The sequence below is a fragment of the Tenrec ecaudatus genome, chromosome 9, assembly GCF_050624435.1.
Source record: "Tenrec ecaudatus isolate mTenEca1 chromosome 9, mTenEca1.hap1, whole genome shotgun sequence".
NCBI classification, from domain to species: domain Eukaryota; kingdom Metazoa; phylum Chordata; class Mammalia; order Afrosoricida; family Tenrecidae; genus Tenrec; species Tenrec ecaudatus.
In genome coordinates this window covers 105,607,738-105,679,826 of record NC_134538.1, presented here as the reverse complement: position 1 = coordinate 105,679,826, position 72,089 = coordinate 105,607,738, and the positions used below count along the sequence as shown (strand labels likewise).

Below are 72,089 nucleotides of genomic sequence, written 5' to 3'. Positions count from 1 at the left end.
CGAATATCTCAAGGTGTCTGTGACAGGGTATGTTATAGCCTCACAAAAAGTCATGGAAGATTGGCTTACTCACTACTTACTACCTACTCAGTCCTCAAAATGGAAGAGCTACCTTCTCTCCAGTATCAGCCCCACAAGGTATTTCCAGGACCCAAAAGCTATACAGACAGAGAAAAGAGCATCTTTGCTTAACTTCTCTACCTGGATCAGACACCTTTTCTGAGTTTGCATAAAAATCTCATTAGCAACAGTGCTAACAATTAGGACTAGTATGCTATGCACGAAGAACCCTAGTGGTATAATGGTTAAGCATTTGGCTGCTAACCAAAAGGTTGGCAGTTCAATCCCACCAGCTGTCTGTGGGAGAAAGATATGGCAGTGTGCCAACCAGCTGGAAGTGATCCTTTTCTATGCCCATACAAAGAAAAAGGATCCACCACACTGTGAGGGTTATTGAATGATATTGTTATGATCACATGCAAGCAAAATTATGCTGAAGATATTTTTAAAATGGTTGCAGCAGTGCATAAACAGGGAGTTGTCAGAAATTCAAGCAGGGCTCAGAGAGTGTGAAATAAGGCAAATCTCTCTTAGACAATGAATAAGGAAGACTGAAGCAGAATTGCTATGTTGAGTTATGTCCATTAGACTAATTGGGCTACTTGTTTCCATGTCTCTTCAAGTTTCCTCATTGTTCTTTACCCCAAATGGGATTACACTTTAGATGGCTGTTTATGAGCTGTTAAAACCCCAGTCACTACTAACCAATTGAGGATCAGCACATAGTCTGTTTGGACTATGATATGCCAATTGATGTTGGCATTTCCTTAGACTGTGATCAGGAGCTTCCAGGCCCAGGAATTCATTTCCCCAAGGTTTTTGGTTATGTTTATGTAAAAATGCCTTAACGTAATCAACCAGTTGAGATCAAAAGGGCAGCATTTGTCCCAGAACACAGTTCAGATGCAGTGAAGGTTAGGAATGAAGGGTGAATGGGCAGGGAAACTCAAGGAGGAAGGGGATCAGGGATGTTACACGGTGGGGATTACAATCGATGACAAGAAGCAAAAAAGTGTATGAATTGTTGAATTAGAAAACTGACTTGCTCTGTAAACTTTCACCACATTCACAATAGAAAGTTTAAAAAAAAATTCCTCTGAATGTTCACTGGGTCTTCAGACTCAAGGAAAATCTGTGTGTGGATAGCAGAATGAATTAATACGAGAATATCAGATCCTTTCAAAGAGTCAATAGGGGAAATGTCTGAGGCCATATGGGTTTCCCCTGGGTCTGTAAAATCAGGTCAGCTCTCAGTTCTGATGATCATAGTTGAAGGCACAGCGGCCGGAGTGTTCCATGTAGAATCATTGATTTAACTTGATTTTCTTGATGATCCATTGTTCAGCCTATGAACAATACATGCAATTCTGTTCACACTTCAGCTTCTCCTGGGTCAAAAGGTGATGATGGGTTTAAAACAAATGACCATGCTTTTCCTTGGTCATATATTTCTTGTCACCGCAAAAATGATCCACTGAGATGGTTATAAATGGAATCCGAAAAGCACAGAAAGTTCGGGAAGAGGAATTGTGCGAATGTGGTATACACCTGCATGGAGGAGCACATCCCCCTGATATTCTCTTCTGCCCACCCTTTTGTTTGTCTTTCGAGAAGGGGCTCCGGGTTCAGGGATGTCTCAGACTGGGTACAATGCCGCCAGAGCTGTGATTCTGCTCGTGGGCTGTGCACAAGAGGTGACAGCAGGAGACAAGGGGTCCCAAAGTTGACTTTTTGATTTTTAGTATTTTCAACCTGATTAGATGAGACCAGAACAGGCCTGGCTCTTCTCTAAAGCTGCTCCTGGAGTGGGCTCTGGATTAAAGGAGAGGACCCTGGGTCACTGAACTAGAGAGCTGATCAAGGTTCTTTGTGGTTAGGATTAGCACCAGAGCTTTACACTGTGAAACATGTACAGGTGGCGCAGAGCATCAAATCGGCGATGGGCAGGCCTTTCAGTTATAGAGAGAACATGGCAGACTCTGGAACACCCTTGAAGATGTGCAGATGCAGTCATGTGTGTTCAGTGATCTCCTGCTAATGACTGTTAGAAATACAGTAGACTTCTGACCTGGTAGACTTTAAGATAACCCATCTGGACAACTCATAAGTACCCCCTCACCCCACCTCTCTCTCTCTCTCTCTCTCTCTCTCTCTCTCTCTCTCTCTCTCTCTCTCTCTCTCTCTCACACACACACACACACACACACACACACACAATCACAGATGTGTAATTTTGTTGAACAGCAGATTTGAGTTAAAAGTCCAGCAAGGATGGATGAGGGAGTGTCCCTTAGCTCTGTAGATGACTCTATAACAGATATCTGGGGAGCTCGGTCATCGTAGTGGGGAGCACAGTGAACTCCTAACCACAAACAAGGTCAGCAGTTTGAAACAACCAGCAGCTCTATGGGAGACAGCGGAGGCTTTCTATCCCCTACAGAGGTACCGTCTTAAAAACCCACAGGGGCAGTCCTATCCTGTTCTACAGAGTTTCTGTGTGTCAGATTCAACTCGAAGGCAGTGAAGGTTTTGTTTGCATTTTAGACAGCCATCTGGAAGCAAAGAGAAGAAAGTTAATGAACTTGGGACTTGAAAGATAACCCTTTCTTCCACTCTAGCAAATGTTGAACTTCTGAAATGAGGGACTAGCTTCTTGCTATTTAAATCCTTGAGGAGGAGTATGCAGTAGATGTGTGGTGTGGATTGGTGAGAACATCTCTAGCTGGGAGGGAGGAGAAGGGCGAGACACCATCCTGGCTGGTGCTTGGACTATCAATGCAGAACAGCTGTACAGCATTCTGAGAGCTCTTAGGAGAGCAGCAGATGCTGGGAGTGCAGAGCAACTGGAAGCTACAGCTGCAGCTGTTGTCGTGGTAACAGAAGGATGCTGAGAGAATAGAGGAAACAAAACAAAGGGCAGTTCTCTTCTTCCCTCCTTCCAAACTCAGACACCGCCTTGGAGTTTATTCTGACTCACAGCAACCCTATGGGACAGGGCAGAATTGCCCCTGTGATTTCCCGAGACTGAAACTCTCTATAAGAGTAGAAAGTCTCATCTTCTCCTACAGAGCAACTGATGGTTTTGAACTGCCCAATGTGTAAGTCCGCTAGCCTACCAGAGCTCCTTCTAAACATCAGCCACTGCTGATCACTGGCCTTAGTTGGAATCTAGCAGGCAAAAGAATCTGGTAAATTTACTTTCTAGATATCTAAACTCAGCATCTCAGTTCAGAACGTAGAAGAGAGAGTTAACACCGAGAGGCAGCGAATCAGCCTCACAGGGTCTGGGTCTCACATCACAAAGACTCGACAAAGGGGTGGGGTTCTCAGGCAGGTGTGTTGTGATGAAAAGTCACCACCGGCACCCAAACCGTCCTGCCCCAAACCAGGCTTTCTTGTGACTGTAAGTCATTTCCTAGTGGAGAAAAGTGCTTCACTCCTGACGGGCACTTAATTAATAGGAACAAGCTTAGTATATTTTAAAGATGCAATGTCTATCAAGGATGAACCCTGAAATCTATCACTATTATGCTTCATATAATTGGAATGAACTGTCATTGGTCTCTTTCAAATTTGAAATGGAATTTTATGACTATAAGAATGTGAGATGTTCCTTATGAAAAGTCAGAAAATACCAGAAGAGTTTAAAGAAGCATATAACAGAAACCTCCAAATAATCTAGTGCACTCACCAAAAGTAACCCCTGTTAACATTTGGTATCAATTATTTCAGTCTCATATATAGTTAAAAAAGTCAAAGCACTGCTATATTAATATTTCCTAAAGTGAAGTCACTGTTAAAGACATTCTCATATAGTCTTAGAACAGAGCTGGAAAAAAGGTCACTTCAGACTTGAAACCACGACAGCCTCTGTTGGAGCTAAGGCGGCAACCTGGTAGTAGCCTTCACACCCCTGAACGTTTCTGGGAGTCTTTTTGATGAAAGAAACATGAGGTTTTCAAGAAAATGTAGTTTTAATTTGGATAATAATGATCAAACTCCATCTTCCTCCCCACCCCCGCCCCGTCCCCTTCTCCCTCTAATCGGTTTCATCCAAATGATTCAAGGTTTTGAAGACTGGGATCAGGAGAGGACTGAGATTGGCTGGTCGATACAGACTCAACACACTAGCTTCCTAAGAGTCAGATATAAAGAGGGCTCACGGTGCAGCATCAAACTCTAATCACTGGTAGGCGCTCTGATATTTGCCAGGCAGACTAGACTTAACCACGGAGATCAGCTGAAATGACCCATCTGTAAGATAGTTTCTCTCTTAGAGTGACTTTTCTCTTTGTTGTTCTTTGGTTCGGGAAGAATGATTTTAAACATCTGTATTCTGCTTTCTTGGGTCAAGTTCTAATAGTTTATTATGTTGCTGTGCTTTTCTTTTTTCTCTTGTAATGTAGTGGTTCAGAGAGTAGAGTGGAACCGAATTATGACTTTTCCTTTCTAAAACATCTTTTAAGAATAGAGACGGGAGCATCTCTTCTGGAATTTTAGAAGGTCTGAATTATTCCATGACTTGATAGAGATTTAGGATTCAGGAAATTCTCAATTTGAGTTTGGCTGCATACTTATATTTATAATTTTGATGTTGCAATGTGTACATTTGTTTGATTCATGAGCATTCAAAAATCCACACACATGAATTAATATATAGGACAGAATTTTAAGTACAAATGTGCTGCTATTAATATTTATGACTTTGCCTTCAGTCAATGAAGTATGGCATGGCTTATTTGAGCCAGAATCTGTTCAGAAGGCTCAGAATTCCAAAGTTTACCTATTCCCTATTTTGCTCTATATTGCTTTTGGGGAAACTCCCTTACCTGTAACCTACAGCGAATACAAGGTAGGCTGTTTTCTCTCCGGATTGCAGAGTAGAGGCTTGGTTCATTTCTTCCAGTTAACTGATTTTCAGAATCTTAGCTTACAACAAAGAGGTGTCCCTCTTCCCTCGTCAGAGAGTCTTTGTCACTTCCTGGCTGTGTGATATTAGATCATCTGGCCCGCTGAGCCTTTGTTTGTGATCAATAAAATGAGCACAATACCTTCCTCATGGCTTTTGAGGGGATTAAATGAGAAACGTGCATTAAGTGCACAGTAGAGTATGGAATGTACTCTTCTGATTTGTCAGGGGAAAGCATATTGTCCTTCCTTTCCCCGGGAAAACACACGAACGCACGCCTGTGCCTTGCAGAAGCTGATGGCTGGAAGATATTCTAGAAAATGTGGTCTGGGACCGGAAACATCCAAATCATTTGAAATGATCATCTGCCATCGGCTTGTTAAATGTGCAGATTTTTCATTCCCAGTCACAGAGCTACTGAATAGGAACCCTAGGTGATTCGCAAGCATATTAAAGTTCCAGAAGCGCAGTCATAAGTGTAAAGAGTGCAAGCAGTTAGGTGCTTGGCTACTGACTGAAAGTTGGGCAGGTCAACCCTGCCTTGGGAGAAAGACCTGGAGACCTACTTTTGAAACATTCCAACCCCAAAGACCCTATGGTGGCTCCGTGAATCCCTTTGCTGTGACCTTTTTGGCTATGATCTTGTAATTCCCCACGGATGATTGACTAGGTCAGAGTCTTGCCAAGGCTGATTGTGCAAACAGTGGCTTGGACATCAGTCCGCTGTGGACCTAAGGTGAGGCTGTGTCTTGACATTGTCAAGGAGTTTGTTTAGATAAGGATCAATTGGACAGAGGTTTGGGGGGACCTCACTACTAACAAGGTGATCCGAGTGGAGCCGTGTCCTTTAAATCTGAGGTCCCGCCATTGAGGACTTGTAAGATTCAGAGAAGAGAACTGAGTACCTTCAGATAGGAGGCTTGCTGGTGTAGTGGGGTGGCTCCAGGTATTTGTCAGTAGAACCAAAAGAGCTGAACACTTGTGCATGCAGAGCAGAGCAGAGGCCTGAGTGTGCTCCCCTCTCCCTCTGAATGTGCCCACGCAGCCCGACCACTCTACGCAACATGCAGAAGTTCTGCAGGATGCTGGGTCTGGATAATGTTCTGCTGGCAGCAGAAGTCTGGAAGGAGCCAGTGAGGAAGACTCAGAAGAGTCTGTACAGCGGTTCTCAACCTGTGGGTCGTGACCCCTTTGGGGCTCAAAGGACCCTTTCACAAGGGTCACCCGATTCATAACAGTTGCAAAATGACAGTGATGAAGTAGCAACTAAAATTATGTTATGGTTGGGGATCACCACAGCGTGAGGAACTGTATGAAAGGGTCACGGCATGAGGAAGGTTGAGAACCGCTGCTCTACAGGTAGCTGAGCAGGTCTCCTAGGCAGTGTGGTGGTAGATGGAGATGGTGGTGATCGAAACACAGCATCTGACTTGAATCATTATGAATATGCTCAGCAACATAAGAATGGACATGGGTACTTTAGAAAGGGCCAGGTATTCCCCTTTGAGAAGCTGTTGGTATTGCTTACTATTTGTTTTCTATAAAGGACGGCTTTTGCTTTGTTACCGGGTAAGTAAGTGTCTAGTGTGTGCAGCCCGATCACACAACATGGAAGGATTGATGCCAGCGGGTGTATGTGTGTCATTCCTGGCAGCCGATTGGCTGCTTCAGCGTTGGAGGCCCCCTGGCTGCACGCGCCACGTGGACACACAGGCCCACCTATGGGGCAACTTCTCTTCTGCCGTACAGGACTTGCAGTGGACTCCGTGACAGCTGGTTGCTTTGGCTTCTAAGTGTGTCTGCTAAATAAATGTTTTCTCCTAAACGTCTTTATGCCAGCTGCTTTTTCTTTCATAATTTTAAAGTTTAAATAAATATTACATAGAGCAAAATATGCACGTGTAAAAAGAATTCTTGTTGCTAAGAAAACGAAAACTAAGTGACATGCACTGGCGCAGTAACCATGACGACGAGTGAGTTACACACAATTTTGATTTTGTTCAACGGGCTGGAGACAACCTTAAAGAGCCGAAGAGTGATACAGGTCTTGAAGGATTTGTCTCTCAACATTTTCCTCTGGCATCTTTTAGATTCTTGACGTCACCTAAAGCAAACAAACAAAAGAAACCACCCACAGACATAAAACCACCCAGTCATCGAGTGGCACCCCTCGAGACAAGTGTGCTCAGCTGGAAAGCTGAGGGAGAGTTGAAGTTCACAGCTGGCAGCTACCCACACAGCTGGTAGACACTTCTTCCTGGAAGAGAGGAGTGGTCACAATCCCACTCTGTAATGATCATTTTTAAAAGTGTGTACAGCTGAGTATATTTCTGGGAAACCGGACTATCCGAGGTTCCACGATCTCAAGATGTTACTCTGACAGTGGTACTTCCTTCCTGACCAGCTCATTGACGCTTGCCACGGGGATTTCCTATGGACAGAATATCGAACTCTGAATGACTTCTTCTCACTTCTTCTCCAGTCTCTGAATTTTCTTAATCTCAATTTAAACTTATTTGAAACCTGTTTAGGAGCGCAGGCATTATAGGGGTTATGTATTGGGCTGTTAACTGCAAGGTTAACAGTTCAAAACCACCAGCTGCTCTGTGGGAGAAAGACAAGGCTTTCTACTCATAAAAAGAGGTACGTTCTTGAAAACCCACAGAGATAGTTCTACCACATCCCAAAGGTTTGCTGTGAATTGCAATCGTGTTGATGGCAGTGACTTCTATGTTCAAAGGAGCTCTAGCTGTGTACTGTTGGTCTGATACCACAAAGCTGGCAGTCGGAACTCATCAGAGACTCCATGGAAGAGAGATGAGGCTTTCTGCTACCGCAAAGATTTATTGCCTTGGAAACTACCGACAGTTCTACTCTGTCCTATAGGCTTGCTGTGGGTCAGAATCAACTCAATGGCAATGACAAAGTGGTATATATTTCATTATAAACATTGTCTATTTAATTCCTTTTAACATTAAAAATTCCACTTTTTATAAGTTTTTGTTATTTGCAGATATCTACCATCCTACATGTGTTTAAACATAGTCAACAATTGAGTCTGTCAATTTCAGTATCTGATGTCTTTGAAAAAAAATTTTTTCTTTTGATGTTCTGTGATTCTAGGTCCTCGTGTGCCTGGTTATCTTTGAATGCATATTGCACACTATATTGAAAAATACAAGGGTTCTTAAGAATTCATGAAAAATTAATATATAATAAAAAGTTATGCATGGATTTCATTTTTTGCACCAAAATAAATATATTTGTATATCTGAACAAGCTCTAGTTTGAGGTATTAAGAAGGATAGAACAGTTAAAAAATTCATGGAAACAAATGAGAATGAAAACACAACATACAAAACCTTTGGGACACAGCCAAAGCAGTGATCAGAGGGCAACAACATTCGATTCACATATTCAAAAAGAAGAGACAACCAAAACCAACACCTTCACCCAGCATCTGCAGAAACAAGGATAAGGTTAACAAAATAAACCTTTAACCACAAGGAGAAAAGAAATTATATATCTTAGAACCGAAATAAATGAATTGGAAAACAGAAAAATAATAGAAAAAGTCAACAAGACAAAAAGTCGATCTTTTTTTTGAAAGTCGATTCTTAAAAGGATGAACAAAATTGGCAAACTACTGGAAACTTAACAAAGGAAAAGGAAGAGACGATACAAATGTCAAGAACTAGAGATGAAAAGTTGACATCACACAGAACCAAAGGAAATAAAGATAACACATTACTATGAAAAGTTTTCAACAAATTTGAAAACCTAGATGATACAGATAAAGTTCTAGAAGTACACTACATACGTACCCAAATTAACATAGACTGATGTAGAAAAGCTCAAGGGACCCTGAACAAAATAAGAAATATGTTAAAAAGCAGGGCGTTAAAAAACTCCCCTCCGCCCACCCCACAACAAAGTTCTGGACTAGAAGGCTTGACGGAGGAATTCTACTAAATATTCAGAGAAAAGATGACACAAATTCTAAAGTATTCCAGAATATAGAAAAGAGCAGCAAACTCCTAAATTCATTTGGTGAAGCAAATATAACCCTGATTCCAAAACCAGGCAAAGACACTACAGAGATAGAAAACTACAGACCAATATCCCTTTTGAACATACATGCAAAAATTCTCAACCATAGAACCCAGCAATATATTTTAAAAATTATTTATACCAGGTATGCAAGGGTGGTTTAACATTCGAAAAACAAGGTAATCTACCATAAAAACAAAACAAAAGATAATAACCACATGATCTTATCTATCATGCAGAAAAGTCATTTGACCATAGCCAACACCATTCCTGATAAAAAATACTTTTTTAAAAAAGAGAGAAGCAAGGAAATATCTCAGCATAAAATATATGTGCATATATGAAAAATTGATGGCCAATGTGTTGCTCAATGTGGAAACTGAAAGTATTCTCCCTGCTAGAGTGGACGGGATAAGGATGTCCCTTCACCACTCTTACTCAACATTGTGCTGGAAGTGTGAGCCAGAGCCACGCGACTCCAAAAAGAAATCAGAAGAATATAACTGGACAAAGGATAAGTGAAACTCTCACTTTTCAAAGATTTAATTTAATATTAGAAAACCCCAAAGAACCAACAACAAAAAAATCATTGGAAACAATCAAAAGTTTCAACAATGTGCCGGGACACTAAATTAACACACAGGAATCTATCTAATTCCTGTATACTAATGAAGAGAACTCTGAAAAAAGAAATCAAGAAAAAAAATGCCATTTACAATTGCCATTGAAATATTAAATACTTAGGAATAAACCCAACCAGAGAAACAAAATATCTGTATATAGAAATCTACAGAACACTACCATAAGACACCAACAGAGACCTACATAAATGGTTCTTGGATTCCATATTCTTGGATTTTGAAATAATTATGAAAATGTGAATAAATGCAAATCAAATCTGCTGCAGCACTCAACTTCATTCTTTAAAGAAAAGGAAAAAACTAATTTCTAACTTTATATTTAGGGAGAAGAGACCCAAGAAAAGAAAATGATGTCTTAAGAAAGAGAACAGGATAGGAGGCCTCTCACTACCCAACCTCAAAAAAATTATCTAGCCACAGTAGTCAAGACAGCCAGGTACTGGAACAATGATAGATCCATAGACCAGTGGAACAGAATAGAGAATCCAGAAACGAATTCATGCATCTAAAACCAACTGATCTTTGACAAAGGGCTAAAAAATATTAAATGGGAAAGAAAGAGTCTCTTCAATAAAGGGTGCTGCAAAAATTGGATCTCCATCTGCAGAAGACTGAAAAGGACCCATGCTTCATCCCATGTGCAAGAACAAACACACGATGGATCACATACTTAAATGTAAACACCAGGACTATAAAGATTGCCAATAAGTACACAGAAACAAACTTAAGGGCCCTAATTCAGGGTGCAGATGTACTGTCAAACATAAGGAAGCACACACAGTAAAGACAAAAGAGATAAGTGGGACCTATTAAACACAAGGCATGTGTTTGCATGGAAGGACTCATCCAAAGAGCTCAAAAGAACGCATGGACTGTGATTAATCTCCAAATCTATGGAAAACTGTAACACCTCAATAAGAAAAATAAAAATTAAAAAGTGGGCAAAGGACATGAACAGACAGCAGTTTACCAAAAATGACACCCAAATGTCTATCATATGAAAAAAACGCTCATGACCACTAGCCATCCAGAAGATGTAAATCAATGCAGCGATGAGATGTCACCTGACAGTGATAATGACAGCCCAAATAAAAAACAAACAATCAGGAAACAACAAATTCTGGAGAGAGTGTGGAGAGATTGGAACCCTCATACAGGGGTCTGTAAATAGGTGTGACAGTTTTGAGTAGCAGTATTGTGCTACTCTAAACAACTGGGAATAGAAATTCCTTAATTACCTATTCTGGGTGTATATACTCTAAAGATTTCAATGATGTAGTTAAATTCCTAGGATTCTCAATTCTTTAGGGATTGACTCAATGACAAGTGTTACTGCCTACAAATATGCCTTGAACTTTATCGAGCTTATGTTGAGGAATACATTTCATATTTAATTCCATTTTCTGTGAACTTTGTATTTCTCATATTTTTGGACTAATAAAAAGTTTATATTTACTTTTTAAAAAAGATTCATAGAGAGGGACCAGACATGCCGGCATGGAGTAGGGAAGCAGTGGAGAGGTCTGAGGGGCCGGCCCCAATCCCAACTACTACCTGGACCCCTGCCTCTCCTCCCCAGAAGAATTTACTTCAAAGGATGGCACTGAATCTACAGCTCCATGAGAGGCACATATCTGATTGGAGCACATGGGAGCAGATGAGGGGGAGTAGGAGAGAGTAGAGCACATCCTGGCCCACCAGGCCTTGAGGACGATGTTCCCAATTAGAGCAGCCAATCCACAGAGAGGACCACATGGCCAGTCCCACTATGAGACATGACATCCCTCACTGGTCCATAGCCCTACAGGGGACAACACCGGAGACACAGTGCAGGAATTGCACCTGATCTGATTCCACCACATCGAGGCAAAACATGAAGGGGATGCAACAGAAGAACAGCAAGGGAACGGAGCGGCGAGGTCCCCAGGGAATGCTGAAGGTGGACTTTGGGGTCAGGGCATGGTGCCCCAACAGACTGGACTGGAAAACACTCCTGAAGGCCAACAAACAGTCCTTGAACTAACTACAAGCTTTTCTTTCTTGTTGTGTTTTATTTTTTGTCATTGGTTTGTTGTTGTTGTTGCTTTTTTGTACATTGTTGCTTGGTTTTGCTCTGTCTTGTTTTTGCGCATATTATTATCTCCGCAGGTCTGTCTAAACAAGATAGGCTGGATGAACAATCTGGAGGAGAAAACAATGGGACCAACAGTTCCGGGGGGGGGGGGTGGGACATGGGAGAAGGGAAGGTGGGGGGAAAGGTAGTGGTGTTAACAAACCCAGGGACAAGGGAACAACAAGTGATTCAAATGGGTGGTGAGGAGGGTTTAGGAGGCCTAGTAGGGCGTGATCAAGGGTAATGTAACTAAAAGGAATTACTAAAACCCAAATGAAGACTGAGCATGATAGTGGGACAGGAGAAAAGTCAAAGGAAATAGAGGAAAGAGCTAGGAGGCAAAAGCATTTATAGAAGTCTAAATAAAGGTATGTGCATATACAAATATATTTACATATGAGGATAGGGAAATAGATCTATGTGCATATATTTATAAGTTTAGTATTAAGGGAGCAGAAGGACATTGGGCCTCCACTCAAGTACTCCCTAAATTCAAGAATACTTTCTTCTATTAAATTGTCATTCTATGATGCTCACCTTCCCGACACGACCGCTGAAGACAAAGTGGGTCAATAAGTAAATGTGGTGAAGAAATGTGGCTATCAAAAGATATAGCATCTGGGGGTCTTAAAGACTTGAAGGTAAACAAGCAGCCATCTGGCTCAGAAGCAACAAAACCCACATGGAAGAAGCACACCAGCCTGTGTGATCACGAGGTGCTAAAGGGATCAGTTATCAGGCATCAAAAAACAAAAATTCATATCATTGTGTGCTCACCTCCCTGATACAATTGCTGAAGACAAATGGGTGCATAAGCAAATGTGGTGAAGAAAGCTGATGGTGCCTGGCTATCAAAATATATAGCATCTGGGGCCTTAAAGGCTTGAAGGTAAACAAGCGGCCATCTAGCTCAGAAGCAACAAAGCCCACATGGAAGAAGCACACCAGCCTGTGAGATCACGAGTTGTTGAAGGGATCATGTATCAGGCATCATCAGAACAAAAAATCTTATCACAGTGAATGGGAGGAGGGAGTGCAGAGTGGAGGCCCAAAGCCCATTTGTAGGCCACTGGACATCCTCTTACAAAAGGGTCTTGGGAGGAGATGAGACAGTCAGGGTGCGATGTAGCAACAATGAAACATATAACTTTCCTCTAGTTCCTAAATGCTTCCTCCTCCCCCACTATCACGATCCCAATTCTACCTTGCAAATCTGGCTAGACCAGAGGTTGTACACTGGTACAGATAGGAACTGGAAACACAGGGAATTCAGGGTGGATGATCCCTTCAGGACCAGTGGTGTGAATGGTGATACTGGGAGGGTGGAGGGAGGGTGGGTTGGAAACCGATTACAAGGATCTACATGTGACCTCCTCCCTGGGGGATGGACAACAGAGAAGTGGGTGACGGGAGATGCAGGACAGGGCAAGATAAGACAAAATAATAATTTATAAATTATCAAGGGCTCATGAGGGAGGAGGGAGGGGAAAATGAGGAGCTGATGCCAGGGGCTTAGGTGAAGAACAAATGTTTTGAAATGCTGAGGGCAATGAATGTACAAATGTGCTTTACACAATTAATGTCTGTATGGATTGTGATAAGATTTGTATGAGCCCCTAGTAAAATGATTAAAAACACATGAATAAAAAGATGAATAGTCCATTTGTGCTTGCCTTTGCTAGAAAGTGGAAAGCATAGGTATTTTTGAAGAACTTCAGCCAAGTTCAAAAGTTTAAATTCCCTAGCCTCACCAATGGAGTGGGTTTTACTATAATGCATTCTCATTTCTTTAATGCATGTACTAGCCTATTAAGGGGAGAATTTTAATAAGTTTGTTCTCTGCCCTCCTTATCTGTCATATTTGAGAGTTTCAGTTTTTACATTGGCAAAGGCCTGAGTGCAGGTGACACCTGAGAATACTTTATACATTACTATGTTTTCTTTACTTTTATCTTATACTTTCATTTCTTGTTCTGTTGTTTCCCTTATAACTTGGTGATGTTCATGTATTGTCTTAATTTTTGTTCTTTTTTGAGAGGAAATGAATTTGAATGACCTAATTGGTCACTAATAGAAATAGGGACTTCAGCTACATGTGTACATTTTTCTTCATACAGTATTGTATGCAGATTCCTGGGTATCCTTACTGATTGATGTATATGTTTTTCCTCCCTTCCTCATAAGCAACTCTTGATTACACAAGCAGATAAGATTATTGATCCTGCCTACAGTCTTAACTGTGCCATCTGGTATTTTACCTCTTCAATAGTTGAGTTTTGAAAATAAGGCATCACCTCCTTGTTGGCCGTCTCTCCTGATCTCTGTAGCATCCATGTGACAGTACTTTCCTATGTATATTAAAATTTCTTACTCATTTTGTAACACGAGGCATTGTTGTATACTCTTTGTAGGCTAGGAGAATTATTTTTCCCTTCTTCCCCCATTCACTCCCCACAAGACATAGCCTATCTACTCCTAGATCCTACATATCTGATGTTCAGAATCTTCAAGAGGAGATGGTTTTTGAGCTGTGTCTGCATATTATTTGTCTTCTCTTCTTCATATTTTAGTTTCCTAATTTTTCCAGTAGGGTTTCAGCCTTTGCATCCTTTCCAGGCAGAGATACAATGTAGTGTGGCAGTACACGCTTCTGTCCCGAGAGCCAACTCCTCTCGTTCCATACCATTTCTCCGGCAAAGCTAGTACCCTCCTCTGTAAGCAGAGGTGAAACCAGCTGTGCCCCACGATCCTCTGTTCTTTCACTTAAAGCCTCTGGTGACAGGGAATTTGTTTTCTCGCCACAACACCATTCATTCCCATGAGAATAAGAAAATTGCATTTAATGAACCTTGGTAAACTTTTGCTCAGGGCTCAGACATGTGCTCTAGGAAGTTGATTATCTTAGGGTACATTTCTGGGAACCCATCAGTCACTGTGCGGGAGAAAGATAGGGTTGTCCGCCTCCATATCGGCCAAAGCCCTGGAAACCCTATGACAAGATTGACTCTGTCCCCAAAGGTTGCTGTGAACTGTGGTGGACTCAGAGGCAGTGGGTTTGCTTTTGTCTTCTATGTAGGGGCATTAATGGCACAGGGGATTAAGTATTTGGCTGCCAATCACCCAGTACTCCATGAGAGAACGACGAGGCAGTCTTAGATAAAGATTTACAGCCTTGGAAACCATTGGGGCAGCTCCACTCTGTCATACAGAGTCACTATGAGAGGGAATCTGTCAGTCAGCAGGGGATTTGGTTGTATTTTTTCATTATGTTTTTTCTTATAAGCATTCTTTTTTGACCAGCTTGTAATTATTTAATACTTTTATTTTAATAACTTATTTTTCAAAGAACCACATTTTGATTTGGTTGGTCTTATTTAAAATGTTTTCATTTATTTCTACTCTTAAACCCAAACTCATTAATACGTGTTTGCTGAATTAATTGAGAACATTTAATTCTGCCATCGAAGACAAGAAGAGCAAATGTTACCTGTGGATACTAAGTAGATTAGTAACTGTGAGCTCTGTTAGACACCGAATAAAGCAAACAGAGCATATGTGTGCTTAACATAGATTGCCCATGCTTATTTACCCATATTGCTTTTTAATTGCATGAATCTATCTTCCTAAAAGAGAATAACTTTAGCCTGTTATGTTGAGGTCTTGTTCCAGTGGTGTTAACACGAAGAACATTTTAAAGCTCTGGGTAGCTTTTTAGAAAATTTGTGTTCTTCCTAGGATTTAAAAAATATTTCTTCTCCCTTTTCATTTCTAGTCTCTTTCTGGGACCCTTCCTATCCAGATGTGCATAATTCCTCCTCTGTATCTGATGGTTTTTATTTTCTATCTTTGTCTTTTCCTGCTTCCCCAGGAGAACTTTTTAATCTTCTAACTTACTAATTCATTCTTAAGTTGTGTCCATCTTATTAATTAATGGCTATTTGCTTCAATTATTACATTTCTTTGTAAGTTTTTCCACTGGACTCTTTTGTATGCTTTCTTGGCCTTTTTATATAGATGGTATCTTTTCTTAAATCCTTCAAAATATACTTTCAAGTTAACTTTAATTCCATCAGAGTTCCCCAATCACTTTGACAGAGAGCGTGCTTTGTTCAGTTTGTTAGCATTCTTTTGGAATACATGCGTTCTTCGGTTGTCTAGTTTTCTTGGCCTGTGAGTGTCTGCTTCTAGAATAATTTGTCTGATAATGTCTATTGGGGAATGATAAAAGATCAGGATTTATCTCTTTGTGGGTTCTGGTAAATTAAAGGAGAATGTAGGGTGTAAGTTCTGCGGTAAAGATGCATTCACCATAAAAGTATCCTCCCTAGGCTGTTATTCCACCAGGAAAATTGACACCTGGTCACTTAAAAAAGCTTGCAGACAAAAAGCACTAGAATGAGCCAACTCCCTAGATAATAATCTACCATTCAGTTTGATTTGGAGAGGAAGGAAGAGGAGAAATGAATGGCCAAAGTCTCTGCCCAATGCTCCCTTATTTGTTTTCATAGACTCCGGACTTCTGTTGTGCTTTCACCTTGCCCGGAGAGAACTTCGCACACTTCACCAGGAAGCAGACCAGTCCCCACAGGCAATGTCTCAAGGCAATGAACAGAGTCAACAGATGAACAACATCAAACTCTTGCCTCTGTCTTGTTTACCATTGTCTCTAGCACAGCTGTTCTCAACCTGTGGGTCATGACCCCTTTGGGGGTTCAAAGGGCCCTTTTGGAAGGGTTGCCTAATTGATAACAGTAACAAAATGACAGTGATGAAGTAGCAACGCAAATCACTTTATGAGGAGCTGTATGAAAGAGTCTCAGCAAGAGGAAGGTGGAGAACTACTGCCCTCCTGGCTCTGTAGACCACTTACCAACCTTCGCACCTCCTCAACACACACATTGCTGATTCAAGAATCTTAGGGTCTTTTTGTTTCTTCTTCTTTTCATCAATTAGTAATACTGAAAATGCATGGACACCCCCTGCTTCCATAGTTTCTTCAAGGTAGACAAGGAGACAGGAAATTAGCAGCCCTAATTCCTCTGCCCTTCAGGCTTGCACTACCATGTCTGCGGCTCCGAGGGTTCGCAGCGCATCATTGGGCCCCTCTCATTGCCACTTGGTGGAGAGCTGAACGGGTGGGTGAACACTCACGATGATATTCCAGTTATTGAAAACCAGTACGTGGAAGTCTTACAACAAACAGTAGGAACTTCAGGCCTGCTTTTTCTTCTTTAGGTTTGAGTAGGCCTCCGATTAGGCTTGATGTGACACTTGTGAGACCTTGAAAAATTTCTCCAAATGCGTTTTATTTCCAAAATATTCGCATAAAGTGGGGGTGTTGGAAACCAGCAGAAAGAAATTCTACCTCTCTGTGTGACTCTTCGGAGCGATCTGCCTGGTCGGCAGTGACCATGCAGCCCAGCAGCACCTCCGAGGGAGAAAGACTGGGCTCTCTCGTCCTGCAACTAGTTGCAGTCTCCAAAACCCCAGGGACACACGAGTCAGCAGTGACTCCATGGAAGTGACTTTGGTTTTCTGTTTGTTTATGGACCATTGATGTTGGGCGCTACAGAACTATTTTACAACGCATGGTGGCCCCGTGAATCAGGGTAGAACTGTAAAATTGAGCTTTCTAGACAGTAATCTTTACAGTGCTTATTGCCAGGTCTTTTTACCCCTTTACAGACCTTTCACTTAGCATCCGAACTTAACTGTTGAACCCCGAGGCTGTGAGATTGTGGATCACTTGTGTACACAAAGTCATTATAAGTCAGCATTGACTTGGTGGCGGTAAGGTTTTTTGCTTTGTTTGATAATGTGTTATGGGGGGTCCTGGAGACATAGTGGGCTATGTGACATGATGCTCAGGAGTTTGGTTGTTTTTTTTCTGAATGATCTCTATTCAAGGGACACTCCTCATAACTTTGATCCCAGGATACCTCCTCTTGGCATGGGTGCTCTGGTAGTTATAGAATTTCAAGTCAGCTTGAAGATATACAAAACTGTAGGGGTGGACTTCCACCTGTCAATCAGGTCATAGCCTGCTGGTGCCTCTTTGTGAGGGCGGCCTCATCAAGAGGATACTGGGAACCTCCCTACTCTGTTGCTGCCTTCACCTTCCTGCTGGCTGACCCTGGTTGCTGTGAGCCCTGTGATACGGCCACCACCAATGGATCCACAGGACTTTGCACCCACTGGCCTGTGATCTTCCTGGCTTCTGCATCATTGCATGTGGCTGTGTGAGTCTGAAGAGGAACCCAGGGACTTATGGACTTGATCCGGACTGAGATGAGATGTTTACTTAATATATAATTACTTCTTGATATAAAGCTCTCTCTTACACACATATGTCACAGGATTTGCTTCTTTAGGCCACCTGGCATAACACAGGTATAGTGGGGGAGACTTTTTATCTAGCAAAATGCTTTCTGCCCCGAGATTAACCATATACCTTGCTGTACACTGATTTTAGGCATTTGGAATATATTCTTTATTTGGGTGTATGGCTCTGCACAGGAGACCAATGCGCTAGATTTGATCGACCTGTCGATCAGCCTTGGATGGAGCCAGATTTCAGTTTTTTTGTTTGTCTGTTTTTTGTCATTAAAGACATCTCAAATAATTTCATTGAATACCCATTCAAAGCTTTTCCAGTAGTAAGGAGCCCTGGTGGCACAGTGGTTAAGCACTGAGTTGCTAACCGCAAAGCTTCTCTAGTCACACTGAGGTGCATTTGGAAGCAATGTGTTTAAATTACAATAGGACGTCAGGTGTCTTAAAAAAAGGGACTACGGGGGGTATGCAGTGGCATTGCCAGTCAATAGGTAAGAGGGAGGGTGTATGTTTCGTATTTAGTGTCAGCGAAAGAGCTTCTGGGAAAGTTAGATAGGTGGCAGTGATTTTCTGTGAATATAAAATATGCATTGATCAGTGATGTAAGAGTATTAATAATCAATGCTTCAGGTAATGGAAAATCTCTGAGACCGTTTAGAGATGCTTATGAATTCAAATGAGAGAAGATGTGATATTAGAAAACCTGTCTGACCTAAGATAGGTAGAGTTTCAGTGTTTGTATTTTCTCTACTAAAATGCTTCACAATACTCAAAGCATTAAATGTTATTTCTATGTACCAAAAACCAGAAAATAAGCAGAAATCGTGTTAGTTCTTAATTTTCCAATGGGATTCTTTACCTTCCTTGGCTCTGCACCCACAATGACGCCATTCCTACCTCCGTTTCCCACCAGGACCAGCTCTGTAAGATCAGTTTTACACTCCTTGTTTTAGGACTGGGTTTCTTGCCTCCCTTTTCAAAATAACAAATGGGCTCTCTTCTGAGTTTATCTGATTGCCTTTATGGTTCCTTCCTCCCCCCACCCCCCCACTTTAGGAATAATCATATTTTAAGCTCTGAACGTGTAACCGCCTGTGGTAAACTGTTGACTATTAATCCAGTCAATGGAAGAACTACTATTTTAGTTCTTGTTGACAAGAAAGTGAGTCTTCGTATTTTGGTCTTACTTTGAGATTTGTATGTTAGCTCTCCTGGCCAGAAAATGCTCTAGGGAGGAAGATCACGCAGCCTTCACTGTCGGCCACCAAATGCCACTTTTCTTAGGCTGATAAAATTTCAGTGTTTATGGTTTTAGGGTAATAGTTCTGTTTAAATTTCAAAAAAGTACTCAATCCTTTAAAACACTTTCACCTCTGAATCAGAAAAGAAGCAGTCACCTCCGCAGAGAAACTTTTTCTTGAGAAGAAGCATGGCTAGGTGTTTGTGGTGCAACATTTGGCTCAGGCCAGGAACAACTGTCAGGACGGCGCAGGACAGTGCAGGGTGGGGCCGTTTTGGACCGTCACCGACTCATGGCACCTAACCAGCGTTTGTGTTTGGCTGACATCAAGGTGTGTGAAATACCCGTTGAATAAATGAGTGATGAATGCAGGAATGAATGAGAAGGGTGGAGCCCCCATGATGATACCCTTTTGGCTACTTCCCTTTTTGAGCCTATTGTCTTCCTCAGGAACTATCATAAAGGTCTCTATTTAAAGCCCTCTGCAGCCGGGCTTAAAGCAAGTGGGCAGCTGACCATCGGAATTCAAGTTATCCTCTTGGAAAATCTAAGTTTATGATATGAGGGGAAAGTCCATTTGTTCTTCCAGACCACAAGGTCAATAATACCTCCTTGTCACGACCTGTGGGACGTGAAGGGGAAGATGCAGCCCATAAATATCTTATCTGAGCAAGCTCTCTAGCGCATGGGAGGCCATGAGTTTTGCCATGTCATGGAGTAGGAGGAGCCTGCACACTGCGTGTGTTCCACGTTACTAGGTCCTCACAACACCCATTAATCTTCGTTCCCCACCCACCCCCATCCCCTTTTCATGTTTTCCAGATTTGAAACTATTTCCAGTAGAGGCCTTTATGCATCCTAATGATAATGAATTGCCTTCAATCCCACCTTAGTCTCTCTACCAAATGACATTCAAACCATTGAATCGAACAATTCCCACACTCTGGCGTGATACCGATATGTTGGACAGCTCAAGTTGGACTCGAAAATAATGGGGGGAAAAAGAACAATTAAAAGATATGATTCTTTTTTTGCCCTAATTTCTCTTGCGGGCTTTCCAAGCACAGGCAATATCGATGGCCAGTTAGTTGTGTGTAGCTTTTGATCTATCAAGGGCATGGGAATGGTGACACTGACTTTATAGTCAAATTGCAGACTAACAATGAATATACTTGTAAAGAAAATCGCTTTGGTATTTTTTGCCCACGGCTTCTTTTGATTGTGTCCCCCTCTTCTGCAGTCAGAGGAGATGTTAGCTGACCCTGGTTGAAATGAATGAGGATATGAAATGAACAGGAGACAGGTGAATGAATGAAAAAGATGATGAGTGTATTTTTTTTAAAAAATAGGCAAATATACATCTGTTGCTTTGCTTATATGCTATATTAATTTTCTACATATACATAATACAAGCATTTCATGGGATTTTAGCATTGTGCACAATTAGTTGATACACTATTTTGTTCTCTTGGAACTTCTACAAGCGCAATATAGATCTATAATATTTTAGCAATATATATTATACCATTTGTACTACAGCTGCCAGAAATACTCTGTTTTCCATGTAAACAAAAATAGGTACAGCACTACATAAACACTGTGATTGGAAAAATACCTTCTTTTTAACTCCCTTACATTCAGCAAAGGAGACATAAACTTCTCTTTGTATCCAAAATACATTTTCTTTGGGGGAATATAATTTTCTTTGGGTGCATTAAAAATGTTTCCAGAACAAATCAACTGATTGTCTTTCCATAGCTTAATAATTTCTGAAAGGCAGTGGCATAAGATAATATAGCTGAGACTTGAAATATCGAGGGTCTAAATTTCTTTCATTTAGCATACAAATTAAAGTATGGTAACTGATCACTCTTGCAAATTCACAAAACAGTTCCAGGTGCCAATAATGATACTGCTTTAGTCAGGGACTTTGAAGATCGCAGCTGAAGAAGTGAAGAGGGACATGGGAATATAATATTGGGTTTTAACAAGAAACTCTACTTTTGTTTGAACATGAATTGATAGATGGTTAAATTTGTTGTGTTTATATTTTCCTCCCGCTTCGCTAATAGCAAATGAGAGGTCAACTACCAATTGATTTTAATTAGCCCTGCTGAGTCTTCCTGGAAAAGACTGAGGCCTTGTTAAGCTTTGACGTGGGTGAAGGCAGTTAATGCACTCGTTTGGAGTCTTTTCATTGTCAGTCTTGAACAAATTTATCTTGTACTGCTAGATAGCACCCAGGGGCAAGAGGTAATTTGCTTTATAAACCTTGGTGTGATTTGATTTATAAATCCTGGATCTTAGGAAAATGGAAAACTGTCTTTAAAAAGGGTATTCTCTTCCACTAGGAATTATAATTTTGGCAGTTCTGTGAAAAATTTAGCAATGAATTCTTTATGACCTCCCGATTTGTAAACATCTTCCTAAAGCACGTTCAAGGTGAAGGCCAAGGCCTTAGAGCAGTTAGGGCCTGCCCAATGGACAGGAGTCTCCCAAACAACCTGAGTCTACAGTACAAATAACCAATTAACAAATTGGTCCATGTAAGGCTTCCAGCAAATAGTCTTTTAAGTTTCTTTTTTTTATACTTAAAGCATCCTGTCTCCCTGCAGGGTGCAGATTTTTCCTCCTACATCCTTAGCCATCTTTTTTTCAGAAAGCTACCTGGTCTGTGGAGGCCACGCTCTCATTTGTGCAGTTGGCATAGTGTGGATGGTAAAACATCTGAGGAATATCAGATATGATTGAAAATTTAAAAAGCAGATCCATAGCCAAATACATAAACATCCTAATTGAAAGTTCAGAGAAAAGTATTGACAGTGATTTTGAATTTTTCAAAGGTATAAATGGCTCAAGATTAACACAGAGCACCCTGTATCTGAACTATGTCAATTTAGTTGTGTGTTTCTTGGATACTTTGCTTGCATTACTATGATAATCATATCTCAGTTCTAAATGAATGATGGAGTTCACAAGTTTGCAGTGGGAGACTCCATTCCTAGACTATCTCCCAAAGCAATAGTACCAAATATAACTTTCCTCAGATTCACTATGGACAAATTCACTTAATTCTTCACAAATGATATGTGCTGCTCCTGGGAGGATGGAAATTTCTTTAGATGCGTGGCCTATCTGTCACCCAGGATGTGAAGGATCAGGGAGCACGATGCTGTTGTTGCGGCTTCACATTTAAGCAGACAACCTACGTTCGATGAGGTTCAGGGAGACCATCTCAGCACCATCATCGAAGTTTGGTTGCCCCGGGCGCTCGCGGCAGATATAAACTGCGATGTGGCCTGTTGGAGGAGGCCGGGGTCGAGGGTTGGGAGCTGAGCGACGGAAGGCGCCGCTTCCCCAACGCTGCTGCCACTGGATCTTAAACTGCCCCCACTGGCGCTTCAGGGTGGTCTGAACCTGCAAGAGAGAAAGACACCTTGTTTTCATTGAATTGTCAGAGGCCAAGTCAAGCATGGTTTGTGAGCAGCCTCCTGAGGCTGTGCGAGGTTACAGGAGGTCCAGGCATCATTTGAGCTCCGAGGCTTTTAGGAATTGACTGTAACCTTAGAAGAGACTATCTTGGAAGAGGGATTTGCAATCTGTGTAACTGAGGTCCTTTTGCCAGCTATCCTTATCAAGGTTCTTTGCTACTTGGATCAAGAATTTCTTCGTTTGCGCTTATACCCAATGGATGGAACTTAAATTGGTGTCTGATTCTCTCTAACATACGTGTCATGTTAAGGAAAAAAGGTTTAGTAAACTTTTCGTATGCTAAAACCGCTGAGAAGGCAGGCTTTTTTTTTGTGTGGCTAAATCTATGCGATATATACATAAATCCCAGCACAGTTCTGGATTTTATGAGAATGATCTCCTACGGTGGGTCTTCCCTTATGCAGAATGGCCCGAGGGTGTGCTGCCAGATGAAATTCTTTGTTCTGGTTAATGGAGTGACAACTTTCTAAGAATAAGATTTCAATGTGTTTCTATGGAAAGTTTTTGAATACATACACGCATTTACCAAACGTGTCTTGGAAATGTCAAGCAAGCAGGAATACGACCCGCTCTACAGTACATTATGTACAACACAAGGGCGGAGAAGCCACCCAGATTCGAAAACTCTATTTATCCGCGTGGTTGTGAAGATGCAGGACCAGGGACAAGGGCCTGCTTTCTGATGGGAATTCTGAGGTGCCTGAAACTGTGGGAGGAAAGGGGCTTTTTTTAACAGATCACTTTATTGGGGACTCCTACAGCTCTTATAACAATCTGTACATCAATTGTATCAAGCATTTTTGTTCAGATGTTGCCATTATCATTTTCAAAACATTTACTTTCTACTTGAGCCCTTGGTTCCAGCTCCCCTTTTCCCCTTCTTCCCCCACTAGTGTGGAAAGGGCTTTGTGTACCAGTTCCCATAGGAGGTCCCTGTAGTCATGGAGCAGATACTAGCACATCCTGTGTTCCTTAGATCAGCAGCATCCTGCTCCAACCCAACCCAGAAGTCAAGTGTCACAGTGGGCTCCTCTGAAGATCCCAACTTAAAAAAGATGACTTAGTTTTGCTTCCTTGTGGTCAACCCCGCGACCAGGAAGGCAGCCCAATGTTGAGTTTGGGCACCAGCTCCAAAGAACGAGATCTCTGCATCCAAGTCCGAGTTCGTTTGCTGCCTGTTTTCCTGATGGGTTAACATAGAATTGTCTCTGTTTTGAGAAGGGGACACTAAGCTCAATTCAAAGAGCTGCTGGTGGATCTCACAGGGATTATTGAAAGCATCTTGCGTGATGCTTGATTCAAATCACCATCATGGCCCCCTTTCCCCTCATCCTATTCCACCAGGTTGTCCCCAAGGATTTTCTCGTCATCGTGGCTATCCAGAGAGTCAACTACCTCCAGTGTGTCGTTCTAACAGTTCCAGCCTCCTATGTGGCTTAGTTCTTTCAATTCATGAAAATGTATTGCCACCTGTGTCTTGCTACCTTGCCACTAGAAGTGGTAGAAATATTAGCTGAAATACAAATGGAGGGAGAAAGATGGAAGGAGGGACAGGCTGAGGGAACGGAAGAGGTAGCTACAAGGGAGAAGGAAATAGTGGCAAGGACAATCAACAGGCTCAATTAGGACACTTTATGTAACTCCATTTCGTGCTGACTTGTGCTCCACCACTTGTCTGTAAGTCTGTTACACTGTGGCACTGTGGGGGCCCGTGTGCTGCCGTGATGCTGGAAGCTCTGTCATGGTTATTTCAAATGGCAGCAGGATCACCCCAAACAAATATGTGTCAGCTGAATTTCCAAATTAAGAGTTGCTATGGGTCACAACCAAATCAATGGCACCTAGCAATAACAGCAACAATAGCAACCTATCTTGAGTTGACACAAACATTATTGTTATTATTATTATTATTATTATTATTGTTATTGAGTCCATTCTGCCCCACAGTGACCCTACAGGGCAGAGACCAGCTGCCTTGTGGGTGTATGGGGCTGTGCGTCTTCATGGGAGCAGAAAGCCTCATCTTTCAGCCTGAGAGCAGCTGGTGGTTTCAAGCTGCTGACTTTATGGGTAGCAGCCCAATGTGTAACCCAGGATTTTAAATCCACACAGTGCCTTTCTCTTAAAGGAAACTTAAACAAGATATCCTCATCTTTCTTTTACTTGAATCTTATAAACACCTGGCGGTAGAGCATCAGTTTACCGCATAAGAGTGCGTGCAATGCCTCTAGAAAAGCCAATTAATTGATAGTTGCCATGGAGTCAACAGCTCTTAAATGCCAAGATCATCCACAGAGCAAAACTCACAAAGGTATTTGAAAGTAGCCAGTGTCCACAGGTAGAAAGTCCAAAGTGAGTTTGAATAAGTGCCCAGGGTGGGAAAAACTCTAAAGTTTTTCTTTCCCTCTCTTCTGCCTTTTCAAAATTATTCTACACAAGTAGAATAATTGTGTATATTAACAAAGTCTCCAGAAATCATAGGGTCATAGGGCTTGAAGTCTGTTTTATTGTTTCTAAAACTATTGTTACAGAAAGGTTCAGAGCCTTCTGTAATTGTATTCCCCAACTGCAATATACCCTTTAGTATGAAGAGACCAATCTGCTTCACTTGGTAAACCATACATAAAAAATCAGCCCTTAGCACAATGCAAGAGGTACTTCGATAATTACGGTTTAATAAGGGTGACTATAGTTGAGCCTAATGCTTCACTGATGACAAAAATATGCATCTGTTTGAGTAAATGGATATTTTGGTTGTTTACAGAAAGCATCATAAGTGTCAGGAGTTGCCAATGGGTTAAGCATTTCATACAAAAGTTTGAGTTATATAAATTCATCATTCATTATAAAAACAATTAACAAAATTAACCTACTCCCCCCCCTTGATTATACCAATGAATTCATTGCCTGTTTTAAAAAATAGGGCCCTCGTCTGATGGTCGGAAGATCTAACTATTAGACCTAATTATATTCTTTTTAAGCAGTTTTATTAGGGCATAACCCACATATCATACAATTCATTAGTTCAATCATATCAAGAAGTCGATTGTTCAACTAACGTTATGCATGTGGTGTATTTAGCCCTCAGTTTCTATATTTGTCAAAAAAGAAAATTACATGGAAATTTTCAGGGTTGGATTTCAATGGTCTTATTTTTCTGATGCCCTTCTTGAGGAACTCCTGATAAGTATCCATAGTGATGTACTAAGGCCTCTGGGTGGTGCCGGTGCTTCCTGCTTGACTGCCAACCTAAAGGCTGGTGGTTTAAATCATTGAGGTGTACCATGGAAGAAAGGCCAGGCAATCTGGTGTTGTGAAAATGATATCCGGGAGAGCTCTATGTCTAGAACCGTCCTTCTATGTAACACCCGGGGTCCCCCTAAGTTGAACCAGCTCAATGGCAATTAACAAGGACAGCAGTTATGCACTGCTGAAGGGAAGGCAGGCTTTCCTACAGAAGTTTGGATGCAATGCATTAAAGATTAACATACATTTGGAGAGTCTTAACAATAATCTGTAGATCAAAGTAACACATAAGTACTCCAATTTATGGATTGTGTAAAAATATAACACTTTGTTTATGTTCCAAGCTCATCTCATCTTGCTTTCAAATCCCATTTCTCTGATCTCTACTGGTTTAGAGCAGTCTCTGTGAACAGTATTCAGTCCATTCAAAGACCATATCACAAGGCAAATGTGTTACTTCCTGGGAACAAATTGGGCACTGCTACAGCTGCAATAGATTGTTGAGGTCTCTTAGACACCTAGAAATGTCCTCAAATATTTGGGCAGTCAGTGTTTGCACACTGGGAAGAATGGTAGCAAATAGCTGATACTCGAGTCCGCGTTCCCGGTGGTCTCGTGATTCTCATGACATTAATTCTTTCCCGAATTTTCTTCCCTGCTTCCATTATCTAATGCCCTGTTGTCTGATCTGACTCCATCAGAGGAATGATTGATTAGGCACTGATAATAAATAAAAAGGAACACTTCCATTTCACCATTATACAAATGCCATGTTGGTAAGGTTTAATCTTCCACCAAAGCAATCTCCTATCACATCGCTCTCAGAGAAAGCTTGAAATGACTCTCTGCATGTGGGAAGGCACTGCCTGTATGGAATGATGGTATTGCCATAGCTGAGGCCCAGACGCCTACAATCCACAGAGCTGTGACATCCCATTTGCTATGGTACGTGCTTATACGTTACATAGTTAGTACACACTACATACTTACAGAATAGAAAAGAATGGAAAGAACCAGTTGGTTAAATGCAAGAAAGCATTTTTAGTAATTAACATGAAAATGACAACTAAATTTCTTAACAAAATATGTGTGCCTTGGCATCAAATAATTACTATGAGGAATTGAAGGAAAAAGTCCACAGTTATGTGTAGGACAAAGTTAATTCCAAAGCTCTCTGGAGAAATTATGGCCATACCATACAGAGTGGAATGCAACGGTCAGTTCATCGAGCATCAGAAGATCTGAGTTCTAGTCCTGTCAGAACCGCAACCAAGACTGTGACCTTGGCAAATCATAGGGCTTTTCTCAAGTTTCTCATCAGACAAGTGAATGTGTTTTCTAATTATGGTCTCTGGTGCTATGGAGGCTCTTGGAAGGGACTCTGGAGGACAGAGAATATCCACTTTCATCTGTCTGACAAACAGCCTCCAGGAAGGATTTTGTGGGATAAAGAGGCAGCTGTCTAAAAATGCATGAAGATAGTGGCCGTCGGGATCTCTAGATTCCACGGATCTAAGTATTCAGATATCAGACGGGTGACTGGAGGATCCTTTTTAGGTAGCACGTCTGGGACGCATTTTTCAAATGCTGAATAAGTGGTCCCTAGCGCACTGGCAAAGAAGGGCGTGAAGCGGACAGACCGGCTGGAGATGACTCTGTCCTAGTGGGGAAGCAGACAGGATTCCAAGAAAGCAGGCACGTGGCGCGGTTTCTACAGGTTGTAGAATAGCCCCTCTCTGGCTGCTGGGGGTGCGACCAGTTCAAGGAGCAACCCAAGGAAATGGAAACGTATCTGCCTCACGTGGAAGCATGTGTGACGGCACCACACATCCACAGATCAGATTCCGCTTGAAAGCATTGGGGAAAACGATCCTGGTTACCCTGACGCCCTGTGTGGTAAACTACAGAAGTGAGATCAAATGAAATCTGTATGAGGTCCTTGGGAGACGGTGGGGTGCTGGCATGCTAGAAAACAAGGGCCATTATTATGTGCAATGCCTGCTTACCTCATTGTTGGAGAAGCAATAGATGGAGGCCACAAAGAATCCCTGAAAGAGAGGAGAAATAGAGTTGAAATGATTTCCTGTGCATTATGCTAAGGAATCAATGTCATTGACTACAGTAACAAGTAAAGGTTGAATGAATAAGTATAAATACAGTACCATGAGACAATAATATTCAATATGATGTACATTTTTCTTATCGTTTGGCTAAAGGTACAGTTCTGCTAAATATGGTTAATAATACAGAGTGCCCACTTCAGTGTAGAGATTTACAGCAGGGTTGACTGATGTTAGTGGGTTTGGAAAGACTTTATGTACTGAATAAAAGAAGCGAGATCATATATAGTTTGCTATGAGTTGAAATCAACTTGAAGACACCTAACAATAACGTGATGATTTTTATCATGCCATGTGAGGATGTCAGGGATCCTTGCCCACTTGGGGTTTACCCTCACATTGCAGAAGTGGCTTAGCTGGCAGCTACTATAAGGTCCTGACATCTCTAATTAGGTACAAGGCAGCAAAATGAAGTGCTTGTAGACTAGGGCCTGGTTGACCTGGGATAGAGCTTCCAGCATGGGGCTAAAGAGGAGACTTTCCATCCTGTGCTACAAACATCTGCTTCTCTTCTCTGATGTTTTCCTAGCCCTGGAGACTGTATCTACAGTCATCCAGGTTAGGAAACTGATCATTGGTAATGATTACATTTGCTTTCAAAGCGTTTCTCAATAAAGAAAACCCAAACCCAAACCAACTAACCAACCAACCAACCAACCAACCAACCAAACAAACAAACAAACAAAAACAAAACCCCAAGCAAATATAGCACTCAAAAGAACGGGGAAGGACAGGCAAGGCTGATAAAGGATTGTGTGGTTCAAGGCTGTCCTCAGTACCGTGTGGTAAATTAGTGGGAAAGCATTTGTCCTGACGGAGGTGGCCTCCAAAGACCTTCATTTTCTTCTAAGATTCAAAGAGTAGGCAAGCCCAAAGTGAACAGCAGAGAGGTGCTGAAGCGTTTCTGGATCAACATGCACCCTGAACACCTGCTGATCACAGACTCCAGAAACGTGTTCTTCCTGCACCAACTGCTAAACAAGTAGATGGATAAGAATCTCAAGGGGCCCTCACCTGGAAATGCACAAGGGAATGCATGCAGTAATCATAGATCTTTCCAAGGATCTTGTTGGATGGCCTCCAGGGAAAGAGCACAAACTGGATCCCCAGCAGTGGCACAAGAATCAGAGTAGCCCGCACAGCCTTCAGGTACATGTGAGATTCCTGCTCATGGGTTTCCCTCATCTTGGTCACCAGCACGCGGACGATGTTGAGCAGAAAGAAGAAGTTCACCTGAAAGAGACCATGTCATGAGCAAATCCCCCAGATAGGTCCTACTTGAATACGCATACTTTCTCCATCTTATTTATTCAGTGTGGGGAACAGTCCCTCCCGCCCCCTGTGAAGAGTCTAAAAATTTACTCAGCGTTCCTGGGACAGGAAGCCTCACTGGCTCTAAAGACCTCTGTAATAACTCTTTTCCAAGAGGAGAACATATGTGTGGATGTACATATCAACTGGAAGGCAATGTTCATTTTTGTTGTTGTTCCATGTAAATGTCTGACGCTCAATTAAAGAGACAGAAGGCTAGATCTTTGATTTTCCCAGGTTTCACAAAAGGAAGTCACAAAAGATACTTTTAGATATTGCCTTCTTGCTTTTCTTTTATCAGAATAGTCCCTGTTGGTCAGGGCTACCTAACTGAGAGTGAAAGTAACAATGGAAACATTAATATGTAAAGTTTATGTACTAGAGACAACTAACCTAATTTTCTTGTTTATGAAAAATAATATTTTTCTTTTAAAGAAAACAGTTTCATTGAGGTCTGGTTTACATTCAATAAAATGTGGATTTTTAAGTGTAGATTAAATAAGATTTTAAAAACACATGAATTTGCTTAGCAACTATTCCAAACAAAAGAAAGGACATTTCAATTGCCCTAGAAAGTTCTCTTTCCCCTCTTCCAGTCAATTAACGTCACTTCCTCTCTCTACTCCCATTTCAGGCACCAATTGGTTTCTAATACCCGAGAAATGGAGTAAGTTGTATATTGTAGATCAGTGGTTCTCAACCTTTCTCATGCCGTGACCCTTTCATACAGTTCTTCATGTTGTGGTGACCCACAACCATAAAGTTATTTTCGTTGCTATTTCATAACTGTCATTTTGCTACTGTTATGAATTGGGCGACCCCTGTGAAAGGGTTGTTTGACCCCCAAAGGGGTCGCGACCCAGAGGTTGAGAACCACTGCTGTAATCCTTGAGCGGCTGGCTTCTCACAGTATGTGTGAGATCCATTTATGTTGTATAAATTAGTATTTGATTTATTCTTATTGCTATGTAGAATCCCACTGTATGGATAATACATCAAAATTTGTTTCTACTGTTGATGGAAACTTAGATTATTTCTGCTTTTTTAAAAACTGTACTGGACAAAGACGCTGTGAATTTTTATGTACAATTTTTTGTGGGGATAGAGGCGATTGTGTCTTTTGAATAAGTCTAGGCGTGGAATTGCTTGTTAATGGCAAGTGGTACGTGTAGATTTAACACGATAAGAAACGATGGAATTGTTTGCAATGGGGTGATAAATTCGACATTTCTCCCACCAGTGGATGAGAGGTCCAGTTGTGACATGGATGTCTACTCAGTGCAGGAACTGAGACTGCTGGCTTTCTCTGATTTTCCTGTTTGTATTTTTCTAACTCTAACCTGAACAACGACAATGAGAACAAGAAGCATTGCCTTTCAGGATCATAGCACACGGTAGCTCAGTGTCCCGTTAAAGGGCTCTGATGTTGGTCAACATGCAGCAAACCAGGGGCAGAAATCAAAAGCTGTGATTCAGATTTAGACATCTGTCTCCACCCCAACTCCTTATTGTTAGAGGCGTCTAGCCGCCGTTTAGCTTTCTGAATGTGTAAAATGTCTTGATAGAGCTACCCTGTAGAGACACTATTAAAGTGGTGGTAATGTATTTAAGTGCCTGGAGCATTCCCAGTGTTAACCAGTGGTGGCTGTTATGATGAGGCTGCATGTTGTCAAGGAAACATGGACCCTAGCTTTTTGTGGCAGGGCCTGGGGACAAGTTTCAAGGGATGACATGAATTTTGTGCACTCTCTCATTCTTCTTTATCAGGGACACCTTTTCACTATCTCCACAGTCCCTTGGCCTTTCCCTTTCCCTGGTAGAATTTAGCTAGAGAAGTTTGAAAGACCAGAGCACACTATTGCTCTAACATGTATAGAAACCAGATCATGGTATCTCACTACGCCAACCCTATGCCCATTGTGAAAACGTTAAGACGTTTTTGAAGATTCTACAGTCAACTTGTTCTTCTTATAACAGAATATCATTAAATGAGCTTTATTTTAAAATTATCATGCACACGCCTTCCAGAACCAAATGCATCGAGATTTGAACCATGCGGTAATATCACTCATATAAAAGGTTTAACAAGCAATTCTCACCACCAGGGCTGCCATGACAGGGCCATGGACGATGTACAGCAGGTAAGTCTCGGTGTTCAGCCAGCAGCTAGCAAAAGGGAAAGGGTGTATCAATACAATGTATATATCTGAGGAATATGTTAACCGGAAAACCACCAAGATGCTTACTTGTCATTCAGGTAGATCGCCCGAGCAATAGCATGGATCGTAGTTGGCACCAGCGGGAATCCTAAACACGTGACCAGAAAAAAACACAAAAAAGTACAAGTCACACCTGGTTTTTCGGCCACGGCTTCCAGGGAAGCACAACTACAGGTGGGGGGAGAATAGCACTTCCACTTGCAAAAATAGTGGCAAATTGAACGTCCAGATATTTCCCTGATATTTTGGCACAATTTTTCTTTAGTCGAACCAGGTAGAAATGCTCTCATTTAAACAGATGTGCTTTCAGAGCATGGAGCATCCAGATAATTAAAAACCTTTCACGAATTAGCCAGAAGAGAAGTACATTAGCTCCCTGAGATGACTATTACGGCCATTGTTATGTTTGCAGTCAGGACAGCAATGACCATGACTGTTGGCTGAGTCCTGAAAGCCTTGGCTGAGTGTGACTGGCACTCCCTTTAGGAGAGGAGCTGGGCCACCTGGGAGAGGACGACCTAAGAGTGAGTGAGCATGTCAGGGAGAGTCGGAGTGCTAGGGAGCACGGGGGTTCACAAGGATAGGCTTCTTTCTTTTCTGTCTGCTTAGACCCTGAGTATCCACTCTGCTGTCCTTTCTTAAGAAGCACTGCAGGCTGGCCAGCTTGTCCTTGCTGCCGTGACCCTCAGTGAGTTCTGGCTGCAGAATCATTAGAAAGTCCCCTTGGTATCCACTTCCTACTAACACCGAAGTGTTAGTAAACAGTGGCTTTGAATTTACAAACAGAACAATAGAGATGGTGCCTGGCAACACATCTTGCCAAGTTTCATTCTCTTAGTTCTGTGTCATCAGGGTAAGTTTGTAATTATATAAAAAAGACTCTGTTGTTCCCATGCACAATAACATATTTTTATTGGATATAGACAGTGTATAAACGGGGTTGTTGTTGTGAGTATCATCACATCATGTTGAAAAAATGATCTCAAAATGAATTACACCTACACATATTTTTTTCTCCTCAGAATTATATGAAAAAGAGAATTTCTCAAAATATTGAGTTTTCTTCCTATCATCTAAACCTACGAAGCACATCATTCAATAGGGCCATTCCCTGAAGGTTTGGTCCTGACATAAATTTGAATTTTACTATTTACACAAAACATAATTATATTTTATTTTTAGCCATTTCCAACATGGTATTTCCCAGCTTGCTTTCAGAAACTCAAACGCATTTTCTGGATTTGCTCTGAAATGCCTAGTTTGGTATGAGCTCGCAAAAGAGGCATGTGGAAATCCCTATCCTACCTCGTTATTTTGTAGAAGGAAAACTGTGTCCCAGTTAGCACAGGGAACACTACAGACCCTGTCTTCTAACAACGAGCACTCTTAGCTCACGTGTAGACACCTAACTCCTTTTGTGTAGGTGTCCATTTCTTCTTGGTCTCTTTCCCTCCAGGACTGGAGAGCCAGAACAACACATTGCTCCCACCAAAAAAATCACTCTCCCTCCTGAGGATTCTTATGCGTGCATATGTGTGTTTTAAGCAAAAACCAGGTAATTTCTCATTGGTCAACATAAAAATCCATGGATGAATTTCCTGCCTTTGGATCGTAGCAAGGGGGGAACCAGAAACACGAAGATTCCATTTGAAGAGCATCATAAAGAAGAGATTTTTTTTTTTGAGACGTGAACTTCAGTATTGGAAGGTGGTTCAATCTGAGAGAAAGTCTCCAATGGAAGGAACTACCAAGCGACAGGCTTCCCCCCCTTTCTGCAGGGGATTTCACCAGCAGACACTGGTGGACTCAAGGTGAGACAGTCACAGTGGCCCTCAGCCGTTCCTTGAGATCAGCTCCAGACCCTAGAGTAGGCAATATCATTCCCAGCTGAAACCTGTGAATGACCAAACATCATCTGAACGCAAAATTAGGACCTAGGGTATGGTTTTTGGGGGGCAAATTTTCTGCTGTCACATTATCCAGAATCTTTTCAAAGTGTAATTTCTTCCTCTTATTTTAGGCCAGCAGTTCTCAACCTTCTTAATGCCCCAACCCTTTCATTCAGCTCCTCAGGTTGTGGTGACCCCAACCATACAATTATTTTTGTTGCTACTTCATAACTGTAATTGTGCTACTGTTAAGAATCGTGTGACCCCTGTGAAAGGGTCGTTCGACCCCCAAAGGGGTCGCAACCCACAGGTTGAGCCGCTGTTCTAGGCCATGCAAGGGTAAGAATCTCTCATTCTGCTTTGTCAAATTGTTTTAGGTGAAAATAATTTCAAAAGGACAGTGGATACAAGGAAAATTTCTTCTATACTCTATTACATTCTTCACAGTTTATGTGAAATTATTTTTCTCCAAAAGTAATTTTTGTTGTATTTTATGCCCACCCCCCATCGAAAGATAATGATTCACCAAAGTCCCAGAAGAAAGCTATTAATTTAAAGTATGCCATGATAATAGTCTATCGCATTTTCCTTTAAAGTTGAGATTGGGTGCTGCAGCTTTTAATGGCTAGGAATTTGGTGGAATTTTGGGGTGTGTGTGTGTGTGTGTGTGTGTGTCTGTGTGTGTGAAAGAGAGAGAGAGGAGGGAGAAGAAATGAAAGATATTAATTTAGATCTGGCAATTGAAAACTGATTCTATTTTAGAACTCTCTGGGAATGCAAACGTCTTTCACTCATCTTTGACTTTAGTTAGGGCACTGTTTTAAGGGGTAGATACTCGTTCTGATAATGGTGTAAATGATTGTTAATTAAGAAGTACAGGGTGGCACAGAAGTATTTAATTTATTACCATTACCTACTGTTTGAGAGTCGAGCAGCTGTTTTCTCTCCGTGGAGTATGTATGTCTGTTAAGCCGCTGACCACCCTGAGCCGTCTGGGAAGGAGTCTGGGGACAGTGAATTTCACTTTGGCGCTGACCAGTATGCTCACCACAAGTCAATTGAGGTGAAACTCCTGCTGGTCCCTGTCCGCCATCCTTTCCCCAGAGAACTGGGCCCCTGACTGATTCCTGAGACCAAGACTCAAACAAGACTGTAAACACAGAGATGAAATTCACTTGGAGGGTGCACATACCCCAGCCCAGCAGGTAGTACCACTTCAAGCGCTGCTCCTCGACGAACACAGACACCACGATCAGGGTGTGCAGATAGATCCCTTCACAGAGCATCCAGAAATAGTTGCAGGCCATCATGTACTGCTGAAAGAAATGCAGAAGCTTGCAGCTTATCTGGAAGAAAGAAATGGAGCTAGTTAGTGGAAGACAGGGGCAGGGATCGGGTGCACCTGAGCCGCTGGTACAAAAACAAAAGTATTACTTGTCAGCATCGCAAATAACAAATACCGAGTCAGCAAGTTTGGCTTTTATTTTGCTATACCTTTTTCATTCAGAAATGTGCTAAGTACCTCGACAGCGGTGGTGGTAGTGGTGAACACGTGTGTAAAGTTTACATTGTGCAGGCGCTGTCGAGGCGCGTTACATGCGACTGTAAGCGAATCTTCACTACCCTATCAGGCTGGTATAATTAATGTTTCCTTTCATTATGCCTCCATTTGACAGTGGATGACTCCTCATCATAGCCAGGCCTCCTAGCAGGTTATCTTTCTTGGTTCGGTCATGGCTAATGAAGTGACACCAGATTGGACCAGAATTTAAAATGTACATGTACCAGAACAATAACTGGATCAGGAAAAGATAGGAGTCAACACCCCACTGGAAACTTAATCTGTCTGAGAAAACAAAGGAAGAACATGTGTTTCATAACAACCATGTCTCCCGACAGCAGAGCCTGAAACAATGGTGCTCGTTGCCTTTGAGTCAGTCCTGACCCGTAGCAACCTTAGGTCCTGTACCGCCCTCACGATCATGCCTATGTTTGAGTCTATTCTCACAGTTTCTGTGTCCAGCCACATCTTTGTACAGGGACAACAGGTCCCTCCTGACAGTAGGTTGAAAGTATGTGAGACAAAGCCTTGCCATCCTTGCCTCTAAGGAGCACTCTGGCCATAATTCCCTGAAACAGACTAGTTGTTTTGACCATTCATGGTACTTGGAACCTTCCTCTCCAGCACCACAATTGAAATGCATCGGTTCTTCTTCAGTCTCCCGTATTCAATGTCCAATTTTCACATGCATGTGAGACCACTAAAAATACCATGGCTTGGGTCAGGCCAACTTGGTCCTCAAAGTAACATGCTTGCTTGTCAATACTCTAAAGAGGTCCGATTTGTACTGGGGTTTGAACCGGTGGGGTTGCAGAGGATGATGGGAACTCTAGTGAACTACTTCTCCATCTAAACCTTTACTTTAAAACAAAAGAAGCTATAACATTTCAAAAGAAACGTTTATAGTCTTCAAATCAATTTCTTCATTAGGTGCTTAATGATGTCTTTACTTTTAAAGAAGTCATCGGTTCCACTGCACTCAATCCCAAGGGGGAGCAACACGCTTGGCTTTCCTGTGTGTGATACATTTGTTTTAAAGGTAGTGCACAGTAGACCTGCAACCTGTGGCCCCAACTTATAGTTATCAGTCTAGACACTTCCTGTTTATGGTTCACAGTATTTTCAGGCCAATATTTCCTTTGCTTTGGGTGAGCTAGAAAGAAGCCCGGTGGAGCAGTGGTTTGGTGCTTGACGGCTAACTGATGGGCACTCTCTGCCGCGAGAGGCCGAGCTACAGGCTCGGAACCCCGGGGCAGTTCCCCTCTGTCCCACGGCACCACTAGGAGCTGGAATTGTCTGGATAGCGGTAGTTTTTTCCCCCTGAAATATTTTTATTTCAAAATATTTCTCAATACTTCAGATCTCCTCATTTTCCTGGGGGAAAATTCCTGATTACCTTCCTCAAGACAACTTCTGTCAACAACTATGTGAAGAGCAACAACTGTGTAATTCTGGAGAAGTGTTTGAGGTCGGTCTGGGGTCTCCCTTGGACCCGTGTGTCTTATTGTTGCAATTTATAAGTAGCAAAGAGAGGATATGGATGAAGAGCGAATAAGCACCAGACATGAGCCTTACATTTACTAGCCAGCACTCTGTCTATAGGTTTTCGGGTCTCATATCTCAGTGCTGCTTACATCATTTTCAGTGGTAATTGACTTTTGGGGAATAGAAGTTACATCTCTATTCTCTGAAATGCTGAGGGCTGGGATGAGCCATGCTGTGTAGAGAAATGAATTTTGTTGTGTGACAAGGAAGGCTGGAGCACAGGAGACAGACATTCAAATTCTCGGTCTGCCTCCCTGGAATTGGGGGGTTGAGATTGATATGCAGGGCAATACCAAGGATGAATACCTTACTTCTTCTCTCTCCCTTTCCACATCTCACACGCTTAAAAATGCCCTTTACTCTAACCTGGGGCAGCAAACTCTAGTGGGGATTGTCATGGGTTATGTAAGGACCATGAGTTCCTGAAAGCGGTGATGGTAAAACAAATCCCTCCAAAACGATCCAGTTCAAATGCAAACAATGAAAGAGTCCATAGAGGTGCTTCTCAAATTTTAGTGTCCATCAGAATCACCTGAGGGACTTGTGAAAACACAGATTCCTGGGTGATTCTGGTTACATGGGTCTAATATGGGGCCTGAGATCCTGCACGTGATGTCCCTTGATGCTGTTGGTTCACCAACCACACGGAATAGACTGAGAGCACAGATGAGTCTCTTCAGTCCCTGACTCCTGTTTGGATGAGTTGCTGGTCTCCCAGAGCTGGTAACTCGGCCGGTCAGTGAGCCTCAGCTGCCCCTCCAGTGGGCTAAGTGCCACGAGACATCTCCTGACTCTCATTCACACTGTAGTCCGACTTCCAGGAGGGGAATCACGCATCTTTTTGTCAAGATGCAGGGTAGGTGCTAAACTGAGGGTGAAAAGGCCTTCACATCAGCTTGAAAACTGTCAACGCACAGTCTTTAACACCAGCTGAACAGCTCTCAGCCAGAAAGTGAGCATTCAATAATTTTGGGCAAAAATACGGCAGCCTTTCTCCAGAGGATTTTAAAGGTGCAACGCTTTCAATTAAATGCAAGCCTGTCATGCAATCCCGAGCTGATACCAGATAACGTCTCAGAGAAAACGCGCTTTAATTACTAGAACCGTAATCGTGACTGGGTTTGTTTTAAAAAAACAAAAAGATCTCATTGGTGTGCCACAAGTCTCATCGAGATAAACCCACTGGAAGAGACCCTGGAAGCCCTCTGAAAGTGTTCAGCACACAAAGCCAGGGCGCATGGAAAAATAGGATTCTCTCGATCCTGACTGAGAGGAAAGAAAGTCTATGGGAAACATGGTGGGAGATAAAAAGACCAGCTCACCAGTGAGGCAAGTGTATTTTATCACGGTTCACTGGGAATTCTTAAGCCATGGCCAAGTTATATGCTTTCAGACTTTTGGATTATTTGTAGTCTACAGATGTCTTAGGACATATATTCTGCTTTTACACCCAGTCCTTTTTGCACTGAAGCTGTGCTTTACCAATGCTCTGCGTTTCCACATCTCCTACTATGTGGAACACAGAGACGACAACAAACAAAACTAGGTGCCAGAATTAGAGCTCGACAGGTCCTGGAAGCCTAACAGACAATGTTAGCAACACTGACATAAAGGATCATGGTTGACAGTTGAGAGTTTGCAGATGCCACACCTTGTTTTGTGGAATTTAGGTGCATTAATTCATTGGACCCTCCATTACTATCTCCATTCTACTCAGGAGGTATGTAAGGCCCAGAAGGGTCAGTAACTTGCCAAAGATTATAGCGTTGTCTGTAACTACGTAGAAGAGCTAGAATTTCATGCTACATACCATTGGAAGCAATTCAGATATCAAATTGATCACCACTTTCTAGCAACAAACCAGAATCCCCCCAGCCTCTAGCATCTCCAAGGGAAGGTCTTTGAGAATGAAAATGAAGACCCTCAAGTCACACAAGCCTTTTCAAAGAGGGGACACGGGCCAAAGCTGGAGACGAAGACCCTTCTCCACAGCACAGACACCTTCTGTAAGGCACTGATTGTAGGTGGCATGGTGCACCCATCTAGACCAAGTGAGAGTCACTAGAAAATTGATTGACATTTATAGGCGTGTGGGGAATAAAATAGTTTCCAAAGCCATATGGGCACTTGACAAAGTACAAGTGACAGGATTTAAAAGGAAGAAAGAATTCCTCCACACGTTTCTGTCCCCTAGTATCTTGATTATAGAACTATACCTGGTGTTGACAGGGAGGTAAAGCGAAGTCTCATCAATGACCAGGGTAGGATACCTCTTCCCACTGCCACCTCTTGCATTATTTTCGCTACACTGTCCCTCAGCCCATCTTACTTTTTCCCAATCTAGTTTCTTTCATGAGCTAATGACATAGAGGATCCTAATCTGGTTTTATCTGCCAGTGACTTACCGGGACACACACCTGCGGTTCCTGCTCTCTCTCTCTCTCACATTTACATGCCTCCTTCCCACCTGGCTGTCCTTGGGCTGAGCAAGAGGAAGCCCACTCCCAGGCTGTCCATTACCATTATTAGTGCCCTGGGCCTTAGGGTCCACCCCAAGCTGATCTTTGTGTCTGTGAGGGTGCTCCGACACAGCCTGGTAGATCAGTTTTGAGGTTTGGATGAAATTGCTTTTCTGTTTTCTCCTTCAGAGTTTAGGATTCATTTGACTTTTTCCCAATCTAAGATGCTACGGAAAATGTGAGCCTGTTGTTTTGGCCTCGAGGGTGCAGAGTGCTTAGGTGCCCAGCAGAAACGAATCTCCATGTATTGTCCCTTTCAGACCCAGATACAAACTAGAGTTCTTTCTAGAGAAAGACTAGCACACTGCCAGCTTCCTTTAGAGGCAGCAGGAAAGAAGCTTGTATTTCTACCTCCCGATCTCTTCAGGAAGATCACGACGAACAGAGAGAACCAGAAAATGAAACATTTAGAGATTGTGGAAATAAATCGTTCAAGTAACGTGAATCACAATGGAACATTTTCACATCACTCAATTAACTAAGGCTCTCCTCAGCCCTGATTTATCCCATCAGTTATTTTGAGTTTCACTTTTAAAAAAAGAATCTGAAGGTCCAAGATGCTCATCTGTGGATGTACAAAAGTGTGTCTGCCGAATCATAAGCTGCCAAGGAAGGAGACTATATTTTGATGATTTTGATGGGGAAGGGTAAAAAGACCAGAAACTCAGGGGTGCCCCCATGAGGACAGGGGACACCGTGCTTTCTTTTGCTTTTAGTGGAATAAAATAAACTATTAAGGAAGAAGCACAACCATATGTGGGTGATGTAGCTTCTCTCTGCTGATTTAGTGATGTAAGTATTGGGTCAGCGTGAGAAGAGCAACCCATAAATATGTTTTTAATTTGTTTAAGGGAGAGAGAGTCTTTAATAATCATGCATTGTTATTTTTTAAAAAAGCCAATGCCTGAATCACGTATAGATGAAGTACTGATGAATATGTGTTTCTTTAACTTAGCACTGTTAGTATGCTTTTCAAAATATTTCTAATTTCAATACACATTTGTAGATCGACAATATCCAATAATTTCCTCTGCCTCCACAATTCCTACTGCTGTTTTTCATTGTGATTTTTCTTCTTGTCTCTACTTTTCTTGCCTAAGATGAACCTTAAGCTATTGTTTTCTAATGAACCTTAATGTAACATTTTCAAGGTAAATCAATCCTTCAAAGCATTCATTTAAAGTAAAGCTAGGGGATACGAGGGGGATTCAAAATTCTTGGGATAAGTCTATTAATTTTGTGAGCTTTTTGAAACTCCTTCAAATATGATCTGGCACGAAATTTGATGTGTTGACATTGGTCCTCAACCTTGATGTAATAGTTTCTGTTTATTTAGAGATGGAGAACACTGCATAGAATTAGTGGTTAACCCTTCTTTACTAGTACTGGCTTCTCCCTTTTATATTAAAATATACAATAGGGATAATTCTTTTGTTTTAATCCTTGATCTTATAGTTTTGACTATCCTCTACTAATCTTTTTTTAGGGGAAATATAATCGACAAATTTGGCATCTGTGAATGCATTTATGACAAAATATAATTTTTCAAGGTGACACACATGCAAATGATGGCGCCAATGTCTCTCGCGGAGCGCGCAAACGCGCAGTTTCAAGGAAGACTAACGTAGAAACCACGTGCGGCGGCAAGTTCTTGCCACTCTTCCTCTGACGAATTTCACGTGAGGAGAAGAGCATTTACGTTGGTGGTATAAGCAAGCAGAGGCCCAAACGGATGTAATAAACATCACATCGGGAAATGAAGACTCCAGGAGAGGAAGACAGAGAACAATGACTCCAAACAACGACTCCATTTCTTTCCGCGGAGTGAAAGATATGCGCCACCATGGAAAATAATGGGCTATCGTTTAGTGTTTCGGGGTCTGGGTTGGGTCTGTACTGTGGGCGTGGGTTTGCTGAGAGGCACCCGCTTCCAAGCTTGCTCTGATGGAACGGGGGCTTGTGAAGGGTGCACGCTTGTTAGTGGCTGCTGAGTTGATTCTGACCCGGGTGTGTGGACTCGACCTGCTCCATGGTCTTCAGGGCTGGGACCTTCTGGGAGACCTGTCTTCCGAGGCTCCTCTGGTGGAGGGAACTGCCCACCTTTTGTTTAGTAGTTCAACACCATCCAGGGACGCCTCAAGACTGTTTCTCAGAAGAAACAGACAGCTGGACATGCGGAGGCATGCACCGCACATGCTCACACTGGGACCGGTCGTTTTACCATCACATTACAAACTCTCCCTGCCCTCCTGTCAAGCCCGCCTCGCAGCGGCCCCTGAGAACACAGCGGAACTGCCTCTGTGGAGTTCCGAGCCTGTATATTTTCACGGGAGCAGAAAGCCTCCTGTTTCTCCTTCAGAGCAACTGGTGGGTTCAAACTTCTGACCTTGCAGTTAATAGTCCAATCCATAACTAGGGTCTCTTCTTGCCACCAGAGATGACTTGTCGTTGGTGATTGATTCTCATTTTGTTCCACTTCGGAGGAAACTTCTCTTGCAGACAGAACATGACACCCACAGCTTTGCTCTTCCATGGGCCAGCGAATCCTCTTTGAAACAGGCAAACTTCCGCTTGACCCTCCCCTGTCTGGGTGTGAGGCACAGGGAGCTTTTTGCATGTGAGGATTGACACATTCCTGGGGATTGTAAAGGAAATGTCACAAAGCGAGGGGCCACAATGGCAGAAATTCAGTTCAGCTCAAGGAATAGAATTGGAGTTTTGCGTGTTCAATCATCACACTTGGTTGACGGAACAAATCCTTTCACGTATTCTATACTCTGTCTCCTAGGAAGTGGGCTCTTTCACAGCTAAAAACTTTATTAGGTTAGACTATATTGATTGTGAGAACTGAGTGCTAGTCATGGCAGGGAGATTAGCTTCCTTCCTGTTTTTCACACTCAGGTCACTTTCCAAATGTCTAAAGTGTGGGGGGAGCAACTCCTCCTCCTCCATACCCAGAAGCAGAGGTCCTAGTAATTTCCATGGCTCCCTGAAACTCACACTCAGATTCTCCTGGGAAATCAGCTGCCTGGTAGCAGAGCCAGCTCCCTCAGCCCCTACGTACTTGATTCAAGGATCTTCAGCAGCAGGGGAATCAGCAAGGCAGGGCTGGGCGGACTCATGGGCAGCGCTTAGACATGTCTGTCCCTACAGTATCCTATGGGATGGTGAACACACAGCATTGCCATAAAGTCCAACATCCAAGTCCATAAAGACTTATTAGGAAAGCCAAGTACAGAGCCCTAGGGAGTTCGTCACAGGGATGGGATTGTGTAAAGCACATCTGTACATTCATTGCCCTCATCATTCTCAAAACATCAGTTCTAGATTTTTGCAAATGGAAATATATATTTTAAAAAGACAGAGATACTATATTCATATTCTCTATGTGAGTCTAAATCGATTTCATGTCATGCAGACATAGAACATGACAGCTGGTACTTCACTAAGACAGATGAGGTGACTGGCTAACCCTGGCATCCCTGGAGCCCACTGGGGCTACTGGGAAACACTGCCATGGTACCTCATATGGTCTATTTTCATAATTCATGTTAAGGACTCTTACCATAGATGTTCATACACTATTGATTAACCATAAATATTATGACTCGCCCTATCATTTGTTTATGGATATCACTAAACGATTCTCTATCTTTAGCAAGTAACAGTTCTAAGAACTACATAGCAATCGTATATCTTGCTAAGTAAAAGAAAAGCCCAACTCTGAAAGTAACTAGAAGTACACACATTAACTGCTGCTTCTGCTGAATGATACCATGTTCCCTGTCTGAAGCCACTGCGTCCCTTGCAACAGAATCAACAAAAAAGCGTGCATTACCAGGTTCTTTTTGGCCAACTCTCCACTGGGCACGACTTCAACGAGGTGGACAAGGATGATGATGGAATTCATAAGGTAGGCCAGAAACATGTTCTTGTGCAGGGTAACCCGCTGGCAGCTGAGGCTCCTGGTAAAAAGGAAAGCAAAACCAAACAAAATCATAACAGGATAAGCAGTGATGAGATGCTACAGAAAATCTCACATTGGTATTATTTTAAATATCTCCTCTAGCAACAGACGACAGGCCACAAAGATGTTAAGTGAGGCTGCGCCGATCTCTTAGATCCATGTCTACTTTTCTGCCCCAGTGTTAAAAATAGTTTTAAAAGCAGTTTCCCACCACGGCAGCTCAAAATGTTCAGTCCTCAGGGTGACTTTTTACGAGAGTTGAAAGAGTGAGTGATAAGCCCACTTTTAATTATAACAAATGCCATGAAATTAATTAAGAGCAGGATTCTTACAAGAAGTCATTCGGCTTTTCAATATAGTTCGAAGGAAAGTCCACAGTTGATTGGTATAATGCGGAAATTGCATGGCATGATGGGGTACCAAAGTACGAAGTCAGCACCCAGGCTGTGCTGGCAAAGTAGTCAACCCGTCTCCTTGACCCGTCTTGTACACAGGGTGCCTTTCTACTCTCTCTCTAATGTCTTAGTTCTCAGATTCCAATGGTACCAACTTGTGGTTCCTTTCTTCACAGCGTCCTGATGGTGGAGCTCAGACACAGGCAGAGAATTCTAAGCAGGCTTAGTAGAGACCTGGTGAGGTTTGGTTGAGGTCTGGATCCTGGATGACCTATCGAAGGCTGCTGCTTCTTGGCACTGACATTTCCAATCTTTAGGGTACTAATCCATTTATTGGAAAGTTTCATTCTTTCTCATGAATGTATTTATGCAGATTCTCAAATAAATGCACACTATTTTGAATAGCCAATCTCACTTTTTGCTGTAACTGGAAATATCCTGCAACATGGTTGTAGTGGAATTGGAATTGTAGGGGAACAAGAAACCTGAATGCACTCTATTTGATTAAGTTATATAACACTTAGAGTAGCCATCACTAAATGAAAACTTACAATATCCGGGAAATGTCTAAATTGTCTAATGACAAATTAGAACTACTTCACACGTGTACACACACACACACACACACACACACACACACACACACACACACACCCCAGAAGACACTTCAAAATAATGTCAAAATTCCAGAACTTTTGAAAAGGAAATTCTAGGGGGGAAAAAAGTACACACATTTTCTGTGTTTACCATGTTTTCCTCTATTTCAAAATCGAAGCAAAGCAAGTTGCCCACTAGCTGTCAAAGGGTTAATGTCAAGTAATGAATGCAGGTGTCATAGCCTATATTGATTATCAAAGTTATAGCTTCCAATTTTTCAGAAAGTGTTAAGTGCTGATGAATAGTTTGTGAGTGATGCTTTAAGATTCCCCACTGACTGAGCAAGGCTAGAGAGCGGACCTTCATCTCTGGGAGGTGGCATAACAGTGGGGTTTTGAGGAGTCTTCATGCACATGCGCGCGCGCGTGCACGCACGCACACGCGCACACACACACACACACACTGATATATGCTGCTTTGTCCGTACAGAAGTGTGTAACATGCACCAAGTGTAATTGTTGTCAGGAGTCCTGGTGGTGCATCAATTAAGCACTCAGCCATGAACCGACAGGTCAGTGGGGTTGGATCCACTAGCCACTGCAGCTGTCTGCTTCCACAAAGATTTGTGGTCTTGAAAACCCTATGGGGCAGATCTACTGTGTCCTATAAGATTGCTATGTGTCAGGATCGACTTGAAGCAATCAGGGTTTTTATTTAGTTCTGTTCATTGTTTTTATTAAACAGAACCAGAACTCTACGGTGCTGCCTTGTTTCCTTGTTTATTTTCAACCTGGCAAGTTTTCTGCCCTCGACAAGGTGCAATTGTACCACTTTTCCATTGCACTCTCTTAGTGGGAAATACTTGAATTTTCCCCTCTGAAACATTTCCACCTTCTACAGGTTCTGGCTTTTTCAGGTTTTACTGTGTAGTGCTAAAGTGGGGTTACAATTGTAATCATTAGAACAATTTTATATAAAAATTCATTTATTTACAATAGTGAGCATAAGCCCTTCAAAATCACAGCTGGCGAAGGCAACGCTGTGGAGCCTGTAACCTGCCACCTTCCTTATAATCATAGAATACTTCATAATTCCCCGTGTGAGGCCCATCGCTGTGACTTCGTTATTGACTTTAGCCTGGCCTAGACCCGTGGGGAAGGACAGCACATCATTTGCGCAAGCGTAATGAGCACATCATCCTATATGGTCGTGAGCCCTGCCAATTTGGGCACAGCAAACACCTTTATCATCGTCTTCTCTAAGATGTAAGTCACCGGTTCCCTCCCCGCGGCCCCTCCCTCCCACCTTGGGGATGAAGAAGGCATGGAAGCTCAATGTTCCTTTGCATTCGTTATGACTTTACAGACACTTATTTTCCAATAGCACACGGAGAATGCTGCTTATTTAGTTTACGACTTTATGCCCTCCTACCTACGCTTTCAGGTAAACATGAAATAGCATTAAGATTAGAGGTCGGTGATAATGACCCCTTCTTGAGTAAACAACATCTCAACAAGTATTGGCAAATCTGCCACCTTCCCTGTACCCAGTGCCCTTACCTTCTTCTGCAGACCTTTTGATCTCTGCCTACTGGTTCGAGTGGGACATCTGCACAGGGTAATCTTTTATTGAACCAGTCAAAACCATTTCTGAAGCTTTGATGGCTCTTTATAGAGATTTCAGTGGGGTGATTCTTAATGGCGTTTGGGCTCTGAATAGTGGAACTGAGTGTAACTTTGTATTTTGGTTTCAGGCAAATTTTATAAAATTATTCACACCCCCCCCAGAAATAACTCAACCTTGGGACTCTATGATTAAGCCAGAAGGTTATGATTACTTTTTTGCCCAGGAAACACTACATAGATGATTCCATGTAAGTGCATAAATCATAATGTACGGTAAAAACAATTAAATGTGATGCTGAATGTTTGGAAAAATATTCTGGAAAAATGTTTCTAATTAAGAAAATTCACCGAGCAATCAGAACTGCCATTTTTCATGATCACCTTTATATTTCCAAAATACAATCGTATAAAAAAGGTACAATATGAACACTCAACAATGTATCCCAACTAAGACAACAAATTATAATTCATTAGTTCAGTGCATTAGGAAGAGTTGGGCATCACCACAATGTACCCTAATTTTCAGGAAATAATGTACTCGATACTTTTCATTGGGGTTGACTTACGGTATGATCGAGAACGCACATAAATATCAGACATGCCTTCTTTGGGATCTGAACATTTAGCATCTTGGCTTTGCGCTTTTCATATTCCATTTTTCTCTTGTTGGGTTTGCTTTGTAGAGCTGGGAGTTGAGCTTTCGTCTCCCCACTCATTGATTTAGATTCTACAAAAAGAAGAGGTCCCTACCCAGCTTCAAAGTACTGCTAGTTAGGGCTTTTTGTGGTTGAGAGAGAGCAGACAAGATCAGGTGTTTCTTAGGGTCCCCATGGTCTCTCAAGGGGTTTGTTAAGATCACTTGGTTTGGGGTCCCATTTCAATTGCCCATGTGCTGAACTTTGAAATACCCATCTTCAATGCTTTAATGTAGAAAAGTTATTAGAATAACATTTTTATCTTCTTAGCTGATTTGACAATCACACCTGGCACTTATTTAAGTGACTGGAGAAATAAAGAACTAGAAATGCCCGCTTGACCATCTTTTTCCCTTAAAGTTCTGAGTACATTTATTACTGGCATGTCAATTCAAAAGGCCAATTCCTTTCCAATTTTGTATGGTTATCTTATAAAAAGTTAAAGAATAGACTGTGAGTGACGACTTTTTAATCAAATTTGTATGAGCGCTAAAATGATGCATTTATTCACCATGGTGAAGTAGCTGAGAAATGATCAGATATTCTAAGATTAATCATGTTATATGCCTACTCTGTTGAATTCTGATCACCATAATTGAAAATATTCTTACTCTGATTGTAGTAATTAATCCCTTACGTCTAGTTATCCTATTTACCAGTCTTTCTTCTGCTAAACCTTTTCGGAAAGAGCTAATTGTCTAGTTATGTTATTATTTGCTATTCCATCAACAAGAAGTTGTCATTCAGTTAGTTATATTGCTCAGCCAGTATGAGGATCTTGACCACGATATGGACAAAAATTAGGAGCGGATCGAGGAGCTTGCAAGGGACGGTCCCCGTGACTTTATTTGTAGCCTGGGTCTAGTATAGCACGTCACTTTATCTTTGAATAATACCATGGCTACCACCATTGCTGCCCATACAACAGTGATGTTGATTAACCAATAATGGTAACTGTAGCAATAAGGGTATCAATAGCACCAACAATAATGAAATAAGAAATTACATATCCCTTAGTCTATGTCAGGCACTAATCCAGGCGCTTTCTACAGGCATCATTTAATTTCCATTTTAATTTTGTTTCTAATGCATTTCCTGAACTGGAATATATATCTATAAAGACTGTACATGTGGCTTCTTTTAAATCTCCATTTATAGAAATATTAAAAAGTCAGGTTAAGAGCATTTTATTGGAACTTTATTTTTACTATGGTTGTCACAGTGAAATTATATATAAAGATGTTCTCACTTAAATTCACACTATTGGAAAATTTATTTAACAATCACCTACGGATGACCAGATTCTTTAAGATGTCCAAATGGTTCCTGAGTATTTAAGTACAGGTTTGCCTTCTAGCATACTAGTGAACACCTGAAGGCCGAGGACAGGTGTCATTTGAATTAGAGTCTGCAGAGGATGACACTCCAGTTGGATTTCCTTTCTTACATATGGGGCAAAGTCTTCACCTCTTAGCCCATAGATTGTTAGCTGAGGAGTCCCATGGGGAGGCAATTGTCAAGACAATTAACATAACTTATTCCAAAAAGTTTTTCAACTTTTTGTTTTCGACCTAAGTTAGTGTAAAGACTATAGACATTTCTAAAACAGGGCATCTGAAGGAACAAAATTATATTGACCCATTCCATTTTCTCAACGCTAGAATTAAAAGGCATATTTTAACTCATTTATTTTTCTGGCTGCTTCATGCTTTCCAATGTTGCAGGTCTCTTGTGATGAGCAGCAGACCCCTACACAAACAACTGCAGAGTTGACCACTTATTTTAGTCCCTTAAAGAAGAAAGTCCAAAGGATACTTACTTGAAGAACATGAAAATCGCCAGAGAAATCACCAAGCTGATGATGGACATAGAGTGACCCACAATCGCCAGGTAATACAGAACATATGCATTCTGGAACAACGTTAATAACAACGAGACCCGTTAAACACACAGTGATATAGAAGTAATTGTAGCACAGAGAAAACCCTGCTTTTAAATATCAGTGTAAATCAACAAATGGTTCTTCTTTTAGGAAAAAAAACCCCATGAAAATAATAACCAAGATAGTTAATGCTTTAGTTATTCCCTAATATCCTGACACCCTAGGGCAGGGGGTCCTCTGACTTTTTAAACGGGCCAGTTCACTGTCCCTCAGACCCGTTGGAGGGCAGAACTAGAGTTTAAAAAATAAATCTATGAACAAATTCCTATGCACACTACACCTATCTTATTTTGGGGTAAAAAACAAACGGGGCAAAAACAACCGGCGGGCCGGATAGATGTTCTATCATCAGCTTTCTACTGGGCACCAAGCACTTTCTTTAAGGGCTGGTTCCTTATTGTAATGGATGGAGCTCCCTTCCCACGGAGGCTAAGAAGCGAAAACGTTCATTCCTCTCAGCTCACTTCATGGAGTCTCAGGACTTACAGTCTCAGACTCACAGGTGCCTTCCGTACAGTCTGGGGGCTCGTACGCAGGTGTCTGATAGTCAAACATCCCTTGTGGGTCACAAAGAAAGGCATTCCAACCCAACATTGGCACTAAAGATGCAACCTACGTTCTTCCTTTCTGGGGTGGCAGCGCCGCACTGGGAGTAGTTGGACCACGTCTGGTTGTCGTCAGGGTGCTTGAACCAAACTCCATTCTCATCACAGTACTTTGTAACCTTTTCTGTTAACGAAGCATATGTTATTCCCACATCATAAAATCCTAAGAACAAAAACAGCAAATTAAAGCCTGACAGTCATTCCAACGGGTGAATCATGCTGCCAAAGTTAAATGTTAATATGTCAATAGAAACACGCATGCATCATTGATTAGATAGAAGATATTTAAATATTTCATCCTCAGGAAAGCATGATTTCATCCTCGGCAAAGCATTACTATTTTCATTTTGCAAAGGAGACCACAGAAAGTGTGAGAGGTGACTGAGTTTGGAAAATGAACTGATACTGCTTAAGCCAGATTTAAACCCAGGCCCGTCGCCTCCACAGGGCTGCCAATACTCTATCTCATATTTTCAGCAAATGCATTAAGTTCTGGTTATAGCTGGAAACTCAGCAAGATCAAGACTATAGCTTTCTTCCTTTATACCCAAGATTTTAAAAAAATTAAATTGATGACATGAAGCTGCGGTTTCGTGGGGCAAAATGGCCAACTACGGCATTTTCACCTGGTTAAATCCCATAGAACAATTAAGTCCAAAATTAAGGGATGGACGAAGTAAATTTTTTTTCTGGCTTTGCAAATGATTCCATTTGAATCATCTTTTTCCATCCCACACATTTATAACATAGTCTTCCCTATTTACTTTCTTCAACATCTCTTAGATAGTAATCTCTGTGGAGCCAGTTACTGTCATTGCTGACTCTGTTGGGTTGGCATGCCAATGCTTTCCACCTTGGCTACAGACCAGACTCCATGTAGAGTTATTTCCTTTAAGGTTAATAATGACTCCGAGTGATGTATTGGCCTTCCTATTTCATATATTAAGAAACTGAGGCTCAGCAAAGTTAAGTTTCCACCGACATCTTGTGATTAGAAAGGGCAGGGGTCAGATCCAGATGATTGTTAAACACTGTCTGGAAAAGATGATGTTTTCTGTTCCTATAAAGAGCGGGTCTAACAAACCCACGAGGGACAGTGCTGCTCGGCCCATGGAGGTATGACGAGTTGGAATGAATTTGATTTGCGTGTGTTTGGGTTTTTTGAGAGTTAGTCTCATTTCTTGTGACAATTGTTCCAAGATGTGAGACTTGGCATGAAGGTGCAGGCACAGGTGAGGATATGACACGACGGGAACGACGATTGGGAATTAAAGAAGATTTGAACAAAGGGGCCCACTTTGGGGCTGACGCTTAGCAACAGAGAAAGAAAACTGGGCTCTTGACCACATCTCCCCAATCCCGGGGCAGCTTGCTCAAATTGAGCTTCTGGTCCCTTAAACACTTTCTGTAGGAAAGGGATGGACGCGGGGTAGGTGAGGCCTCAGGAAACATGCTTGGTTTTGCTGTATTGGTCAATTAGTGTATACATAGAAAATGGAATAATATGTAGTAAAATGTTTTGAAGAGTAAAGTGATTTTCAGTAGAGAACATCCCAATGTTACTTTTATTACTAAAGCTGATTTGGTGTCATTTATTTACTCAATATATTTATTAACTGCTCGTGCTGTATGAGACAGTGCTGGGTTTATTGTGACCTATTAAAACAGTATTAGTTTTTTTACCGAAGTATATTTTCAAAACTTGCTTTCGGAAGAGCAGTCTGAATAGTGCCTAGAATTCATGTTTTCTGAGTTATTTCCCCCAAAACATTGATTGTTATATACTTCAAAATGTTATGAACATTTCCACTGTGCATGTTATGCCACTTTAGTGTAAATAAACTCTGCACCAACTAGCTGTATGTCAGCACAGTTGAGACAAGACAAACGGGGGAAAGAAGAATCAAGCCTTTCACAGAGTGTTAGAAAAGTTAATCTTACAAACTAGAATTTCAGAATCAGTGTGTATGACGGACATGCGACTTTAAAAATTAAGATAGTGTTTAATAGTTGTACTGAGAAATATTTCAACCTCTTTTCAGACCCATAGGCTAAGTATTGCAGAATAGGATTAAGTAGTTATAGCTCACATATAACTTTGCACATAATTATGAGAATGCTAAAAGCTTCATAGCAAAATATAGAATTACAACAAATACTCTACCTGTTGGATCAAAGTCTGGAAAATAATCCGGACAGAACTGGTATGCCACAGCACCAGCGGGGGTGTCATCCCAGCACATCCATCCGTCCCAGGTGCGGTTGCAATACGGACCTGGTCATTAGAAAGAAGCCATGCAGCTTTAACGGCAATGCACAGGGCAAGTGTAGGTTCAACTAGGTGGAACCCTAGGTCGACCAGGAGAAGAACGCCTTTTCCTTTCTTGTTTAATTGTGACAACATGACTATGAGATATAAATTGGTTCTCAATCAGAGGGATTTTCCGTTATGCTTATTAGCTTCTAACTCCTGAAATTTCTTCCTTCCTTAAAATACGAAGCCATGAAATTGGATTCAGGTTGGTGAGTCTGGCAGTTCCTGCAGGATATCTACCCCTGCCCTCCCCCCACCCCCACCCCCAACACACACACACACACAGTCCCATTATCAACAATCAGCACCAGGCTTTCCCTTGGAGAGGGGCCACAAAAGGGGAGAGAGTGTGAGCTTGCAACCCATAGAAAAGGTTTGAACCACTCATTCTCTTTTGTTTTCGCTTCCTCATTCTCTTTTGGCCTCATTTAGACCAGTGTCATTCCACCTGCTAGGTGTGGGTATTTACTGTACTAACTTTGTCCCGAGAACAGGCATTTAGGTCAAGAGCAGTTGGGTGAATTTGAGTGAAGAAAGAGGCATGTCTGCTGAGTGAACGGAACACAGCATAATGGGAAATCTACTACGAAGACTGATGACATATTCAACTAAATTAGAGCCACTCAACACATATGTATTTACCCACTGGGATAAAATGAGTCTTTGATGATGTTTGAGACACATGATCACATACATCCTTCTCTTACCCTCTCCTTCGAAGAGGGGTTGAAGTCGCATTCGCTCATAGCACTGGGACTCTGCCTCCGACACTGTCAGCTCTTCGTCAAAATACAGAATTTCCTCATTATCCATGGTGATGGGAGTGGTAGTGGTGTCATTGGAAGGAAGAGTTGGTGTTGGGTACTGCATAAAACAAAAAATTAGTTACATATAGAGAGAAGAGATAGGAGAGCATAAAATGAAAGATAATTAAAACGTTTGAAAGGTTTTTTTTCTACAAGCAACAAGTATTCACAGTCTGGAGTTACAATATTTTTGTTATAATTAAAGAACGCTTTTATGTTTCATCTATAAACTTTATATTTGTATTGGTTTTCAGGTATTACTGAAAATGCAAAGAAAGATCCTACACAGCTATGCACCTCTTTATCATCTAGAATTATTTAAATTTTATTATCACTATAAAGTTTAGAAGTAAACAAAGCAAATAACCTGATTTTCAAAAAAATGCTACAATTATATCAACTTAAAATTTTTGGGACTTGTAAGTATCATGAATCATGATATTAAAAATAGGGATATTAGTGAAATAAATAAGCTTTTATTGGATTATTTCTACTAATTTTTATTTGTGCTTTCACACTGCCAGAAATTTACTCCATATATTCCATCAAAAAGAAAAAAATCTCTTTTTCTATAATTGGCCTTAATCTCTTTAAATTTATTTTTCAGCATATGACCTATACCAGGTTAATTCATATTCAACTGAGCATCAACTTAAATCTTAAATATTTCTTTCATGGATTTGTATTTTAGGTAGCAAATTATATTGTTTTTACAGTCAATTAATCCCCATGACCATCAAAAGTCTTTATTTATCAAAGTTTGTGTTTGAAAGATTACGGTCTTACATTTGGTCATTTAAAAATAGTTTAAAGAGGTTTCCATTTCTTTCGTGGTTGTAACTTCTGTTGTTAATGGTGTTTGAATCTGTGGCTCTTAATCTTCCTCTTCTGTCTTAGAGATTTTTGTTGAAGAAGCCCTGAAACTTCTAACTGAACTGGCTATTCTTCTTCTGAAGACTTTGATACAGTCTGCTGTCTTCATGAACATTTAGGAAGCATCTTGGTTTGACATCATTCTGCTTATGTTACGGATGTTTTATCAAGTGGATTAGTGGCATGTGTAATGTTAGGTACTCGCCTATGTCTCCGACAGCCTCTCATACACAACTTAGCCTTATTATGTTGTGCCCCATGCTATTCGTGGTGAAGCCATAATGTATAAATGTCTGTTATTATATATAGATTGGGCATCCATGTCTTATGAAACAGCATGTCACTCAAAGCTAAACTGTAGCACACACACAAAATTCAAATTCAAAGTGGAGAGCGACACTGGAGAGGACAGTCAAGGATGGTTACAGCCACCAGATCCGACTGTAATTGGACTGTGAGCGTGCGGGGTGTTTGGACGCAGGAGAGGAGACTTCTATATGGAAGGAGAGAATGCACACGCATCCAGAGCTGGGAAATGCGTGCAGGAAACAGAAAGAACCGTTCTGACTTGAGGAGCCTCTGACTTGAGGAACCATTCTGACTTGAGGAACCGTTCTGACTTGAGGACACATAATTAAGGAAGTCAGGGAAGATCAGGTCGTACAAGACTGAAAGCCGCACAAAAAGTGAAAACATTTTTTCTTACTTTGAGCAAGCCAGAAATCAAAGTGTTTTCATTTGTAGCATGGGGATAGTAATCATAAAATTTATCCTCATTGGATATTGTGAAGATAAGCAGATACAAAGTACCGATGACAGGAGAGATTTAATGCTTTTTCGCCAATGTTATTAAAATATGATAATAAGGGAATGTTTTTGCAGTTTTCATCAGAGATGATTGTGAAAGAAGAGTTCAGGCACAATCATTTTGACAGGTTTCAGGTGTTCACCAGTTAGAGCTGAGGAGGCCAGTCCAGGAGTTAAAGGATTGGGCTAGACCAGCTTCTATGGAACAAGAAAGAGCAACTCTTAGCACCTTCTCAAGTAATAAAATTGTGAGGGCACACGTGAGTCTAAAGACTGGAGAGAAGATGAGGTCAAATAACACCCTAGATCTTTTAGTCAAATACATATATTTTCCAGAAGATATATATGACTTGAAATGGGGACCTTATTGGAAAGCAGGCAAGCTCCAGTGGGGACTTGTATTGGAAGTGACAGCAACACATCTGAATCGAAAGACCTGGCAAAGAGGCCAGGAGAGGGAGAGGGAGAAGGAGAGGGAGAGGGGGAGAGAGGGAGAGAGAGGGAGAGAGAGAGAGAGAGAGAGAGAGAGAGAGAGAGAGAGAGAGAGAGAGAGAGAGAGAGGAGAGAAAGAAGAGAGAGAAGAGAGAGAAGAGAGACAGAAAGAGAAGAGAGAGAGAAGAGAGACAGAGAGAGAAGAGAGAGAGAGAGAATAAAATGTTTATGACATTACTCTCTTGATGGATTCTTAGTGAGAATGAAGTGCGTGCTGCCCTTAAAATAGTTGGGTTATTTGTAATTTAAAGCTTCTTGAATTATTGTGACCAGAGAAATTGCAGATTCCACAAAGGTGAGTAAAATTGAGCAAATCTTTAACCAACGTGGCTAAACAATTTTTTTTTTTTTTGGGTTGGGTGATCCCTTCCTCACTTTTGAGATCAATCCGTCAGAAAACACGTGTTGATCTTAATGAGCCTGAAACGGCACTAGATGCTCAGGATCAAATAGGTGCTGAATAACACAGCTAAGGCTCTGCCCTCTTCAAGCTCAGTCTCGCCGGAAGATCAATAATATACTAATTCCTGACACAAGACATTATGAATGTTAAAAAAATAATCAATCATATATTCCATTTAGAAATTGGTTAATTAAACTTGTAAAACGTTTTAATGTTAAGCTTCTTTTGTATTCTATTAGTCTATATTTGTACAAAGGTGGGTCTTTAAGACTTCGATCCTGTCACCAAAATAAGAGAGGTGACCCTCATGGTGCCATCGCTTGATTTGACACTTATTTTAGAGTCAGTTCTTTTGCCTTGGTTTCCAGACGCCTCAGTTGCTATGAGAATCACCCTGTGAAACTTTCACTTCCCTGCCATCAAGTAAGTTCTGACTCATAGCGACCCCATAAGACATGGTACTGCCTCCGCAGATTCTCAAGACTAAATTTCAGGGGAGTGAAAAGCCTCAACTTTCTCCCGAAGAACACCTGGTGATTTTGAACTGCTTTGATGATTACATGATAGCTAGTCAGAACCCAAAACACACTGATACAAATGTAGACCAATCAAATACAAAAGAAGTGTAACACAAACCTTCAAAAGGTTTTATTATCCCCTTCCCAATTTCTAATGGAATACATGATTAATATTCTTTATAGGCAAATCAAATCGGAAAATAATACCTGATGTCACATGTAAGTCTACCTATCATTTATATTGCATATTTTACACAGTAGGGACTGTTTTGCTTAGACTTGGCTTTTTTCCCTCTAATATCAACATTCATAATTCTGTTATTAAATGGATTGGATAACCAATTAAGAAATTATCTTGAACTTGGAATTTAATAGAGACCTTGAAAAAACAATCTGTACAAAAGTATCAAGTGGAAGAACTTTGTCTTGCATTTTAAATTAAAGTGCTGTTTGGTTTAATGCTGTTTTAATCTCAGTGAAGTGGACTAATTCATGTGATTAAGATGAGCCATTCTTCACGTAGACGGTAGTAGCATCAAGCTTATCATTCTTAGTGGTGAATAGATTCCAGTAAAACTTTTTGTAGACCCTGGTTAACTAGAGACTATTTCAATACTGAAGGAATGAGAAATTGGAATTTCGGTTGCTAGATGAGTCATAGTAATCTGAGTATTCTCCCGGTCTACTTCATGTTTAAGCATTAAGGATAGAATTTTCCTAGTTTCTTACTAATATAACCTATACATTGGGATAGTTTATCTATTTATCTATCTCTATCTATCCATCTTCCATCTATTTATCCAAATGCCTGATTACCTGTAGCAAATTTATCACAATTTTTCTAAAGACATAGATCATTGTTTAAATAATATGACCGTTTCATATACTAAAAACAACAATATTCACCATCCAATATCCACAAAAGATTGTATCAACGTATACAATTTAACTTGAACATGAGATTTGTATTAAGATTCACAGACTATTAGTATTGTCCCCTGGTGATTGTGAAGACAAGAAGCTTATCCACACACACGAGTGAGCAAGGGAATTCTGGAAATGTGGTCGAGCTTTTCTTGGGTCGGTGTTCAGGATCAGATACACACGATCTTCACTGCCCAGCTAACGTTCACGGGCAAGAGCTACTCTGATGTGGTATAGAGAGTAAAGATGAAGAGTCTCCAGCTGATTTATATAAAATCATCACTCTCTAGTCTCCTTCAGGAGTTCTCAGGTTGATGGAATGGGTGGGCTGATACAGTTGACAGAAATAAATACACTCTACTTGCAAACTCCTTTAGGAGTAAAATAATACAAAATTATATAAAGGTAGACACAACTTAAAAAGATGAAAAGGAATCCCACTGGTATGTAAAGACTTGAAACTTCTCCATCCGTTTTTGATGGATAATATGTTTAAAACAAATGACCAGATTATTGGGGTCCAGATGATTTAAAAAGATAGCAGGCCAGCACTGTGCTTCAAATCTATGCCTAATCTACTATTAATTTCATTCTAGGGTATTAGCTTTTAATGCTAATTTCCAAGATAATATGATGATGGTATCTCAAATGAATTTTTTAAAGCAAACATAACTCAGATTCCTGAGGAAATGACAGCACAGCACCGCTCTACACTAGTGTCGATGTAAAGGGCCGATTCGTTATGGTATTAATTAGAGCACGATGTTGGGAGAACATTGTTTACCCTTAAAAATGCTGATTCAGTCATACTCAAAACATTTCTATGTCAACATTCCTGAGTAGTGTAACTTTGACTAGTTATACTGTACTTACATTGAGAAAGATGAACAGTACTAAGTACTGGCTTGTGATTGAGAACGTCATTTTTGATTTGTGGAAATGTCTCTCTTGATCCTGTAAAAAGAGTATATAAGAAAGGTACTTAAATCAATATAAACTACAGCCTTTCCATTTCTTTCCTTTACCTAATGACTTACAATGATGGGAGAGAAAAATTACAATTGTCTTAGAATATTATAGTCCATGTACCATCTGAGTGTTTAGATATTACGGCAGTAAATTCTACCACAAACAAGTAATGAACTAATTATTGTATACAGATATGCCACAAAGAACAAATATCAACCCCAAACTCTGACATCCACCATCTCTTCTTTCTTATTAAAACTGTCTTGGGTACCATGACCACCGAGCATAAAAATACAATAGATGAAGGGGCTTCAACAATTTCACGGGAAAACGGAATACAAATATAATGGGATTCCCCCTCACCCCCACCCCATGAACATCATAAAGCCCCCTTGTATTACTCAGTCTGATTGAGTCAATATTCCTCAGTTTAAATAATAATTACTGGCTTTGTGTTTGTGCGCAGGTTGTTTGTTTAATTTTGAGCTTCAGTTTGCATATACATATAATACTGTTAATAGGTATATGGTAGTGGTTTACCAAATCCCCTCTTATTTTTTTGGAACACTTATGATTGAGTTTTACCATCATTTTTTATAAATGATCAAGAGACAGAGAATCAAGTGATCTTTTCTGAAAACTCCACTTTGTAGTATTGAAACACCTTGTTTTCCAAGCAACTTTCAAAGAATTGTTCACCTACATAAAGTTGTTCCCCCACAGAGCTCAAACCATAAATTCACCTCCTGACAAAACAACGGATTCGATATGCAGATATTTGGTATCTGGAGGAAATAAGACACAGATTTTAGGTACTCTAAAGCCAAGATCTACAGAGCACACTTTGACAAATGATCGACTACTTAGACAATCCAATGGAAGAGTGAATGGGGGTGAGACAGGTGTGTACACATGTATACACACCACAGTTGTTTCAGAAAGTTGACTATTAAAGGGTGTAAGCTGCTGGGAAAGCAGGCATCGATCACCCCTCTAACAGAGACTGAGGAAAGTAGGAACCAAAACACCCCACTAAACCCACTGCCACGGGGTTGTTTTTGACTCATAACAACCACACCGGATGGGACAGACATCATCTCTCTCCCTCAGAAAGAATGATGATTTCAACGGATGCCTTGTAGTTAACAGCCCAACACTGAACCACCTAAGCAACCAGGCCTCCTTAAAATAGAATACAGTGTAACTGAAAAGAGTTTGCTTGTTAGCCAATGCAGCTGCAGGTCCCAGGTCTCTAAGTCCCTCCCTGGAAATTCTCGAGTTACTTTCACTTGTAGGACCCAAACAGCAGAGCAGTTGTGCATGATAGATATAAAGGTGCTAAAATGCAGACCAGGTAAAATATTCAGTCAAGTCAAAATCTAGAGCGTGTCAGAAAGTATAAGGTTAGAAAAATAAGATTTGGAGTGCCTATAAATTTATCCTAAATTAAGCATTTGCTTGGCCTGTACGCCTGCTGTGCATTTTGACCTGTGCGTGCACACATCCTAGAGAGGAGTCTTGGTGGCATAATGGGTTACTTGTTGGGTTACTAAGAACAAGGTCAGCAGTTCCGATCTACCTGTCAGCAACTTGGGAGAAAAATGAGGCTTCCGCTCCCTTGGAGATTTACAGCCTCAGAAACTCAAAGGGGCCGTTCTCCTGTGTTCCACTGGGGCTTTCTGTGTCAGATTGGACTCAAGGGCACTGGGTTTGATTTGGTGTATGCACACATACTAATGACCTTAACGAACACTAAACTTTCTTCAGATAAAAATTATTTTAAAAATATCCTTCTAGCTCTGTATCTTTCACTGTCACTTGCTCAGATTTTGTCTAAATTGTGATGATTTGGGATCTGAAGAAGTAGATGAAGCATTTAACCCTGTGATTCCATATGATCGTACCCTCTCTAAGCCACTACACTAGAAAATTATGATGCGTTATTATGCCGAGGCTGTGCCTTCGAGTCAAAAGAGCTGAAAAACCCACTCAGTAACTGTACACCTGAACACTTCTCTAACCTCCTTGAGCTTTGATTTGTTTATCCATAAAATGCATAGAAGAGGAGTACTTGTAGTGTCTTCTTTTAAGTTCTAAATCACACACACACACACACACACACACACACACACACACACAGTTATCCAGCATGGTACTGGGAACATAGTAAAAATGCTGGTAAAATTAAGTGCACTTACAATGCAAAGTAGATAGTTGTCTAATCTGAGTGATTTCTACTTCTCCCTAGCCTGACTTTGATGGGGAAAGAGCTGTCAGTGAATCAGCATTCTCTCTAACTACCGTGTTCCTTGACATCATGGATTGTGTCTTAATGATATTGAATTCAGCCAGTCTTCTGTGTATAAATGAAAGTAGACCTAATCACAACATTCTTCATATGCTTTTAATTCTTCCAGACTATTCCAAATTTCAGATCATTATGAACATCATTACATCTCTGTAAGGTACATTTACAATTATTTTTAATCAAAAAGGCGAAATCTTTCTCATCACTTCCTAAATGTCTAAAATTCTTTAATCCAGAAATCTTTGGTGGGAACAACCCAAGAATATGTATTTCCAGCTAATAAGAAATAAAAACATGTTTCAATACTAAGACACCTGACTAACCTCGATGGAAGCAATCTAAACTGTTAGAAAAAGTTTTAAAAGGTACTGGGTTCACTGTTATAAATTTTCCAGCATTTTCATTCTGAAGTATTGATTACTGATGCTTTCAATAATGCTTACTACATACAGGTAAAAATGATACAACACATTAATTGTGATTGATATTGGCTTGATAAAGTTTTGCAAAGTAATTCAACTTTAACACCAGATACCATGGCCAGTTTTAAAAGTAGTTACTACAAGGCTTAACACAGAACTTTGTATACAGTAAATCATCAATGATTATTTGCTGAATAAATCAGATAAATTGCTTGTAAGCAGGTGGCTAATAAACAGTAAATGGGGACATTTTGGAGAAACGCTCAGAATCATATACTGTGCAAAAGTGCACAGTGACACAAATGGGCACCATTAATGGATAATCAGATAACCCTGGGCCAATTAAAATTAATTTAAGGAAAGGACATGGTAACATTATGGATAGTACCAGCTTTCCAATAACAGCAATTACGGGGAAAGAGGAAGGCAGAAATCATTTAGTTCAAATTCATTTCATTAAAATATATATGATGTAGTTTTTACATGTGTCAATGAAGTCTCAAGGTAAATATGCTCTCCAATATGCTAGTGGGAGAAAGGCAGTCGATCGAAAGGGCCAGAATGAGCAAGGATGACATGCAGGAGTCACTGCTGAGCATATTGATGAAACTCTAAGGGGGTCGGCCTGGGTCTGGTGATTCAATGTGACAGGGCTGGAGCGGGAAAAATAGGTTGATACTCAATGGTGAGGATCATTGACTGGCTGTGGGGAATGGTAGAGAACAAAGAACCAAGGATGACTTCAAGGTCATCCTTGTGAAAGAGGTGTAGCAACAAGAAGTAAAACAGTTAACAAGGTAAGGTTCATAACAGTACCTTATTGATGATAATAACATGCAAAGCACTATTTTTTATTGTATTATAAAATTAAAAAGTATTTCATGACTGGTGCTACTTAAATATGCACCAAGCAAAACTGTACTAATACTCCCTAGGTGGAAACCAGGTCTGAGACTCCCCCTTTTGGCTCCTCTTGTCCATGAAGCACCTTGCACTGTAAGTAATGCAAATCTCTGAGTTCACATAAATAGGTATGGGGTGAAATACGGCAGGGAGTACGTCCATACTTATAAATCCATTCATTAGCTATTGACTAAGTATCCCTTCAGATGCAGTCCTTACTGTCATGGGGTTTTTATGTTTTAATGTCTATGAGAGAGCTGTGTTTATGACACTCTTATTTGAACACATCTCCCACTCCAATTTTTTTGCATTCCACATGAAAATGTTTCATCTAGAACCTTACAAAGGACAAGCTTGCCCCTGTATTTCCAATTCCAGTAACATATACTTACTAGCAACAAAAGCACCATCAAATGTATTTTAAATTTAGAAAGTTTTTATTTTATCACTATTAAATTATTTAAAGATTTATTTTCCTAAAAGTTGTGTGCCTTGAAATTTTTCCTTTTATGTAGGGTGGTTAATGTGGGCACTTCAAAGGGTTCTATAAAATTAACTGGATTCCTTTTTCAAAAATGAGATTAAGTGGGATTAATGGCACCAGACTGGCCTACTAGCTCTATCCCCAAATTATTACTCACAATGATGTAAATATTTTCATAACAGCAATTATTGACCCTAATAGTCAATATTCCAATATTTGACCTAAGGCATTTTCATCTAAAATGATGGTGTCAAAGGCAATTTCAACAAGGCATTTAATATTTCAGGTAAAGCAAATATCCTGCTGCCTTTTCTATTAAAGGCAGTTTTATTAAAAAAACAATGGTGTTGTATGATCAACTTACATATGACTTACTTATCAGCACTTTAAAAATTAACTATAAGAGATGTTATTGTTAGGTATCATGAAGTCCATTCTTCAATACGGCCATTTCTTCCTATGCATCATGAGCAATAGCCACTGTGTCATTGCATCTCATTGTGGATCTTCTTTGTTTGCTTACCCTGTACTTTACCACGTCTGATGTCTCTCTCTAGGGACTGCCCCCCCGTCCAAAGTATGTGAGTTGAAGTTTCACCATTCTAGATGCCAAGAAGCAATCTGGTTATACTTCTTCCGAGACAGATTTGTTTTGTTCTTCACCAATATCATAATTCAAAGGTATCAATTCTTCTCGGATCTTTCTCACGTACTGTCTACCTTTCATATGCCTATGAGGCAAATGGAAACTACATGGCTTGTGTCAGGGACACCTTACTTCTCAAAGTGCTATCGCGGTTCTTGAACACTTTGCAGCGGTGTTTTGAAGCAGATTTGTCCCGTGCAATATGTTTTTGATTTCTTGACGGCTGCTTCCATGGGCATTGGTTGTGGATACACGTAAGATGAAACCCTAAACTCAGTCTTTTCTCTACGTAGTACACTGTCCATTGGCTAAAATATGGAGATTTTTATTTCATGTTGAGGTCCATCCATACTGAAGACCATTGTCTTTGATCTTCTACAGCAAGTGTTTCAAGTAGTCTTCATTTTTAGCAAGCAATATTTTACCTGCATATGAAAGGTTGCTAATAAACCTTCCTCCATTGCCACCTTCTTCTTTATCTAATCCAATTTCTCATATTATTTGCTTAGCATATCGATGGAATACGTATGCTGAAAGGATACAATCTTGATGAACACTTTTCTTGATTTAGAAGGACTTAGTAACCCTTGGTTCACTTATAGGTTGGTGTTAATACAGTGTTTGGGAATGTCCATTGTTTGCAATGCTGCCTATTGTTGCCTATGATCCACACAGGTGAATGCCCTTTCAGAGCTGACAAAATCATAAGTAAACACGCATCTGGCACTTTGTGTTTGCAACCAAGCTCCATCTGGCTTCAACGTTGATACTCCTCCTTCCATGTCCTCTTCTTAATCTGGTTTAAAATTCTGGCAGTGACTTATGTATCGTTGCAACTATCTTTGAATTATTTTCAGCAACATTTTACTTGTGTGTGATATTTTCTGATAAATTTTTCCTTCTGTTGAATCACCTTTATTTGGGAGGGCCACACATATTAATATCATCCTGTTAGTGCACCAGGTAGCTGTCTTCAACATTTTTTGGTGTAGACCAGTGAATACTTCTAATGTTCTACTCATTTATTGAAAAATTTCAATTGGTAGCCTGTCGATTCTTGGGGCCCTGTTTTCCACCAATGACTTCATTACAGCTTGGGCTTCTTCCTTCAATGCCATTAGTTCTTAATCATATGTTACCTCCTGACATGGTCGAAGGTTGACCAATTCTGTATTGACAGACTTGCGTGCTTTTTCTGTCTCCTTTGGACGCTTCCTGCATTTTTCAACATTTTACTCACCATCAAGAATCCCCATTGTCACTGAGTCAATTCTGCCTTATAGGGACCCTATACAGAGTTTCCAAGACTAAACATCTTTATGTGAGCAGACTGCCTCAGTTTCCTAGCTGGGAGAAGCTGGTGGGTTTGAACTGTGATCTTGTGGTAGACCAACGCCTATCCAATTGTGTCACCAGGGCTCCTTACAAATCCTTCAATACTGCAACTTGTGGCTCTTTCTTCAGTTGTTAAAACTTCAAAAAAAAAAACCCTTTTTGGTTTTCTAACTCTAGATCTTTGCATGTTTCATTATAATGGTTAATTTTTGTCTTCTTAAGTTGCCCTTTCAAATCTTCTGTTAAACTCTCTTTTACTTCATTGTTTCTGCCACTACCTTGAGGTACTTTATGTTCAAGGGAAAGTTTCAGGGTCTCTGTTAATATCCGTTTTGGTCTTTTCTTGCTTTCTTGTCTTTTTAATGATATATGATGTGTTTGATGTCATCCCACAACTTCTCTGGACTTCAGTTATTAATGTTTAGTGTATCAGTTTCTGAATTCAGGTGAAATGTAGTTATGATTATACTTTGGCTCTTGTGGACTTGTTTTTATTTTCGACAGCTTCAATTTGCACTTGTATATGTGCAATTGATGGTCTGTTGTACAGTCAGCCCTTGGCCTTGTTCTGATTGCTGATATTGAACTTATTCATCGTCTCTTCAGACAGATGTAATTGATTTGATTTCTCTACCATGTGTATACTCAACACTTATGTCATTGATAAAAGGTATTTATAAGGAAAAAAATCATTGATCTAGCAATAAAAATATCTAGTATTATTTCTATCATGAAAGTCATATTTTTCAAAGACATTTGGGGCATATAAAATAAAATTTAGCCAGCTACAAAGTTAATTAGGTATGCCATATAATAAATCTTTATTACTATGTTTTAATTTGAGACATTGATGGGATAATAACCGAGAAGCACTCATTGCCAACTTTAGTTATTTAAGGTGTGTCTGGGGCAGCTAGGTAATTTTGATGCCTGTCCATATTGGTCCAAGAACTGACTCAAATTCCTGTGACATTTTTGTATCTCTCCTGACCTGCTCTGGGGTGGTACTCATTTAGAGATGGGAATTAAAGGGGACAGCATAAAAGTGAGAGTTAAAATGTAAGCAAAGTCCACGAGTTAAACTGGAATAATGGAGTTGACCAAGAGTTAATTTAAGGAGGACCTGCGATTATTCTTGAAAGAGGTTGTGGCTAGTGACAGCTTTTCTGAGTGCAAGTTGATTCTAAGAAAATCTAAGGACAAACTCTAAAGAGTATTGGGCTCACTGTTTCATAACTGCTATTCATGGGAAGGGTTGTTAACGGGCAAATCTTCCAGGGGTCTGAAGTGAAGGTGACAGATAATATCTCTCTGTTCTTAGCTACAGGTGGGAGATATTCCTTGAGCAGAGATTCAATCTTTAGGTCCAGGAAAAATCTGATTTCTGTGGGAATATAGAGATGGAGCCTCATATTTATGAAGAAACCTACCTATTGATTGATACACAATAATATACATTATCAAAATGAAAACATACATGAAAAAAGGCACTCTTGGTTTTCTGAGATAAAACTGGTGAGGAGGAGAGGCAAGGGAGGGAAGTAAATCAGCTAGATTATTCATCTACATCACAATATGCTCACATCAGTCGCAAGTAACATTGCTAATTTCACTTCATGCTTGAGGAAACAAAAATTCGCCAAGGTGAAGTAATGTAACCAAACAGTATGGGACAGTGACAGAACTTTAAAATGTTGTTTTACTCTGAATTCTCTGCTCTTCCTGCAGAAACAAGCACACTTAATATAAATACTAGGTAATGCCAGATTTAAAATAAGTTGGCAATGTGTTTTTTCTGTAGTTAATATAGTCCTTAACAGTTTTGTAAAATTTTGCTTTGGTAAAAATGCAGAATTTAGTAAAGATTTATTGTCTCTTAAATTGGCAATTCTCTGTTTTTAGATTACTAAGTACATTAGAATATACATATTTTTCTGAAGGTGAATAGGTAAGTTTTACTTAGTATTTTGGTATAATTCTATTTGAAAAATAATTTTAAAAACAATGACAATATATTTCTCTTCATAATTCTCTTTATTGTAAGGTTACAGGTCTATGAATATTCTTAGTTCTCATTAGTAATCTATTATAACCAGCAACTATCTCTATTAAGGACAGAATCTAAAATATATGAAAAGATTTATGGCTAATCATTTAAAAAACATTAAGCAAAAGTTATTTTCCAAGATCGACTGCGACTACTGACATTTATCTAAATCATACATGTAAACGAATAATCATACTTTGGGAGAATTATTGCTTAAAGAAAAATGTAAATTACAGATGATTTTTCTCTAACGTCACACTATTCAATCAATCATAAATGGTCCAATGTCAGTCTCAAAGTTTCAGTGGTGGTCCATAGAGTTGGCCACCCAGGCGAATATTAAGCTAGATTACAACTAGCACGCCTTGGTCTAACTCCCTCAATAGTCCCACAACACACAATTCAACATTTCCACACCACATTCCTCATCTGTTACCAGAAGAAAATACAGACTCCATATTGTTGTTGGGTGCCTGTCGAGGTGATGCTCAGTCAGTGACCCGACAACACAGAGAGCTGCTCCTCAGATTTCCCGGCTACAATCCTCACAGGAGCAGACTCCAGGTGCTTTTCCTCAGGGAACCACAGAGAGGGTTCAAAGGGCAACTTTTTCTTTAGCAGCTGAGCACTTGTTCATGGTACCATCAGGAATCCTTTGAGTTTTTATAGCCAACGATAAAGGGGTTCAAAACTTAAGTACTCAATTCCAAGAACCTTCTTAGCTCATTGGGAATGGTGATGCTAATACGTGTAGATGGGGGCCCCAGGGATCCCCTAACCAAAGCTCAATGGGAAATAGGGCCATTCAAAAGTTTCCATCTGGTCTGGATCAGTTACTGTTCTCTCTCTCTCTCTCTCTCTCTCTCTCTCTCTCTCTCTCTCTCTCTCTCTCTCTCTCTCTCTCTCCTATTTATTTTCAGTTGCTGTTTTAGAACCAGCCCAATGAAGCATTGGCAAGAAAAATGTTTAAATAATTTAGAAAAGTATAAAGGGAAAAGTCCATTTAGATGAATACAATATATTAAAGGAGTTTTCAAATATGAAAAGGAAGACTTTTCTGAGTAATTTCTTCATTTGCCTTCAAATGAATACTTGGTTAAATTCCATTAAAGGTCATGGTTCATGCCATTGGATTAAATACCTGTCAAGTACAGTTTGCCTCTCTACAAGAGATAAATCTGTTTCACGAAGTTTTGTGAATATCACAAAGTCAGCACATAAAAGCATCAAAAGTGATCTTGCCCAACCTGCCAACAAATGCAAAACACAACGTATTGAAAGGGAAGCCTTATGACTTGGGATCTGGTGAGACTTAATACTCTAGGAAAAAATATCAACAGTATCCATAGTACCATTGGAAATACATTAAGCAAAAGTTATTTTCCAAGATCGACTGCGACTACTGACATTTATCTAAATCATACATGTAAACGAATAATCATACTTTGGGAGATTATTGCTTAAAGAAAAATGTAAATTACAGGTGATTTTTCTCTATATGATTTAGACGGGTATTTCTCACAGTCATGCAGAAATGACTTTCAAAGTAATTTCAAACTAAAAACTCATTTTTTCTTGAAAAGGTAAACAATATAAAACCTATTTTATTGAAAAGAGGTGATATGGAATATATTATATATCTGAACTTTTTGGCAAAATGTAGCCTAGTGTTTTAACATAGTGCTCTCAAAGAGACAAACAAGCCTTGGGGTGCTTTGGGTTAGGTATTGGGCTGTTCCCACAAGTTATCAGTTCAAAGCCACCAGCCAGAGGCAGAGAGAGCTGTCTGTGCTCCAAATATTTACCATTTCAGAAACCCTGCACGGCACCGCGAGTTGAGATGGACCCGAGGCAGTGGCTTCGGTTCGGTTGACTTTTTTCTCAAAGAGACAAGCTATGTGGCTACAGCTTCCCCTTGAGGAAAACTGCATGCTAGTGGCATCTGTAAACAACAGCACTCTTCTTCTAGGGCACGCCACTTAGATAGCATATGTACCAGCACACGGAGCACTGCCACTGGGGTCCGGCTTATATGTACGCAGACTTATCCCAAGCAAGATGTATTTCTAGATGCCTCTGCCACCAGCGAGCGGCAGCAGACATGTTCTCAGCAACACACTTGTTTTAGTCTCACTCGGACGCCTCTCACCGTGGTTCCCAAGGTGATCGGCTGGGCCAGTTCAACTCAAGCCTGAGAGGTCTCTTAAATAAGTCAACCTTACTAGTTCTTGGGATTCCCAACGTGGTATCTCGGTCGATTTTCTCAAAGGATACAAGATGATCATGAGGACTTAGTAGGAAGAGGTTTTAAGAAAATTGAAAACTGCAATGATGACGAAAAGACCAAGTAATTTGTAGCAAACATTCCCCCATAATGACAGCACACCTGCTTATTCTTTGAGGCTGGCCATGGCCGTCCCGTGAGAATTTTGTTGGGCAACCTTACTCCATTTATTCCAGCATTGATCTTAGTTCTCCCGAATTTTTATTTCCTTACTCAAGGAGCATTTCAAAGTAATACAATCTGAGCGTCTTGAGATGGTCAAAACTGCTGTTTTGATGTGATATAAATGGAAGCGTTTAGAGTTCTTTCGGGGAGGGTTAGGGGCCATTGAGTGAATTCTGACTCAGTGACATTATGCACAGCAGAATGAAGCACTGCCTGCTCCTGCCCATCCTTGCAACTGATCTCATGTTGAGCCCGTTGTTGCAACTACTGTGTCAACCCCCCTCGTTCAGGACGTCCCTCTTTTCCTCGGCCCTTCACTCTACTTCATGTGCTTCTTCAGGGACTGGTCTCACCTGACAACATGAAGTCTCAGCATCCTTACCTCTAAGGAGCATTCTGGCTGTACTTTTTCCAAGACAGATTTGTTTCTTCTTTTGGCAGTCTATGGTACTTTCAATATCATTTGCCAGCACTATAATTCAAAAGTCTTCTTCAGTATTCCTTATATGGAAAATTATATAGAAATCACAGCCTCGCATGCTGAGATTTTTGTTCAGTGAGGGTTTCTATGTTTTTGCAGCAGTACTTTTGGGCTCATCTTCCTTTGTTCATGTTCATGTCACTAGAAAGGGCCAGACTCTGCAGAAGGCCATCATGCTTGGAAAAGTAGCCGGCCAGTGAAAAGCAGCAAGACTCTTAATGAGCTGGATTGATGTAGTGGGTGTGACAAGAGACTGGAGCATAACAATCGTGAAGATAGTGCAAGGCTAGGTAGTGTTTCATTCTGTTGTACATGATGTTTCGATGAGTCAGAAATGACTCAACAGCACCTACCAACAGCAACACATATGAGGAAGTGTCCACATGGTCATGGACAAACATTATAAAGAGACAAGGGAATTTCATCATAGACTTTTGGATGCCTTCTTCTATAAGTTCATATTCACATGTCATCTATATGTATTCAGTATGCATGTATGTATCATCTCTCTCTCTATCCACCCAGCTACCTATCTATCTAATCTTTTACCGAGTAAAAGAAAGTGAATAGTAAGAAACACACAATAAACTGCATGTATTTCTACCACAGATTAGTGACAGAGCTGGCACGAGAACCTGCCCATGTGGTGGGATTAGAAATAATTTTTCTTTTGCTTGTCTGTACTTAAAATTTTTTTTATATTATATAGGAAGTGGTCTTGTAAAAAGGACAAGGAGAGAGAGAGAGAGAGAGAGAGAGAGAGAGAGAGAGAGAGAGAGAGAGAGAGAGAGAGAGAACAGCATAAACTATATCCTGCTGTATTCAGTGCTCCAGCTCCTGTTTCAGATAGAAATGGTGTCACTTCGGGGTCATAATAAGAAAGTTCCAGAGGATAGTAGGGAACGTTATGCTCATCTCATCTTAATTGGCCTGGGTTTTAATTTGTCTCTGGGAAACCTGAAGTATAGTGTTAAAAAAAACCAGGCATGTTTAGCAATAAGCCTCAGAAAAGAGTGCTTCGCAATTTATTGGGACACAAACCAATGGGAAACTGGTCTCGGCGAGGACCATTGTCTATAATTAAAGCTTCATTCATGATGCCAATAGTCATTTGCAATAAAAAATGAGTTAATACTAAATTAGCAATACATTCAAGACAGAATGTCTGATGGGCTTTCTAATTACATCTATTAAGATTGCGCTGATGGTGATTAGATGTTAAAAATATATTTCACAAATGTAATTACACAACTATAAAGGGAAATGAATCTCGGTAGCCAAGAAAGAGTAGTCATAATACAACCATAAAAATAAATCTCAACAAAGCACAAACAATGGCAGTGCTCTCAGTGATATCATAGAAAATCACCAGTTTTCCATTTTACTTCTCATCACTGTTGTGCTTCTGTGAAACCATCCCCCAACGAGGCAAAACAAAACAAACTCGTTATTACATTTCACGTTTTCCTCAATATACTCTACTGTTGCAATATTAAAGTGTAGTTAAAAATAGTTAAAATTTGCAACATCTGTGCTTAAAATAAAGGCAACCCCTGACTGAAAAATTAGGGAGCATTGGATAGTTAGTTCCATTCTCTAGCCTCAGCAATAGCTGGTACTTAACAGGATGCTAGCAGGAGTTCCTTAACCAGGTAGGATTTCATCTGTTCAGCAATGCATTTATATTTTTCTCCCCTGCTGGAGAAATGTGTATTAAGCCCAGGAATGCTCGTATGAAAGGATGAATGAAATGAGAAGGAGGAAGGAATTCTTGGTGGGGAAAAAAATTGACTAGTCTTATGTTTCGAAATAGTAAATTAGATCATAAGACACGGAGAAGATGCTTTTGTACTCTTCTGGCTCCCTATAGGGTGAGATGACATCTCCTCTCTGGATGGCAGTGTGCCAAATGAGAACACTCCGGCTAAGGATATTGTTAATCAAAGAGTAGATGCCTTACTTCATGAAATAGCTTCCTTAAAAGAATCATGAAGCGGTCTATTCCTGGATAGTTCCAGAAGGGGGACTAGAAAAAAGTGACACGGGATACAGGCTGTTAGTTTTAATAACACCCTTCTGTTCCTTTTGACATTGTCTACAGAATTCTTCACGAAAGATCGGTAACACCTGCTCTGAGCTTCCATCAGAACCGGAGTATCGTTACATTAAAATGTTTCACTTGGGTGGTTTTGCTGAGTTAATAAGCATATCAGTGGTGAGTGCCTAAATTATTTTCCCAAAGCTGAAAGAAAAGGCAAAAGACAATATTGAGTCAAAAACTAAGACAAAAAAACAGATCCTAAGTTGGCAAGGGAAATGGGTTAAACGGGCAAAGATTGTGGGCAAACTACTAAGAGTTGCTACAGACATATTGTCTGTGTGGGGCCCCGACGGGTGAACAATGTGTCAGCATGGGGCAGATCCTATATTAGTCACAACTAGAGATTCCTGTTGTTAAACTTTTATCTCTTATTTAGGGTTGTAGAAATCTGTGTTCTTATGTTATTTCATTTATGTTATTTTATATATATTAGCAAGTACAGTGAACTTTTTCAATCCATCTCACTTATGCAAAAGAAAAATATTTGTTGGATTTCTTTTTTTCTGTATCACATATAATGCTAAGCCTTGGAAAAACAAAACATGAGTGCCCACTAAACCAGGCTTAAGGAGGAGATAGTAATCATCAAGAATCTGGAAACGTAAATTAGGGACATAAAACCACAACTCTAAAAGGCACTTGAGAGCCTACAAGCGTCTCATAAAGGAGGTTTACTAAGCAAGGAGGTCAGGGAAGGCTTCTCTCAGGGAGTATAGGGCCAGAGTAGGTGCTTACCAGGAAGAGTTCCAAACAATGTGTGCCGTCCTGCGGTGCGAGGGCCGATGGGACAAATCAATGGTCCCTGTGAACTGGGAGGGTGGGTAGGGGCCGGACAGAGACAACCCACCTAGACACTGGTAAAGATTTGACGCATGCAGCAAGGGGGAGTCTTTGAAGTATTCTAATGGGAGGGGTCAAGATAGATGTGTAACTGGGCGTAATACTTGGGAAGGGGCAAATGAGAGCAGATGGGAGGCTATTGACATCATCTGGAGCAGAGTCAATGTCAGTTTGGAAATGATTTAAGGAAAAAGGACAAGATTAAGGAGTAGAAGTGAGAGTGACGCGATGGAGAGGGTAACCAGGGCACACTGAAAGGAGGATCACATTTCATGGGGAGGCTCCTAAGCATGATTTAAAACACAAAGTTGTTTTCATTAAAGACCAACTTCCGTTTCCCATTCATATTTTCTTGGAGGAATACATCACAAACTTAGTTTTTTTGTTGTTGTTTGTTTTTTTTTAAGAGCAGTCTTAAAGGAGGGGCTTACTGCCTCTTACTGTATTTCTTTCATGGTTTCAAAGAAATAGAAGGAGTTCTCCTTTACAGAGTACTTTTAAATGGCCCTGCAGAAAACAAACAGGAAACTGTTGTTACTACATGCTACCAAATATCCAGATGGCGCAGTCATTTGTTGACTCATTTGGCCAAACTGTTGTCTATCACATTGCTTCTTTCTTCTTCAGAGGATGCTTGGACCAGAGATCTGGAGAGTCACACCCTCCTAGTTTATTTCCCAAAGCAAGAACCTCTCCTCCTGGGAGTGGCTGATAATCAGGGGACATCCCAAAGGGAGATGTTAGTGCCCATGAAGAGTAGGCAAAGGTCAGGGTAATGACAGGAGCAACAGGACCCTGTCTTGATGAACCCACCCCTAGCCATGTGCACGTGTGTGTGTGTGTGTGTGTGTGTGTGTGTGATTTCCCGAGTTCAAAGCATGTACGGGATCCTG

The 72,089-nt window shown here is 40.8% G+C and overlaps 1 protein-coding gene across 1 annotated transcript; it reads right to left on the bottom strand.

Annotated features, from left to right (window-relative positions):
- Positions 1–22,538: 22,538 nt before the first annotated feature.
- Positions 22,539–57,135, bottom strand: CALCR (calcitonin receptor). Its single transcript, XM_075557350.1, has 12 exons — positions 57,085–57,135; positions 52,096–52,252; positions 51,239–51,349; positions 49,086–49,198; positions 48,347–48,438; positions 43,087–43,213; positions 34,816–34,969; positions 31,762–31,822; positions 31,615–31,681; positions 29,219–29,437; positions 28,091–28,132; positions 22,539–22,763 (listed from the first exon to the last, which is right to left on the bottom strand). Exons 1-12 carry the CDS (start codon positions 57,133–57,135, stop codon positions 22,539–22,541), a joined length of 1,419 nt encoding a protein of 472 aa, XP_075413465.1.
- Between the last annotated feature and the right edge of the window lie 14,954 nt (positions 57,136–72,089).

What these genes read in the sequence shown, in the direction of transcription:
- CALCR (XM_075557350.1), bottom strand. Translation starts at nt 57,135, where the DNA reads ATGACGTTCTCAATCACAAGCCAGTACTTAGTACTGTTCATCTTTCTC. An exon ending in TACTGTTCATCTTTCTCAAT is followed by an intron (nt 52,253 to 57,084) that starts GTAAGTACAGTA and finishes TGTTTTATGCAG; the next exon opens with TACCCAACACCAACTCTTCC. An exon ending in ACCCCTCTTCGAAGGAGAGG is followed by an intron (nt 51,350 to 52,095) that starts GTAAGAGAAGGA and finishes TCTAATGACCAG; the next exon opens with GTCCGTATTGCAACCGCACC.